Source organism: Cydia strobilella, chromosome 20 (assembly GCF_947568885.1).
Source record: "Cydia strobilella chromosome 20, ilCydStro3.1, whole genome shotgun sequence".
Classification (NCBI taxonomy): Eukaryota; Metazoa; Arthropoda; class Insecta; order Lepidoptera; family Tortricidae; genus Cydia; species Cydia strobilella.
Genome location: NC_086060.1, coordinates 5,791,751 through 5,863,839, shown reverse-complemented (window position 1 = coordinate 5,863,839; position 72,089 = coordinate 5,791,751). Strand labels below are relative to the sequence as shown.

At 35.7% G+C, this 72,089-nt stretch overlaps 2 protein-coding genes across 2 annotated transcripts; both read left to right on the top strand.

The window, feature by feature from the left end:
- Positions 1-14,999: 14,999 nt before the first annotated feature.
- On the top strand, positions 15,000-18,270 carry LOC134750746 (uncharacterized). The gene is made up of 4 exons (XM_063685987.1): positions 15,000-15,331; positions 16,504-16,641; positions 16,725-16,945; positions 18,178-18,270. The coding sequence occupies exons 1-4, from the start codon at positions 15,202-15,204 to the stop codon at positions 18,268-18,270; spliced, it is 582 nt and encodes a 193-aa protein (XP_063542057.1). The 5' UTR covers positions 15,000-15,201.
- Positions 18,271-36,652: 18,382 nt separating this feature from the next.
- LOC134750726 (muscle segmentation homeobox-like) lies at positions 36,653-58,368 on the top strand. Its single transcript, XM_063685965.1, has 3 exons — positions 36,653-37,337; positions 57,365-57,549; positions 58,064-58,368. The coding sequence occupies exons 1-3, from the start codon at positions 36,770-36,772 to the stop codon at positions 58,319-58,321; spliced, it is 1,011 nt and encodes a 336-aa protein (XP_063542035.1). The 5' UTR covers positions 36,653-36,769; the 3' UTR covers positions 58,322-58,368.
- Positions 58,369-72,089: the final 13,721 nt, after the last annotated feature.

Below are 72,089 nucleotides of genomic sequence, written 5' to 3'. Positions count from 1 at the left end.
GGGATTGAAAGTGACGGACACCGTTTTATCACGCTGTCACGTAGACAAGAACGACCATCATATCCGTACAGGCTGGCTCCAGTAACATATTGTATACTGAACCAATCAGTGAACGAGTGCATTGTTTAAGAAGCATTTCGTTTAGCGCCTTGTTGCTGCGCTGACACTAATGTGCTGGATAATTGGACGGTCTCGAGGCTCTAATGGGCTTTAATATGAGACAACCGGAGACCTCGATTAGTACCGGACAGGGGCAGGCGTGTCTCACTCCGTGATTTCGTCGCGGTCCAGGTCCAGTCATGAACCTAAAATCGTTAATATTTTAACTGAGCCTGAAAACTTATACAAAAAATTTGTGTCGCTGTTCGTAGGTAGGTAGGTTGTTATATACATATGTCGAGCAAACGGGTACATTTTGTGCACAAAATCCATTTTAGAGCAAGTGCTCTTGGCTATGCCTACATGTTCCATGTACTTAGTTAGTTTCAAGCCACAACATCTTAGACAAATTCGCGTTCCATTCCCCACAGCTCGCTATATCGAAGCTATTAGAACGGCCGTGTCCTTTATACACACGGCGGATAGTGTATTGAGTGCATAGACTACCATCTACAGAGTCCGCTTTACAAAGTCTACGAGGTCGCAAGTCGCAACACATGGACGCTTTTTTTCTAGTTCACTCAACATTAAAAGTAGCGGATAAGGCTGCGCTTTAAAAGTTTGTACCTTTCTCTAGCAGCAAAAAGAGACATGTCTATATATCAATTAGATTGTATTGTAACCGATACTTTTGTTCCATTCTTTCATCCGCTACTTAGGTACTATTGATGCGAACTGTATCTACGCCGAGATGCGCCACTCAGTTGAATCCTACGCCATTTTGCTAAATTTGCTCCTCCTAATTGTATCCTTACCTGCTTGGGTATTCTCATATTTTGCACTACGTCGTTATAATCACATGACTAATGAAAACGTGCACGTGCAACTAAAATGAACGGTTGAAAATCTGCAATGACCGTTTACCTATTGTTATACAAAATGTATGAAACAGCCAAATTTTTTTTTCGCGATTTCGGGGTTGGTCCCATAGTAAAAGTTGCTCAGTATAATCCCAAAACCTCCCTGGCAACGGGAATGCACTTATTTTTTAGCCACCGTGTATATTCCCTATCTAGTAGTTAAGTAGTCTGTGTCGAGTGTTAACGGCGAATTTGTAGCGGGCGCACTTCGGGTGACCGGTTGACCATAAACCTGGAGGCTGATTCGGTCCTTAAAAATCTTATCTTTACTACAGTATTAGTTTGGCAAACGACAGATTTCAACCAAAACCTTAATATTAAAGTTTGTTCGACAGACAAAAAACAAGAAACCATGTCAAATCTTTATTTATTTTTAATTGTAAGTATTAATATTGTGTGTCACCAGATTCTGCACAGAGCATTACCTCCTGCCTCCATTGCAGGCAGTCGGTTAAAAATAAAAGATCTTGACCCGTGTATTATGACAGTAAAGTCGGCTTCGGCGTCGGCGGGGCGCCCGCTAATTGCCGTGACCACCAATATTGACTCCAATAACTACCACGGCTTTTAATTTTTTAATTATTCCGGCCACTGTTTACCGAGATGCGACCTTAGGCTGCCGCGCTACGCAACGAGACACGATTTTACATTAAGCTGAGACATGGTTGTGACAAATGGGTCTCTATTATTTCACACATTAGTTTTAAATCATAATGTATTGTTTGTGCACATTTTCTTTAGTCATAATTTGTTTTTTTCTCACAAACACGTAACTTTTCAGGATTGCCATAAAACAAACCTAACCTAACCTATCTATAGGATAACCTGAGAAAAAATCCTGAAAAGTTAACCTAAAAATTGCAGAATTTATAAAAAGAACAGTTTCAAACCATAGTCACATTCAAAGATATCAGATTACTCTGTCTTATTTTGAATTCATTTTGAATAGTTATTTACTCTATTTATGATAATGAAAAGTTAAAATCCAAACAATGTTCGCAACTTACAGTCATAAACTCATAAAGGTACAGTTAAAACCTTTTCCACTAGGTAGGTATGTAAATATAGCGCTATCGATATTTCTGACCTATTAATATTGACTTATTAATAAGAAGGTCAATATTGATTCCAGCAAATACTACGGCTTTTAATTTAACAATTGTAACTAAGCAAACACGGCTAGTGCCAGACAAATTATTTTTCCCCTCACTAGCTCGGAAAGCCGTCTTTTATCCTTTAAAACAAGCGGGGAAAAACGCATTTTATCCACTAGTGGGGAAAGTAATTTGACCTTGGATGGAGCGTGTTTAAGTAGCTTTTGACAGATAACAAAACGTAAAACGCTCATAATAATGGTTCGTTCGATATTAATTATCATTAAATAAATGGTTTGAGAATTTAATAAAAAATACCAAATTTAGCTTTATTTAATGATTTTAAGTCATTAACCTTAAATTCCATAAGAAACATTTATTTTTTTATATGATGTTGAATGTAATTCTGAACGCACAAGTTGAGTCGTTGCAATTTCAAAACGCATCGTCAGAAATGTCATTGTCAACATTGTCAACAAAAATTTTCTCACAGACACGTAAAAATACACAACTTCCAGAGTTTTCTGTTATAATATCGTATTATCGTAAAAAAATGAGTGATTCCAGTGATGAAGATGATCTAACGCCTGTGGATGTTGCACTTTCCTCGCTATAGTGAGGGGAAAAGTTTTGTGTTACACACGGGTGCAAATGTATTTTACTTCTCGTGTGTTAAAACACTCGCTACGCTCAGGATTCTATTTTAGAACCACTCGCTTCGTTCGTGGTTCAACTATAGAATCCTTTCGCTTGCTCGTGTTTCAGTTCCACACTCGCGGGTAAAATACAACTTTGCACCCTTGTATAACAAATAACTATTCTTAAGGATGACTCACGTTAGACCAGGGCGGGTCCGGGCCGGAGCTTCCGGGGCTTAATTTTCTATGACAGGTGACCGGTCATCACCTGATGCTTTCCATAGAAAACGAAGCGTCGGAAGCTCCGGCCCGGTCCCGTCCCGATCTAACGTGACGAGAGTCATCCTTTAACAGACAGGAGAAACCATCCTTAAGCCCCTAAATAAGAAATGTGAAAACCGAGCCTATTGTCGCACTTAGCATTTATAATAATATAATATTGTTAACTATAATTCTAAAATTAATACTGCTGTAATTTAAGCTTGTACCTACTACTGTTTTTTTTATTTTTTTATTTACTGCGATAATAAATGACTTTTTTTAATACAGTTTAAGATGACTTATATTCATCCTTAATAAACTCTAAATTCAATATAAACTTCCGCTTACCTCTGAAACAACCAATTAAAGTAAACAACCCTCGCCATTAGTAGAACGTTTAAGCGGAGCCATTAGCTAAAAGTGGTTAAACTTAACTAGGGGTTGACCTAACACATCGGGTTCAAACTGCGGGATTGGATCACCACCAATAGTGTTTATGCTCCGTTTAGAAGGTGCAACTAAGTCTTTACTTGCCTTGCTTTTTGCTGGCTCGCTTACACTTTGCACTAGTTGATTTCTTGGAGACCATACCTATGTAGATACAGACTAATGCATTTCAGGTTTGAAGACCATACCTAGACATCTTGCTAGAAAAAAAAAAAAACATTGGATTCAAAACGATTGCAGTCATTATTTTTTGCAAGTTTTGTTACTTACTAAATACTTTTGCTCGCTCCAAATAAAGAAGTAATACTCCAGGATCATTATTAGGTACAACGGTGAGCACGCGAAACTCAACCTAGGTACTTTTTTGTCTATATTGTTTGCATAGTTTTCAAGCCCGAGGTCAACGTTGTTTTTCGTTCCTATAATCAGTAATCACCAGTATTGAAAGTACACGGAAAGTATACCATAGTAATTTTAGCTTAAATTTAGAAGACAGCCAACCAACAAACTAGCAAACATTGTTAAAATGTATCAAAGGCAGATTTAGTGCCAATTTAAGTAAGTAAGTCATTGACATTGATAACGTTTGTTCACAAAATGTAAAGTACGATGATAAACGAGCTCTTGCAATAATTAATTATAATGAATGCCGCTATTATCGCTGTCGCAGCTACAGGGTGCAATGGTATTGCAATTAAACACATCTAAAAATTATACGAAGAGAATTCTTTGATCTGGTTGAGACTACAATCCTTTTTATTATTAGGTTATAAAAGAAAAATCTTTTGTAACCTAAATATAAAAAAGGATTATTGTGAGAGAGTGGGATACAATGGGCCATTTCTCAAATTTTTTAAGTAAAAATGGTCATACTCGTATGTAGATACCTACTTACACTACTTAAGTAGGTACTTAACATTTTGGTACTTTAGGATTCCATTGTGTCCATTGTGTGATTACTTAATAGCATATAATAAACATATGATTACCCAAAATGTACCTACTAATTTTTTTAGTAAAACAGCAATATGCACTTTCTTTTTATTGTAAATGTGATTCAGAACATCTCACTTGTGGTGCAATGAAAAAAAAATAGTTCATACTTATCACTAAACCAATGTCCAGCGGTTCAAACGCAGCACCAGCTCGCGCGGTCGTGACTGGTCGCCCGAAGCCTAATGAAGTCGTAGCTCCTTCGATGCAGAGATACCAGCTTGGTACCTCAGGTGTCGCGGGAAAAACCAAGCTATTTTTACATTTTAAAATCCTTTTTTCTTTTTCTTTTTTCTGTTTTATGCATTTAGTCAGATCAGATGTCAATATTTCCTATGGGACAATTTTTTTTTGTGATTGCGCGGTTGACCCCGAGTGTTATTAGGTATATTCATTTCATCTTTTCGACGGCCTACGCTGGGAATGTTGGTACGGAGTCTGTAAATGGTTTATTCGCAGTAATATGGTTACATAATGGTCTTAAAGTAGACTGTGGTCTTAAACAAAACTATTCTGCATATTACAACTTTTTTGGCCTTTTTATGCCATATTTTGGCTAAACATGTGTTACTAAATTAATTTAAGTACTTTTAACATCTGTATGCAATTACCAAATATTTCTATTCTTTCTTTCTTTCTGGCGTGCGAATATTAAATGAAGAACTTAAAATTAAAATAATAAAACTATCAGGAAACTAACTTTACTAATATATTACATTCTTCTTTATGAACCAAGAACTCTTTTATCGAGTACTCTATGAGTATTGACTTGAAGGTTTGGCCGCTGGCCAGTCAAGACTGTAATCTAACTATTGTTGTATTATAATAAAAAAATTAATAACAAAACTTCCGTGAGACACAAACATATTAAACATATTAATAACGGGTCACTCACGTATTTTAAGTCGAAAACGCTCGACATGTTTCACTCCGGACCGAGGAGCGTCATCAGGAGCTTGCGTCGACGGTGACGGACCGGCGCAGACTACGGGCCGCAGGCGCCGCAGCCCTCCGCTATTGTATTGTATTGTGTTGTTTTGTTGTTGTATTGACGGCCGACGTACCTAGTCCCTAGGTTATCTTATTGCCAGAAAATCAGATGTTTTGATTAATACTGATTTTCCATTCTACAGCACCTAATGACTACGTTTCACCGTTTTATCGCTTTATTAAGATTTCAGATTGAGCGACATTAATTTTAACAACGATCAAAGCTCGATTATCATATTTAATGTGATGCCTATACGTGAGTAATCACGCAGTCATTATAACTGTACTGCACTGCTTGTATTAAAGGTATTATAATCTTAGAATATTGTAGGCGGTTAAGACCTTTTTTAGATGGGTTATAGATGACCTAGGACCCCCCTTGATATGATGGCTTCATAATCTATGGCTGTAAGGCTTAGTGCACACTCTTAGTTTGTATAAGTTCGTTGACATTGCAAAAAATTTTGTATAAATCCAGCAATAAATATGACGATTACAGATATCCGAATAATATGTAATTGTCAAAGGAAAACAAATAAAATATAATCATGTGGGGCTTTGCCTAGCTTTACAAGAACCTTTTTGGTTAAGCGATTCAATTTTGCAAGTAACGTTCCCAACGTCTCAAATGGCGGCCTAATTTGGGACCATTAAGACGATAGTGGAGGAGGACCCGTGCGAAATCGCCTTTTCATATAGTTCATTCTTTTCCAAACGTTGCCCTCATTTTCGTCTTTGGATATTAACATTATTGAAAATATTTTGACACACTTTTGTTGTATATCAACCACAGCTATGCCCCCTACGTGATTTTTTTTAAATTTTAAACTATTAAAAGAGTTGGGAGTATTTAAAAAATTGTATGAAATCTGTTTTTCGCTTCTAATTTTTATAATAATTGAAAAATTTAAAAGTCAAACGTATAGCTATGGTTAATAATTGTATCAAATTATGTAAAAATATTTTCCATAATGTCAATATCCAGAGAGGAAAATGGGGACTACATTTGTATGGAGAACAGGCCGTCTACTCAAACTTATATAACAGCTGACATCAAAACGATCTCTAAATAATGTAATTTTGCTCTCATTCACCCGTGCGTCTCGCTCGAGCTAATGCTTCGACTGACAAGTCCGAGCCAAATGAACGCACGAATGATAACTGACATCGTTAAGACATCGTTTTGATGTCAGGTGCAGGTTTAAATTGGCCTATTTATCTAATGTAGAAGTAAAATAATGTTAATAAAGTTATCATTGAGATAACACAAATATATATCTGTTATGCAACGCCAAATTCAGGTTGAAAAAAAATGAATCAAATATAGAACGAATTAATAATAATTACAACGCGAGTGTGCTCTAGCCCTTATTATCATAAGGTCGGTCTCACACGATCATAATGCGTCGCGCGTGCGTGGCTGATTTTACTGTCGCTAACAACAGCGGTCAGGAAAATTATTAACTTCTTAGCATTATACTATGTTCCTGCATGCATATATATCCATAAGTCACTAATGGTAATTTAAATGTATGTTATATTTGCGTTATAGTTATACTCGTATAATCCTGATTAGTATCAGTTTTTTTGTGTCGTATCGAATGGTAACTACTAAATTGAGAAGTAATAGACTAACTTCTTTGTAGAAAAACTGCGATTGTGCCATGTTTGCTGCCAGTGTTGTCTCGTTCATCCCGTTCCCGTTGCAACCCCCGCGACTGAAATTAATTTTGCAACGTAAACAATTGCGAGTAAGGTATTGCGGGTAAGGAGTTATGGGGAAGACCGGCATGTAAAATTTGAAGACCGCCTTACGGCAATGAACTCTTGTATTCGTACTTCGCTCAGACACAGTCAGAAAGGAAGAGCTCCTCCTTCTGCTCTACCGGCCTTCTGTAAGTGGAGTATGTGTCCAATCGCAAGAGTTAGAAGCGAGAAAATAGCTTGTAGAACTGACCTGATAGACTGTCATCCCCAATAACAAAGATAGATATAACTCCGTAATAAATGGATACAGTCTTAGGAAAAAACGTGCCTCGAAAATCACGAAAATTTGATTCTCGATCAGATGGCTGCCACTAGCTTCGGCCTACTCTCGTATAGAGGGCGTTGACGGTTTCGTTTGTTATTTATAATTTTAACGCATATCAGTGAAAGAACATGGGTCAAAATGATATAAAAATAATTAATGCAAATAAAAAAATCATTTATCCATATTTTAATACATTTTATCGTATTTTTATAAATCTTCATTTTTAGTTTTAAATCATGTCGATAGATGGCAGTGAATTTACAGTGCTTACAAAATTTACTATGACAGTACCGCTCTATCTTATTATGGGTATCCTCTTTGCCAATAATAATGAAAATCATATTTAAAACAAATATGCGTTATATTTTTGCATACATCTTGTAAACCAACTGCCGTATGTTTTGCCCGTTCACAATTAGCCTGCAGCTGTATGTATGTACTGTACATTATGTCGGATGTTATTAACGCAGACGTCGCAATACAAACACGCTTTGTGCGGCGCCGGCGCCGGCGACAAACGTCGGTTTATTTACTTTACATGCAACTTAGCCGTACCAAATGTGGTCTATTAATTGATTTTTCTCCAATATAATCAAACATTTGCAAAAATAGTAAGGGAAAATTCTCATTAAGTACAAACTCAAATAAAAAAATCAAAATCATTACTGATTCAACATCGCTTCGCCCGACAAAATCGCTCATCCACGAATTGACACTTTCGGGTCTCTGAAATAATTCACGATACAATTAGATTTGTATTTTAAAATTATAAATACGACATAAAATCCGTTAAAATCGATTTATTTTATAACTAACTATCGCGGTACGGTCTTCCATTAATAATATTGACGCGAACGATGCAATTGACGCGATTAAATACATTTATTGTCATATCCAACAATTATCCAACGACAGCAAATAACGTGTTGTTCTTTTAGAATTCCAAAAGGCGAATTGACGTATCTTTTTGCAAGACATATTGGAAAGGAGAAATCATTAAACCACGCAAGGAAATCATAGAGACAGAGACAGGGTGCCTAGCCAAGGTGACAATCGTTAGCGCTACGACAACGAAACGCTTTGCGTCTCTCTATCACTCTTACATAGGTATTAGTGCGACAGTGACAGTTGTGTTTCGTTCAATACAATACAATTACAATCATTTATTAATAAAATTACAATTTCACACGTCATAAAACGGAGCAACGGAGGGTAATACGAAGCGTAAATGATTGGCATGTTGGCTACGCATCCAGGTCTTAATACTCTTAATAGAGCAAAGTGCACAGATTATGAGTTACACTGATAAATGTTGCCTCTAAATTTGGATAAATAGATCTAATAAATCTTGGATATCTGAAATATTCCGAAATATATTGTCACCATCCCTTTTTGGAACGTCTCTCACTTGTATCACTCATTAAATTAAATTTTATTAGGTACTGTAACGAGGCACATCAGTTGATTGAGACATAAGGAATTACTTTTAGATACATACATTAATTAACCAGTTAAACCTGATTGGATAAAAAATTGTGTCGAAAAAGCAATGATGCGAGCAAAAGCCAATTCGTATATATAACGTTATGTACCGCCATCAACAGGTATTATAATTCCACGATGGGTCTGAGGTATATCACCCCAGTTGTGATTCTCATTATCCAGCTATATGGATTAAGCTTGGCAGCCGATCTCCCTAAACTACCAAATAACAGGCTCGCAGAAGGAGCCGACAGAGACCTGCCCAATGGAGTTGTAATCCACTGTGGCTCCGCGTCTCCAAGAAGGGTCACTACTTCCACTTATAAAAATCCAGGACAAGTATTGACAAGTACAATCTTCGGAACGGACGCGATCACCGCTGGTGCATTAGGAGATCCAAACGGACCTAGACCGGGAGCTGGAACACGCTATAAAATGGCAGAATTCCATGGAGCTAAAGTCTTGTATGCTCTCGAAGTCGATCCTGGTGGCGAGGCGGCCTACTGGCTTCCTCAAGGCGGTGTCGTAGACATTCACCAACATCCGTCCGAGAGACAGCCACATTACGTGTTCACTCCAGACTTCAGCGGTTGCTCATGGACTGTCACACCGATGTCTAACGGGATGCTTCGCCTGCGACACGTTGAAGGCGGCAGGGAGAGGGAGCAGTTCAATAGTTTAACTGAAGCCCAGAAAGGGGGACCTACCACCTACGCCATGCAGTATAAAGACTACGGGTATATCGTGGAGACTCGCCGGTTGGTCAGCAATGTCCCAGCGTATGCATACATGCACTATGCCAACGGACATTGGACCCTCAACTTCCAGCGCAAGTCGTGCACTCCGGAAACTGGCGGGTACACGTTCAACGATCGCCGCATTTTAACGGGGTTGGTGATGAACGAATCGAAATCTACTTACCCTGCTATATCAGGTACCAAGTCTTACAACATTCCTTAAATGTCAAGATTTCTCAAATTTAACCTCAAACTCTAATCTTCCTTTTGGCATGTTTCTCTTTGATGTCTGAATTGTCTGAAACCCAATGTAGTGTTTCCTTTGACTTCTTATTTTATTACAAATACACATTTCACATTGTCACATTTTGTATTATTAATTGTCCTTGTGAATTACCACCACCAATAAGTTTAATTGCTCGGGCAGGAGTCGCGGGACTCTCGATCGCTCTGACATAGTGCTGCTGGGTGGAGTTCTCTGGGAATACCGTCACCCATTCGAGCCGAGTACAGGGTTATTTATCCGGCCTGATCCTGCAATGTCGTGTAAATGCCGGACGTTTCATATAAAGCAAACCTGATGTTTCACATCCTATTATTACAAACATAAAACAGTACACCTACGTCACCTACATTACTACAGAGGCCGGAAAATAAGGGATTGCCGGCAACGTAGTTATAGACGGCTTACTGTGGGGCACGTGACGTTTGGCAAGGGTCTGCTTAGCGGGAATAGACGAAAATCCATTGCCAGCGCGCTCTCCTATTTATGACATTCACGGCCTCGTAGTATAGCTGGTAGTCAGGAAGCAGGAGTGCCCGGATTCGAATCCCGGTGAGGGCATTTATTTGTGATTATCACGAATGTTCTTGAGTTATGGATGTTATGTATGTATTAAAGAACCAAAGTATGTATTTAAGAAAGAAAAAGAAAGTAAAGTTATTTATTCGATAAAGCACACATACACAGGACAAGAAAATGAAAAAAAGGATAAAAAACAACAATACAATATTAACAGACAAAATTATATATGTACAAAGAGACAGAAAAAAATACACTTGAGTTCAGCAATGTGTGCAGTAGCATTTTGTTGCAATTAGTCTAAGTATCGATTTCTATCATCGCTTAGTTTTGTGGTTATAGTACCAAGTACCAACAAGCTTTGCTTAGTGTGAGGCTAGGTCGATCTGTGTAAAATTGGCCCCAAATATTATTATTTATTACTTTATAATTATAAGGCATATGTAATATGGGTATTGTTGCCTAAACCTGAATCAAAAATGTAATAATTAAAATATGGCAATAATGGCAAATTCAATTGTTTTATTTAATATACACGGAAAAGAAAGCGTTAATGTAGGGAAATAGATGAATAAAAAAAATAAGAGTGCAAGTTCTAGATGTAGCCAACTAGGTAAATAATAGGAATAAAAGTGGCCCGTGCAATTTACCACACCTGCTTTTATACAAAAGCAACTAATTTGACTTCTTTTGCGCAGATACAATCCGACAATGATTCTCCATATGCCTTAACTGAACGACTGGTATACTACACTTGAGTCGTTTTCATTATTGATAACACAATACTTCATGTGGTGTTCTTAGAGTATAGCACAATAGACCACCTCAGAGAAACCACCAAAACAGTTCTTTGTGGTCACAGACTACAAATGAAATGGGACAATAGGTTTCAAGGGGCAACTGTACTTAACGTATGATTCATAAACGTTTTTACCTTTGGTGTCAAAGGACTATTGAAAATTTAATTGATTGCTAATATTTAATGTAGACTTTTAATATTATAATTTGTGTTTCATATTGGTTCAAGGTTAAAAAAGGATTCTTAAATGATAAAAGACGTAGGGTAAGGGTACTAGAAACACTTTTACATTACTTTGTAATTACTTTATATAGTTAGGTATACTATTTGAGTAGGTATACGTATAACATTATTCTCCCGAAAACCTCCAGCCCAAAAATAAAAAATAAAAATGAAAATTCTGTTATTTTATGCTTTGAATCTTCATACTTTCTCATTATCTACAAGTATATAAACACTTTTCGCGATGTCTGGAAATGTAACCATTACTCGCGATTGCATCTGAAAACAATCGATCTGAGCGGCAGTGCGAACTTTAAAAAATCACAATGGACAAATTTGTTTCTAATGTTTCTTTACGCCCACAAAAATGTGCTACCACCTGCCCTTCACCTTTTGCATGATGTAGTTTTTTTTTTCATTTTATTGTCTAAGGCCGACTAACAATGTCAAATGCCAATCGACGAAACCGTTATTGATAAAAAAAAATATATGGGTGTCGGGAAGGTAAGAAAATATCGTAATTAAGCACCACCATTCCACATTGTTGGCCTGGTAGGAATAGGCTTGAAGTCTTCGTTGTAACACACATAACACGCTGACTTTTCTTGGCGTAGAACCGCAGTGGATTGATGTTGCAATTAGACAATTCTCTTTCTTTCCTGTCATCAAGTTGTTGGAGATTGGCTACTGAGCTCCATGATATGAGTTCCAGTCCAGATAACAATTAGGTACGTAGCGGAAATTATAAAATGATGCCCAATTTCCCTAAATGTATTATTGTAGGAGTTAAAATAGCTTTTTTAATTTTATTCTTTAATATATGACATCTATTACAGTTTTTAGCTTTCTTAAGTTAAAAGAAACAAATAAATATTACGAGTAAGTACCTAATGCCTGAATGAACATCATTGCGTTTAGAATGATTTTACTTTACATAATTAAAACAACTAAAATTCTCACTTATACAAATCTTAAGCGCCTAATACAGCTTTCAAGCTGCGAAATATTACATTTTTACAATGTTATAGTTTCCGAAATTTCGTTTATAGAAGTCTATAGGTACTATCGGCCAAAGCCAGAGTCGACCACCTTAAAGGCGCATTTTGTTTGAAGCGGGAACATCTGCCCGAGGCTCGTCAGCTTTTGTCCACCAATGAAATTTGGGGGCGGACCACTAGAATTTCTTTTGAAGTTTTTTGTGATTTTCTGTCAGAATGTAAACAGTGGTCCAATAAGAATAACAGCAAAATGTTATAAATATATTAATACGTATTACAAATGCGTATTACAAATTGAATAAAATGATAGTGTGTCTAATCTTTCAAACGTTTTAAACGTATTTTTGTAAATGTTTAAATATGAAAATAATTGATAGTTTAAAAGCACTCGGAGAATACGGCCACGGCATTTTTAACCAAAATTAGGAGGGTTTGATGAAAATGCAAAAATGTTATAGAAACACCAACTTTTATTAAGTTTGCGAAATGGGGAAACAAGCATTGCTTTATAGAATCAACTAACAACAACGCCAGTAGTGCTTACATATTCGATGAAAACGAACTGGAAGATTTGGTTCAGACAAAAATTAACAATCTCGACGGCTTTACCCATCTGGCTTTCGATCCTTTGAGCCGCGATGGGTTTTATTTTTCTTTATATCATGATATCTTACGGTGGCCCTGGAAAGGATTGTTACATCATTTTAATATGCCACCATACCTCAATATAAAATTTAATAAATAAATAGATTGTGTCACGGATTACTATCCGTATTACATATTTGAATATTATTGGAATATTCAATTTCGACGTTTCAAGTTCTCTATAGCACTCATGATAATTGTAGGTAATTACTTACCAAATTTTACAAACATCTATAAAACATGAAATAAAACATTTCATTAAAAATTCAATTGTTAGGGTTCCTTACCCAAACAGTAATAAAAAACGGGATCCTATTACTAAGACTCCGCTGTCCGTCCGTCTGTCTGTCCATCTATCACCAGGCTGTATCTCATGAACCGTGATAGCTAGACAGTTGTAATTTTCACAGATGATGTATTTCTGTTGCCGCTATAACAACAAATCCTAAAAACAGAATAAAATAAATATTTAAGTGGGGCTCCCATACAACAAACGTTGTAAATTTAAATCTAAAGAACTCTGGTGTGAATTTGCCTTTTGTCGAGCCACCTTTTTATCTTACTGACTGGTTAGGTTGAAAATTTCAAAAAAAAATAATGGAGCAACAACAATGGAGGAACAAGTTCAACAAAGAATTAGAAATAATACTACTATAGAACTGTTTTATTATTTAATTGTGGTCCCATAGTAAATTAAAAAGGAGCGCTGTGCCTCCGCTCCTGCAGAGGAGCCGGTGGCCACCATATAACAGCCGCCACAAGGTCAGGTGGTGGTGTTGGCGGCAGTGTAGGTGACCTCGGCGGCGAGTCCAGTTCGCTCGCCGACGAAGTCGACGCCTCCGGTGTCGGCGGTGGTGTTACACCGTCCGGCGATGACGGTGGTGGCGTATTAATTCCGCTGCAAACAGAATAAACAGTTTATTACTTATTTTAAACTTTATTGCACAATGCACACAAAAAGAGTTCAAAAGGCATGCCTTAACGTATTCTCTCCCAGTCAACCATTACGCCAAACAGAAATGTGTAAGCGCTGGGGAGCGCTCAGAAATAGAGACCAAAAATATAACCGATCTAGAATAAAATTAGAACAGATTTGACAGTGGCAGTTAGTTGTTATCTTAATTTTGATCTTCCAATATCACGTCATTAATTAGAACTAAATCACTATGTCTAAATCCTAATATGTGCAAATGATAAGGTATTAATACTACGTATATCGATACCCTAGTGGTCAATTGTGACTTATTTTGTAGAAAAATAAATATCTTTGCACCAGTGAGCATACTATAGTGTAATCACCATTTCACTGAAATCTTAACTTTTTTCGGAACTTCCGCACAGTCATATGGGCACTAGGGTATCAATATCCAAAATTGGTGATTTAACTTTATTTTTAAATACAATATTATTCCATGAGTACTTACTTTCTTTCCATTTTAGAACACAAACACAAGTCTCCTGTTTCACGTAAGATCTCACAAGACCAAATGACGTCGAGACGATGTTAAAATATTTTGGATTGTTCGAAGTGTTAATAAATTTAAGTTTTAGCCACTTTAGTTCTGGCACTCTCAAGTTCAGTCGATAACAGCTAACAAATCAATTCCCTCTGCAACATAAGTGAAATGTTTACCACAATTCTCTTTTGCATAACAATAACGCGCTTTTCTGTAATAGCTATTTTTTCTTGTAGTCTAGGGACTGACTTATGTTATATGTTAGTATGACATGCCATGATTACAATTTTCTCCTTTTTCGGGCAGTCGTGTAAAAGATGTCAATTTTCTTTTACATTTATATGTGAGTAATAACATCGAAACTACAATAAAAACCGACGATGGGTTCCATAACATTACGCAAAAAAATCACGTTTTTAGGGTTCCGTACCCAAAGGGTAAAAACGGGACCCTATTACTAATACTCCGCTGTCTTGTGAATTTGTGATATTTCATGGTAAGTAAATTATTCGACACGTGATGCTGATGGTAGTCGATAATGTTAACTATAAAGACTACTTAATATTTATCACTTATTTATTGTAGATGACTCTGAAACACGAAGCAATGGCTATAAAAAATATTATGATCACGGCGCGAGGACCTTTTTTTGTTTGCGAAAGTGGACTGAAGGACTCTAGCAGGAAGGAGATAACGCATCGGAAGAGCACACGAGGTTTGTTTTAAATAATTAGTTACTTACCTATTGTAGTTAAGTCAATTTGTTTTCTAATGTTGCCTAGTTATTTTATTATTACTGTAATAGTAAATGCTTCTTGTTTGTGATAATCCGCTAATATGGTTCCAATGGGTGGAAAATTACTTGTGAAAATGATGTTAAAAAAAAGTGTATATGAATGCTACACGGTATTGAGGATCGGTAATAAATAAGTTTAACGTTTAAGGTAATAAAGACAGTTATAAGTGCTCCCTCTGTGAACAGTTTTAAGAACAGACTTGATAAACATTTAAAATAAAATAAAAAATGAACTTTGTACTAAAATAATCATGGGTAAATATAATAATCGTATAATTATAACTATTTCTTTAAAATATAGCATAATTAAGAAGAGCATATCTGTTTGTGTCTTGGTTAAAAAAATAACCATGACTAAAATAACTGTTTGCAAATAATAATTATGGGTCAGGTAAAAGTCATTCTATGATAGAAAGATACACATCTGGTGGCCGTTAAATAATTGTTCGACCATACTTGGAAGCTTTTTTTAAACAAGCCATAATGAGTTCTAGGATACAGCGCCCGCGCCTTTAACCCATTATTTAGGCTTAAGTTTTATTAGTAAGTTACGTAATAACTCTGTTTACTGAATGTCTGTTTGACTCGGCCGCACTCGTTAGCGCTAGCTAAACCGATTAAGTTGAAATTTCGTATATAGTTGGAGTCCCGGGAATGGACATAGCATAGTTTTTATCCCAGAAAAGTTGGAAGCTTTTAAAGGGTTATTCCACGCAGACGAGTCGCGGGAAACTGCTAGTTTGATTATAATTTATGCTGACCCTTATGTTGTTGTAAGTATTAAGATGGCGGTGTGGCGGACCTTAAAGGGTTTCCTATTTCGTTATTCGGCGGTGTTGAGAGTTCCCAAAACAACTCTTTGAGAAATATGATATAATAAACAAAATGATAATTGGTAAACTGTAAGCTCGATCTCTACGATGCTCTTGTTCAGTTCAGTGACGAGGCCCGAACCGAACATATATAACTAAATAAAATAATGGATTTTTTGAGAGACATTTTTCAATGCCTTAGGTAAGTTCTGTAACTATATAATACATATTCGAGTTATGTAAATTTACAAATTCATAATGGGATATGTTTGCTTGAAGCTTCAGGACACGAAGACAGCGAGAGGGTGCGGAGGACGAGGCGGAGGGCGCAGAGGCACAAGCAGCAGAGCAGCCGGCGTCGTCGCCGGCAGCTGAAACATGCTGGGGGTGCGGCATGCCCCTGCGCCTTTGCCTTAGGTAAGAACGTTCAGTACTAAGTCTTAGTTTCCCCTTGCGTGACATTATCGTTGAAATTTTCATTTTGTTTCGCTTTTTGTTAGAGGGCCTCAGATGGAACCCTCGGCGGCTTCAATACCGCCGACCCCGCCACCGACCCCGGTTGGGGTTGCGCGCCGTATTCGACCCTCAAGGCCGGGCTCGGGGCGGACCAGGTCGCGGCCGGTTGCTATTCCGGGGCGTCAAGACCGACGCACCCGGCCGCCGACCGCAGCATTACCCTGCGCGGCGCCAGGGTGCATGCTTTGCAGGAAACCCTACTAGGGTATGTTGATATTCACGATCGTTTTTGTAACGAGCCGCAATGGTTCTATGCGTCTTAGAATAGATGCCAATGGCACCTACGTCATTTGTGTCAACTCCGCCATTTTAAATAATTTCCTAAAACTATCTCGACAAAAAAATTGGACCGAAGCGAACGAAAGTGAGTGAAGGTCTATGCTTTAAATTTGGCAACGTAAATAACCACTTCCTTCGCTAAAACTACAAAATGAGCGAATACTACTATAGCATCAATGTTAACCTATATATTTTGTTATTGCAGACAGCCGCCGCCGTGAAGCCGCGGCCATCACGTATTAAATTAGTAAATAAGCCTACTTATTATTATATTTTTTTAATAAATGTATGAGTATAACCTTATAGTCATACATTTATTCAAAAAATTATAATTATTAAAAACTTAGTGTAATCATAATATAATAAGCCTAAATCTTAAATATTATCAAAAATTTCATCCACTTTGTAAAAGCAACCTCTCAATAAAAATATTTTCAATTCCCTATGAAACACCGAGTGATCCGTAATGATTTTTAGTTCAGTAGGCAATCTGTTATAATGGCTTATGGTTTTAGATATAAGTGTTAAATGCGACTTGTGTAAGTGTAATTTGTTTGTGTTATTTGTGTAAGTTTAGTTTTTAGTTTTTAATATAGATTAATTATTGTTACCGCGTATGGACTTTTATTTCTAACAATCCCAACACATTACCAAACCCCGACTGCCACATTGGTGACCCCGACGTGATCTGAACACGCAAGATTTTATTTATTAGGAAATAGGTAGGATAGTTTATTGGTCCAATAAATAAATACATACATTTAAATATATATATACGCACCCGGTAAACGCAGTTTAGCCCTTACTTTTTTCTTCACACACTTCGCACTCCTCCGGTAATTGGTGGTCGTATATGCACCTTCGACACACACTACACCAAAAGTACGGTTGGTCAACTAAAATTAAAACATTAACTCCAAAACTAATGTCAACAATAAAATGATCCAATTGTCCTTGTCGCTCGATTTCTAATCCACAATAACACTCTCGCCTCAAAACAAAATGTGTAAGGTCCCACGGCCAAATAAGTCCAATATCTAACATAAAAATATAATCATACCTATCTAAAACACGTTCTACGTCCATAAATATCACCATTTTGAAACTAGAAAGTCACTATCCTAATTTACTAATGTTACATTTACCTACTCTTTACAGCATCTCACTGCCTTGCCTGTCTCTCTCAAAGTCCTCAAGCAACTGCCTTTGCGTTTTGAGAGTCTACAACAATGGGCTTATACTAAGTATTAGATTATAGTAAGCCAGTGTTGAATATTGATACATATATGAATATTAGGTTCGTTCAAAGAACAAACAGCCCTTTGTTTGAACAGTCTATGCGAGAACCATAATATTTTTGAGCCCTAGACTAGTATACCAACTGTTGGAACAGAAAGCTCAAAATATGTTGGTCCCCGTATGGCATATATAAATATGAAAATGGCATGCCCAGATATTTATTCAAGATGCAACATATCAAATATAAATATGATAAATTATTATATTATAAATTATAATATTATAAATTATATATACCTCCCATAAAAAATGGACCAGCCAAAATGTATGGAACAGTCAAATTTTTTTCGCGATTTCGGGGTTGGTCCCATAGTAAAAGATGCTCAGTATAATCCCAAAACCTCCCTGGCAACGGGAATGCACTTATTTTTTAGCCAGCCTGTATACAAACCAGCATACAGAGATGGTCAAGAAGGAATGTGAACACAGGGTAAGATAAACATATGTGGTTTCTCATATCAAATATGTAATATCTTATGAGAACCGCATAATTCTGGTGGGGTCCGTGTTGAGTTTTTTACGTTCGAAAACTTATCTATGGCCGATCCTCAATGCCGTGCTACCGTGTACCGTGTAGTGTAGCCTGTGTAGCCAAAGGGTGAAAACGGGACCCTATTACTACGTTCACACCATCATCTTCATTAAACGATTAATTTTTATTTTCAGTTGTCACAGCGACCATGCCGACACCTTAATTTTACTTTTGAATAGGTTAATTTATTTTAATTTACTGTATTGCATGATAGGTATATGTTTAAGTTATTAATAAATTTGAATCATTTTATATGGACTATTTTTATTTTACTCCCGGCAAACTATTTTTATTCTATTGTATTGTGATAAATTTCACGTTATTAGCTATCTCAAAGCTAGCCGACAAGGTTTAAGGATAAGGAGTAAGGACTCAGGAGAGACAAAAGAAAAAACTAAGCGCTCGCATTTACGCAGCAATACTTTGTTGCGTACTATTAAGAAAAAGAGACGCATCTGGAACGCATTAAACTGCCATTTGGGTTAGTTTATTGCTTAGGTTTCGAATATTAGGTCCGGGCTGCATTCATCAGGCAAGCAGTAATTGGTGCACGGCGTAATTGTTCTGCAGGTGTTTGCTATGTTAGGCAAGTTATAGTGCCGGCATGCTGTCAAAGAAAAATATGAGACAATAGATTCACACCAAACTAAAATGCCGCGAGTATTAGCCGCGACTATTTTTTTAACTATACCCCGTCTGTTCATAAGTACTCAAATAGTTCGATTACTGAAATTTTATACGATGCAAGTCTTATATCGTTTTTTACTTTGCTGATCAAATAATCAATATTTAGTTCTAGCAAAAAATGGTAAAATCATAGCAATCCAGCGCGGGAACGCTGCCTGCGTGATGGGCACCCTACCAAGGGCACAAATTTTTGTTAGGTATTTTGAATTTTTAGCTTTAGTTATTATAATTGTAGTTAGTTTTAGTTTTAATATTTATTTTATAACACTTATTATCAAATACATGAGTTACTTTCTTACGTAATTTGGTCCAACAAAAAAATACAAAGTATTTATTTTTATACATTTATTATATACAAGAATAATATAAACTAGACTAATATTAACAATAATACTTAACAAAAACAACTTAAATAATATACCTACTTAAATATAAGCAGGCCGTAGATGACTTAATAAATGTAAACGTTACGTTATTTGTGTCACCACCATTTCCTTCGCTAAAACTCCAAAATGAGCGAATACTACTAGCATCAATCTTGACCAATTGGGGCATTTTGCAACCGTATTGCTGCATAGAGTGGTTCTTCTCGTGCAAATGTGCGAGCTATGTAGACTCTATTCCATGCAGAAATACGGTTCAGATTTACTATATCAATGAAAATATCGTCTTCCCTCGGTGGCGGAAATGGACCTACTTCAGTACATGTCAGTACTTCAGTCGATTAGTAAATAGGTTATAGATATAAGTCTTAAATGTAAGATTTTATTTATTAGGAAATGGGTAGGCTTATTTAGTTATATATATATTGTTTTTATTTTACATGACATTTAATTTAATTAATTTCACCAAATTAAATGAGAGAAAGTAAATTAATATAAATCAACAATATTTGAAGAAGAACACACACTAGCACATATTATCACTGTATCTATAACTATCCAAGTAATCCAAGTGAACATATTGCACGTGTTGATCATACCGATTGTTACAGCGTGTCGAACTTAAAATGTGGTTAAACAAGTAAAATATGGGTTACGAGTCGGGGCAAGGCGGCAAAAAGAACCCAGATACACCGTAATCACTATACAATGTGGGCCCTTTGCGTTGCTATCGAGCATTATCGGGTCGAATAAAAAAATGAATAAATGGCGTAAAATATTATATTGTAAAATTTGTAAGATTGAATCAGCTAGTGTATCTTGTTTTCGCCTTATACTTAGTTATATACCCTTATACTAAGTTATGTTACTATACTAAAGTTACTATCACACTCACTATTAACATCAACTCGAAACAAAATATAACCAAATTTTACCCTGAGCTAATATATATTCTAGTTAACCTAATTAATCTAATAATACTACTTATGCTAATTATATATAAAAATACACATAATTAAATTTCTTGACACGTTATTAATTAAGTGATCTTAAACCCTACATTACTTATACTTACAGCCAAGATTACTAACACCTATGAACCACTGCACAAATTTTCTTATGAATCGTAGTGTAAACAACACATGAAAGTCAACACACGGTCACATGAAAGACAGTCGGTAACAAACACATGTCTCAAGTTCGTCAAGAAAAAAAAAACAAATTAATACTCAATAACACAAAACTGACATTTTAAACAAATATTTTTAGCATGAACGTAAATAAATATATTGACACGTAAATAACATAGGTGACTTAAGACTATAGCGTAAAACACCGATGAACCACTAACCGTTGATATTAACCGTTGTTTAAACAAAGTTACCTCAATGCTTTGTGCAAAGCACGGTTAATATTTTGTTAGTGCCCCGTCAGCGTCTATGACTGCATCCAATCTCCTCCGCATCGAGGCTACAAGGTTTTCGCACAAATTTGATCCGCGCAACGAGTCCCACACCTCGTTAACATGTGCGACGAGTGCGTTTTTGGTCCTTTCGGATCTCGTATCCCAGCGTTGGACCATTACGGACCAAAGATTTTCAATGGGATTGAGATCCGGAGAGCGCGAGGGCCATGGTATTGCTTTAATGCCACTGGGTTTCTGTTGAAGCCAATTTTGCACCAGGCGACATTTGTGTATAGGGCAGTTGTCGTGTATGAATATTACTTCAGGCACGTCTTCTTCCGGATACACTGTCCTCACTGACGGCACCATTGTGTCCTGCAGAACCTCCAGATAACTCGCGCCATTGGCCCTCTCGGGTAAATATACGAGCTCTCCCGGCCCAGCTGCACTCATCCACGCCCACATGTTAACTACAACTCTTCCTGACTCTAAACATGGGACCACATTCCGCGGGTCGTATCGTGTATTATCCACACGCCATAAATTCTTGCGACCCACCTGGCTCGACTTAAAAGACTTCTCGTCGGAAAATATGGCATGTGAAAAATCAAAATCCCTCATATCTCGAGCGAAATTGAGGCGCGCTGCTTTTTGAACATCTGTCAAAACAATTTTTTTTGCCGGCTTTCGGTGGTGGATGCCGACCCTATGAAGAGCGTTTCGCACGGTTTGCGGAGAACAATCAAATGCCGCCGCAAAGTGCCGAATAGGCGTAAATGGATGCTCTTCATAGGTGGTGATCAGTTGGTCCAAACGCTGGCCAGCAATAATGCGTTGCGGTTGGGGACGGGGTTGATTTTCTAAACTTGCTTCTCCGTCGTAGCGTTTAATCCAGCGGCGTGCTGAATTTCTCTAAAAAAAAGAAATGTAATGATCAAAATATGTTGCTTGCAACCCTCCTTTGCGTATTGAACTAATATCTACTACATGTTTAAACACTCCATGTAAACAGCTAAAATGTTTTCTGCTACAAGGTGATAAAGCGTATATGTAAATAACACAATTCTACTCTATAAGTCAACGAATAATATTATTTAAAATTTTAATAATTAAGTAGTTGAAGTATTGTGAGGTAATCGATCACATGTATACTGAAAACCAATTTTTAACTTAAAACAGCAGGATATATGAATAAAAAAAACTAAATCTTAATAACCTAATAATACTATAAATACTTTTTATTTATCTTTGCACAGCGTAGTTAGTTGTATAAATAAAAAAATATTCACTTACCGTAATTTGTAATTCTTCCGAGATTTGACTAATATTATATCCTTCTTCTCTTAAAGAAATTATACGGTTTCGCACATACGTTGACAAATTGCCGTGATTCATAATTGCGACGGTTAAGACACGTGGTGCGTTTTAGATGCGCAAGATGCAACTGACTAGACTAGACAAAACACGTGCAAGCTACGTAAAGATTGTGAACAATGACAGCTACTTTACAAAAAAAAGGATCTTTGTTTCTCATTGGTCAACAAATTAGGGGCGGGTCAAGTCAAAAATCAACGTTTGCAAGCGATACTGTTTTGAAAGTGGTCGACTCTGGCTTTGGCCGATAGTACAGAAGAACAGTACAGCTTGAGGTCTTACAATCTTATTTTTAGCTTAAAAAGGGCCCCAGCATAGTTTAAGACGGCCCTACCTACCTATAATTAACTTACTCCTTGGCGTAATGGTCAGACACAGACAGGATGGCAGTACTAAGCCATTCTTTAAAAGCACAATAGACTCAATAATTTGTTTCTAATGTTCTTCAACGCCCACAAAAATGTGCTTCCATCTGCCCTTCACCTTTTGCACAATGATGTTTGACACTAACTGATTTATTGCAGTTAATTGCATTGAAACTTTGAAGTTTGCGAAATTATTCATTTTTAACTATACGTTTGGTAACAAGTAATACATCTAAAATATTTTACATATACTTCTTTGATGTTTCTTACACAAATGAAAATGTAGGTTTTCATTGAGGCACAGTATAGGACTTAGTACCAGATATGGGGGGATAAGCAGTCTGCTTGGCTTCGTTCAAGACTATTCCCGATAAAATACGCTGATCATTGAACGTGAACCCACCACTCTCCGGAGTACAAGACTTACGCTGAACGTACAGATTCCAACGTCCTCCGGTGTAGTGCATGTATGCGAAGGCCGGGACGTTGCTCACCAGGCGACGCATCTCCACGATGTACCCGTAGTCTTTGTACTGAATGCCATAGCTCATAGGCCCTCCTTTCGCCGCCTCAGACAAGTTGTTGAACTGAACTGCTTCTCTGCCGCCTTCTACGTGGTGGAGACGGAACATCCTGTTTTGCATAGGAGTGACTGTCCATGAACAACCACTGTAGTCTGGCGTGAACACGAAATGTGGCTGTCCTTCGGACGGGTGTTGTGGAATATCCACAGTACCGCCTTGCGGCAGCCAATAGGCCGTCTCTCCAGACGGATCGATTTCAAGCGCGCGTAAGACTTTATCGCCGTGAAACTCAGCGAATTTGTATTTTAGTCCTGCGCCTGGACCTGGGCCGTTTGGTGATCCTATTGGCGCAGAAGTGAACGCGTCCCTCGCGAAGATGGTACTTGTCAAGACTTGATCTGGATTCTTGTAAGAGGAGGCAATGACCTTCCTGGGAGTCCCCATGCCGCATTGGATTGGGGTTGCGTTGGGCAGCTCCCTGTCAGCCCCTTCATCGAGCCGGTTGTTTGGTAGCTGGTGCAGGTCGGCAGCCGAGCTCAACCCGTGAAGGTGGATGACGAGAATCACAAACGAGGTTGCAAGTCTTAATGCCATCGTTGCACTGAACCGAAGCCTTTGTTCTTTTATACAAAATAATTATTGACACAGGTGCATGGCACGCACACATTTTTTATTAAATACAATTTATTTTACAAAACAATTCTGATTACTTAGATATTGATTAGTACAGAATAGTCCCAAAGTATTCAGTAAGTTACTTCCAGCAGTTAATTTAAATTGTAACTTTGATATGTCTAAGTAATAAATTATCTAGGCAGGTACTTTTTTCCACCAAGTGTATTTTTATTAGCCTATTTGCGTGTCTCACTGCTGGGCATACTTCCTCCAATTTTTAATGCAATTATATGCAATAAATCTATTCGTGTCAAACAGCATTGTGCAAAATTTAAGGAACAGGTGGTAGCAGCTTTTTGTGGGCGTGAAGGACCATTAGTAACAAATTTGTCTATTGTGCTTTTAAAGTAGTAGTTTCGGCACCGCCGCTCTGTCTGAGCATCGGTTCGACTAGTATATTGCGAGTTTTCAGATGCATCAAGGCTCATGTTTATTTCTTTGGTAGAAACTTAGAAACCGGACCAACAATATTCCAACATTTCTCTTGTGAATCTCACGTAAGAAAGCGAAGCATATGTCGAGATTTATATTATTGATGGTCGTCCGTCATATTCATTTAGTCATGTGTAGGTAATTGATTAAGTACATCATTAACTGCGTGCAAAACGGGTAAGTATATGATCGACATCAACACATATCTAATTTAAAGAAATAATGAACTACAAATAAGCATCTGACAGCCACACAGTTTTATTCTTAATGAATCACCAGATGGTGCCCCAGTCACGCCACCCATTGAATTATTTCAGAAAATCGCCGCCATTTCACGCCTCTCACGCCAACTATTGTTCGGCTAACTTTCGGCTATTCTGGGACCATTATTCGACTATTCCAAAACTATCGAAAGTTCTATGAATGGCAAATGATTTAAGATGGACCGTGAAATTATGGATTTTACTTTTCGAGAGGTCTTTTGTTAATAATTTCACAAGCTTGGTGGTCAGTTAGTGTTGTTACTAAAGTGATCATCATAATTTCTAGCCTATACACGTCCCACTATAGGACAGGTAGGGAGCCTATCGTCTCTTTGCATTAGCCGATTGCAGGTTGGGGACTTCTACAGTTTGACCTAGCCTCAATCAAAACGGGTGCTAGGCAACGACATACACTTCAATATATATGCATGGATAGTTATGAATGATTTCTACGTGTCTAGAAACCCATGAACTAAAAAAAAAACTGACTCAACGCCCTTATCAAAATTAGAACCCTGGACTTATGGAGCTTCACTACTGAGTCTACTGACTCGGCTAAAAGGCCATTGTCTACTTTACGTAATAATTAACGTGATAATTTGTTGTGTTGTGTTTAAATTATAAGGCTCATCCGGTTGTGTCCTAGCCCTAAAGTTAGCTCCTAGTCATTAATTTGCATGTTAATTTGTTTTGTAATTGTACTAACATTATTTTTATTAGCTATGTTGGTTAACACATGGTTGTATTATGCCTGAAATAAATGATAATTTAATTTAATTTAATTTAATTTACAGTGTTAAAATTCTTTAAAGATATTTGCAGATATTATGTTAACGATTTTATATTACCTATATCTACTCAAAAGCACGAGCTCCTAATTTAATCCGGAAGATAAATTGCTAGTAAGGCAATATGCCAATTTTTGATTTAAGAATTATTACTAGCTATATAAAAAATATACTTACAAAAACATCTGGTGGAATCGTTTATCGTAGTAGGTAAATAAATGTCTTATAAAAACAAGTAAAAAAACAAATTATTATGGTGTCGTCTAGTTTTTAATTTATTCTTTTCAGTCGTGAACTGTAAATTTAATATGCAACTGTCTATTATTTTCTATTGTTTTGTCATTAGTCTAAGAAATACAAAGTATTTACCTATTGTGTACCGTCATTATAACTATGAGTTTCGCGTAAGAAAAACTCTTCTTCTTCTTCTTCCAATGCCATCTCCTACCGGAGGTCGGCTATCATGAGGTCTATACGAACTTTAGACGCAGCCGCGCGGAATAATGAGCGTGTGCTCTGTTTGAACCATGTTCGGAGATCTTTGAGCCATGAGTTACGTCTTCGTCCGGATGATCTTTTACCTTGGATCTTTCCTTGGATAATGAGTTGAAGGAGTTCATATTTCTCGTTTCGCAAGATATGACCAAAGTACTGTAGCTTGCGTTTTTTGACTATCTTTAAAACCTCGGCCTCTTTATTTACTAACTGCAGCAATTTTTCGTTAGTTACTCTATCCGTCCATGATATTTTCAGGATTCTTCTGTACACCCACATTTCGAAAGCCTCCAAGCGTAAGCGTAAGAAAAACTATTAGTTTGAAAACAGTTTAAAATTGAACGTGGAACTGATCACACATATACGGGTAGTTTTTGTACGTTCGATTGTTTTGCTTATAGATGTAGTGCATAATTGTTTTCCATCGTATTTTCTCGGAAACGTTCGTATTTGTCATGCTTCTTCAGTCAATGTTGGTAGTTTTTGTACCGGGACTGACTGAAATAGCAAGACACGTTCGTAAGTTTCTTTGAAAATACGATGGAAAATAATTATGCACTACATCTGTACTATCAGTTTTGAAAGTAGAACATGTACAGTCGAGTTCATAAATATGTATACATTTCTTCACCTTAATCCATTGCAATAAGGTGAAAAAATGTATACATATTTATGAACTCGACTGTAACCAATACAGGACGGGCCAAAAATACGTTGTCATTTTTTTAAAGTGGCATAATGTTTATAATTTTAAGAAACGTTTGCGTTTGTGTATCAGCCTTTTAAAAGCAATAGTTATTTACGATACAAGTGCGGAAAAGAGGAAATTCGAAACGAGTGGCGATAAATTAAAACACGACCGCAGGGAGTGTTTTAAATCGACACGAGCTGCGAATTACCTATTCGCACGTGTATCGTACAACGTTTTACAGTACATATGGCCCTTTAAACTTTCGACATATGCACGAAAAGTGCTCTTTACGCAGTAGTGCGAGAAAGTAGCACCATATGTACTGTAAAGTATTTTAAAGATATGTAGTATGTTTTGGATTACTTGAATGATCGTAGTTTTTATTTTAATGGCATTTAATAGTTGTCGCGAATATCACGAATCGTTTAATAGTTGCCAACGTCATGGAGTAGATGGCGCTCGATATCACGTTTAAGTTAAATAACCGCTTCTAGGTTGTAGTGATATTTGAGGGTAAGACAAGAGGGTATACGCCCGAACGACAGTATGAAAAGGGGATTGTGTGCGAACAAATCTACGGAAAGAGTGATATTTGCTTTTGGATCTATTCAAGAACTTTCTTGTAGTGCTATTAGAATAATGAGGTGTCTCTTATAGATTGTCAGTAACGTATATCAGTATTCAGAGTGTGAACAATGATCTGAAGGAATTGTTCATGGCTAATGTAAGTAAAGTTCAATCATAATTATACGAAGGGTTTCGTCCGAAGATATTAGTAATTCAGAATAATAGAACACATTGTAGTTACACGAAAGTGTAACCACTCATCATATGAACTTAAAGTAAACTTAGTGTGCGGAATGGGGTCGCTATAAGGGGAGGATGGAGGCGACTATAAAGCTCAAGTAACCAGATGGATAATCAGGTGAAACTCATGTTATACTTATGTAGGTAATAAAATAGGACACCAGCAATCAGTTATCGTCATCTCACTAATGTCCAGGCCTCATATAGGTATGTAGTATGTTTACATATCGCTTTCCAGTATCAGTAAAGGCATCAGCTCATTCAATAGGTTCATAAGTATAGTGAGCTTGACGACAATAGTAAAAGACGTGCAAATAAGAAAATTATTCTTAAAAATTCTTTGTCAACGTATTTTCATAATGCCTATATTCTATACTTTAAGGGATATTAAACTATGTAATAAACTTTTAAGTAGACGTGTTGAAATTTTTAGTTATTTTATTGCTTATTTTATTTTTATGGGGAATAGGCATTTGACCAAATATTTCTTTTAACTCAGATTAAGACAAGTATTAATTGCCGATTTGTTTTAGTTAGGTCAGCAATCTCATCCTGATTTTTGGCAAAGGTGATTGTATTTGCAAAAAGCGTCTCCCGTCTGACTTTTTTCCACTTTTGACTTTTGCCTGGTAAAAATAAAAGGGTAAATTGAATAACAAATATTTCATCCAATCACCTTTAGTCAAACAACATTCTTGTTAAACGAAGATCAGCGTCTTTATGCCCCTTTAACAAGCTGTCTTTGATGTATTTTTGTTACAAAATAACGTGGAAAAGCATCTTTTGACGAAGTTATTATGCTTTAAAAGTTCAAAGAAAAAATAATATTATTATTTAAGCATAATAGCAAAACAAAAACTTATGCAACAAATAAACCTGAAATGAAGGGTACACGGAAAGAACATGTGTAGTCACTTTTTTCGGAAAATCAGATTTTCATTTCAAAATGTAGAGCTCTTAATGAACTATTAGTAATATCTTTTGCTACCACTGTATAATATTATGTACTCAAACTGATGGTAATGATATAGCTAAGGTTAATCTCGATGACATTAAATGAACTCTAAGGTTAGTGTAACCGAAAGTATTTTTTTATTGCTAGCAATCAAGCAGACGTAGAAAGTGATCATCCCTACCCAAAGCAAAATAGCCACTATGTGGGTAAAGGACTCCTCACTAAGTACTTAGTATGTAGTACTTAGCATCCGTGAAGAAGTTTGTCATCGACTCAGATCATAGAAAGAAGTTCTTTCTATGATAAATAATACCTAATAAGACACGTGCTTTTAAAAATACAGTTTAAAAAATATAACTGTTTGCCAAACTATGCCGCGAAATACCTTCCCAACTGACATCTCGAACGCGACAATTTTAATTAAACCAAGTCCAAAAAACAATAAAACCTTTCAACCAATTTCGTTTCCAACAGCCGAAATTTGTCTCACGAACGCATCAAAATTCTGCAAAAACGGAACGCGTCAACGAAACAAAATGGCGGACAGTAGCCATTTTGCGTTGTGAAATTTTAATTGGGCCGATCAAGGACCGTTCGCGGAAACGCGGGGAATGCGGTCGGGAGAAAAACTTTTATCTGTCGTCGATTAAAATTCTGTTCGTAAATCGAACAAATAGGTGGGTTTTTATCGGCCACGCCTGCGACACAGGCTTGACACCAATATGGCCGATGGGAAGACGTATTGGGATCAATCGATAAAAATGTTTATTATTTTTTATTTTATTACAAGGAGATAAAACAGAAGCATACAAGTGAAGAACAATATAGACAGAATATACATAACTATTATAGATTATGTTGTTTCCTTAAGCATATCTCACCGAGAACATAAGTGGTATTAGAATGTAAACCTAGCAACATGCAACACTTAACTATTTTAACTACAACAACTACATTAAATTCATATTTATGATTTATGAATGTTATGATCTAAAACTACTTATCTATTTTTTATATAATTTTGTGACAGCAGCCTTGAATGAGGCACGGGAGCATGAGAATAAAAAGTTTACGCTTTACTTGGTAATTATTGGCCATTTCAGATGTTTTATTCCTTATTATCTTAGCACGCATACGTCAGTTTTGTATTGCTGGAATTTTGAACTTAAATTTAATACAATATAACCCAAGAAAATTAAAGTTTTGAAAATTGGTATAGTTATAACTTGTGGTGTCCAGATAAACATACTAAAAGTCCTCGAGGGTGGGAGGTGTGCTGAGGGTAGGGGGGTTGAAGGTACCTTTTTTCATATTTTTGCTCATATCTCGAATATCTGTACGAATAGCATTATAATTACTTGGAATAAAAGTTTTATCATAAAATTTCCTACAAATTTGGTAATATTTATTTTTACTCTACGATTAATACTTTAGGAGCTACAGGCTGTTGAAGTTAACAAAGAAATAGACGATTTAAGAAAACGTAGTTTTTTCTTAATTGTTCATGATAAATCCAATTTTTAGTTTGGAATAAGCAAGCTTAGCGACCTGCTGATGAAACATAAAAAAAACCGGCCAAGAGCATGTCGGGCCATGCTCAGTGTAGGGTTCCGTAGTTACTGTCAAAATAGACTATTTGCAAAGACTCAAAAACGACTAGACCGATCTAGTTCGCTATATTTTTCCTTAAAAGTATTTACTAAGCTATACTTTCACGATTTTTGTTCATGGTTTTTTTAACCCATGGTTCAAAAGTTAGGGAACTAGAGGGGAAAACAAAACTTTTTTTCTTTCAGATCGATTATTTCCAAAAATATTAAGCTGATCAAAAATGGTTTTTGAAGACCCGTATTCGTTTTAAACGACCTATCCAACGACACCCCACACTATAGGGTTTAAGCGAAAAAATAAATCATCCCCACTTTTCATGTAGGGATGAAAATAATGATAATTTATTATAATTTTTTTAAGTGCATTTTAGACCTATGTTCATGATTTTTTTCTATTGAGTGAAAGTCAAAAATTCGTCAGTATTCGAGACGCTAAAATCCCTAGAGACTTAATTACATTTTTGGCAATCGTATTGTGACCTAAAAAAGCGCTACGACTTTTCAAAAACTGTTCTCCGAGCCGATTGCACCTTAACCATAAATTCTTACCCACATAAATGTGTTATCGTTTAAATCGTATCCGCAGCTAAGTGATTAAAATTAAAACCGAAACAATTTGTAGAGCGGTGTCAAGTTGCGTCGTTAATCATAGTTTTTAATGTGCACGAAAAAACGGGCCAAGCCAAAATATCTGCTAATTGACGGGTTCCTGGTTAGATTAGTTGGAGTGTAATGACTTTGTGTAATGGAACTAGGATTTGTAAAATGTACTGAAAAAATAGATGTGATATGGGAAATAAACGATTAAGAAAACTAGTAGAAATTATTACCATAGAATTCTAGAGTCCGATGTTTTGAATGTAAGGTGTTAGGTAAGAGGGACACAAGTACCTATTTTATTTTGCTCTGGGTACGAACGAATTCTCATAAAAGTGTTTTTCTTGCTCCAATGTTTCTCTTACACAATCTAACCTTGGTATTCGTATTTGTTTATCAATGGGGTTGGCAACTGTCAAAGATTTGCATAGATGGTGCCATCATTGCTTGCCCCTTTTTCTATGAGATTTGGCTTAAAGGGCTGGCATACAGGGCATTAAAAAAACAAAAAATTGACACAAATCTAGGGATTGACAGGGCAAGCTATGCTGGCGCCATCTGCTAAATATTTCGACCGGCCAACCCCATTGCTAGAGTAGGTATATTGTTGCCCGGTTTCTTCTTTATTTTAGGTTGAACTTCATCTCATATTCTACTAGATAAAACCCTCGCTAGCTCCCTCTACCAAGTATATTATTGAATAGTATTCTCATGACAGTAGTGCAAACATAACATAACATTATAAAATTTATCGTGTCAATAATACTGAGAAATACGTTAAATGGATTTTTAGGTTTTTAATACAAAAAAAAATGTGTTTTTGAAGTTTCTTAAAAAAAAATGTAAACAAAATTTTTACGTCTAAACATTGGCACATCTAGTAACGTTAAGTATAGTTATGTGACACGCATCTGTATCTAAATTAACTTGATTTAGAGCCGCATATAAATAATATGTTGCCAAAGTGATGAGGATGATGCATTTATTACCTTTGTCATTAAATTTGTGGTTTATGTAATCCACTGGGAATATTATGATTGATTTTTAGTTATTTATTTTAAGATTAGTTTTATTTATTTTTAGTTTTAGTTTTTTAAGTTTTATAAGTTAGTTGTTTACTAATTATATTTATTAATTTACTACGTGAATAAGTCATGCATATATACATCCACTTCTAAAATAATATATTACTTATGATAATTTATTTTGTTATCATAGTTTAGTGCTTGTTTAGTGTGAAATTGTTCTAACTAGAATATGATAGTAATGTTTTAGTTACTACAATATAACAAGAGTCATTGTGTATATTTTACATGTACATAATTGGGGAAAACTGGCGTTAACTTTCATAATCATTTTGACAGTTAGTTAACAGACAAATTTCGTGTCAGTTATTAAAATATCTATATGTTATAAGTGTTATAACTGACCTTTAAATTGACCTGATTTCATAGCTCTTTTTAGTGTTGCAACACCTTTCGAATTATTGCACAACGCCAAGGGCCTGACACTCTTTTAGAGAAAGATAGTCTTATTGCGATTCCTATAAGAGGAAAGAGAAAATAGTACCCTGCTTTGTCCTTATCACCGACCGGGTGGCATCATAGGTAGGAGGCGATGGTGAAATATCGAAATTTATAAGAGTGAAGGAGAAACAATCCTATGCTGCCCAAATTTAATATGAATATTCTTTCTCTTACTCCCGGTCGCTCGGTGGCGCGTCTATAACGACTTGTATATACTATGTCTATGCACAACGCTGACAATTGACACCTGACTTCCGGGTATGTACATTTCCCGAGGTTTTCCCGAGGGGCTACAGTATGGGGTTCTTTAAAAAAGGAGTGTACTGGTTTTTAAAGGGTCGGCAACGCGCATGTAGTAATATCTTTGGTGTTGCAGGCGTCCATAGGCTACGGTGACTGCTTACCATCAGGCGGGCCGTATGCTTGTTTGCCACCGTCGTGTTATAAAAAAATTCCAGGTTGACAAGTATGGACAGTACGTAGCATTAATATTTAATACATATTTAATACATATTAGATAGTGTATAACTAGCCTTATGAACCGATTTTGCATGTACAACCAGCCTTAAAGTTTGTAGTCTATGATTGTTCATTATTTTAGTATGTGGGTATTTTTGCACTTTGTAATTTTTCCTCAGTCACCCGTTGACCACGAACGCTGTAAAGAGTTCGAAACGTCGGGATGTATTATAAATTCAATATACGCGATATAATCCGTTTTCATAGTTTTATTTCATGAGTAACTATCGCGGTAACCGAAGACAATATTACATATTTACTTGTTGGACCAGCAAATAGGTCAGTATCAGTAAGTAGGTACGGCAAATTGATATTGTCATGTGACAATTGTCATAGTAGTAAAACAGGGGCCAGGAAGCTGCCAGATCCGACTTCAGTGACCTTTCTAATTAGTACGTAAATTCCATCCAATTTCGCGTTCAACTCCAGCTAAATAGTCGTAAATTACCTAGCGCGTCATACAAATTCCTCCCTTTTTCTGTATTTTTTTTCATCCCAAACAAATATGCGAGAGTAAATCATAAGGGCGCGTTCCGGAGATGTTTGAGTGAACGCTTAATGCTATATTTGGACCGTTGGGAAGGATGCCCCATCATTTGCTTTAACTATGACATTCCAGCTAACACGTGGTTTCATGCCATGTCATTAGGAGAAAAAAAAATCGGCCAAGTGCGAGTCGGACTCGCGCACGAAGGGTTCCGTACCATTACGCAAAAAACGGCAAAAAATCACGTTTGTTGTATGGGAGCCCCACTTAAATATTCATATTATTCTGTTTTTAGTATTTGTTGTTATAGCGGCAACAGAAATACATCATCTGTGAAAATTTCAACTGTCTAGCTATCACGGTTCATGAGATACAGCCTGGGGACAGACGGACAGACGGACAGACGGTAGGACGGACGGACAGACGGACAGACGGACAGTGAAGTCTTAGTAATAGGGTCCCGTTTTTACCCTTATCAGTATAATTATATAAACCATTTATAGATTTTAGATGTTCACGTCAGAAAATGGTAATAACTCCCAATGGACTAGGCCCTAGTGCCCTAGTGTTGTCATGTGTGTGATCAAACATCAAACATTTATTCAGCAAATAGGCCACAGGGGCACTTTTACATGTCAATTTTTACAAACAATAAAATTAACCCAACATTAGAAAAAAAAAACAATTACATAAATATAAATGTCAAATTACACAAAAAAAGCTAATAAAAATATACAAACAACAGAAGTACTAACATTGTTTAGAGATGTAAAAGTCTCTAGGTGTCAGAGATAAAATGTATATAATAATAAAAAAGATCATCAAATTATCCAGAGATGTAAAGGGTCTCCAAGACTTGAATTGTTATTTGTTATATAATTAATAAAAAGACAAGATATTAAATCAGAAAAACAGACAAGAACCGAATGAAGTGCCTCACGTTAATGCCACTCAAAAGTAAAGTTACATAGGTAAAATGAAGCCCGTGTAAACTTAAACAGACCGGTCTCCACAAACGTATGTCAGGATTTCCCTTGATGTCAGGATTTTTAGGCCTTTAACAGGATTCTGGGGGGACTTGGCGAGTGTCAGGGTTTTTTAGAAACCCTGAAGTATTTTAATCATCATCATCATATATTTAAGAGTTGAGACTCTTGTCGGTGGAGCGATTTCCATATGTGTCGGTCCTCTGCCTTCTCCTTGACAGCCTGATACGACACGACGTTGAGTTTTTCCTTTATTTGATGCAAGTACGCTCTCCTTGGTCGTCCCTTCTTCCTCTTTGCTTCAACTTTCCCTTCTATGATGTTTTTTATAAATTCGTCGTGTCGTATCAGGTGCCAGGTATATATGATGATATATGATGATGGCCCATTTTAATTACCTAATTACTTAAGTTAAATATGCCTACGTAAGAAATACGCATTAGTATTATTTCATGAATAGGTAGGTACTAGTACCTGAGTCAGTACATAAAAACTAGACAACCACAAAATAATAATTTTCGCGGCAACGGTTACGAATAATATCACATTAATTCCACGGCTTCCTCATTCATTTAATACAATAATACAGTCAATCCCTATATTCAAAACTAAATAATACTAAATATCCTATTAACCACTCAACAATAAGCTTTATCTCTTTAGAAATAAGGTACATGATGACGTTTCACTAATAGAGTTCCACTATCGCTCATTTTTCTTCGCACCCCATGTAATTAACTATCTTCCCTTCCGAATACTAAAGACCTATTTAGTACCAACTATTCTCGAAAGAATAAGAAAGACGTGGTATTTCACAGGTGTAAAAGAGATAGTAGAGAGTAATAGATATCACCCCAAGTCTTCACGCTATTGCAGTAAGGGCGATTATAGTTTCAAAAGAAAAAACTCGTAAGTGCGGGTAGTTTGAGTACTTTTTGTACCATTTTGTAGTTGGGTGGTGTCGGTTCATCTTTCCCCTTATGTTATTCTTGGACGGCAGCCGTCTGTGAAGTGATAGGAAATGTTTATTTAACTAAACGATATTTACACTTTATTGGATATTTATAGTCATTTAACTGTCAAATAGATGCCGTTATTTATGGAGCTTTTTATGGGGAGATTTTTGATTACTGAGCTTTTACTGAAGTAAGTACATTTTGATTAGATACCTATGTATATGCTAGGATTTGTATGAAAATAAGGTAACCACTTTGCTTAGTCCTAGAAATGATTTCGTATCCGTTAATTTTACTCTGTACATATTTTATTGTACTTAATTAATAATTTGATGTAATTATAGGTAATAGATGTAACAGACATAGGTTAATTTTTTCAATTTATATCTCATTTACGATGAGAATAAAAATAATGGACAAGGGACCCAATAGGCTGACATGTTCACCTAGAGTGTCCAAAGCCTCTATAAAAACTAGATAAAAAAAGGGGACCCAATAACAACAGTAATTATTATTCAAAATAAACTAAGGGTTATACTTAATATGAATTTATTTTGCAACCGTATGATCTTTGAATTAAATATGAAATCCACCAGTAGCTAGTACCTAGTGCCTTTCTGAATGAAGTATCTTACACCCTGTGCAATTAGCCCATTAACTAGTTACAAATTAAAATGAATAACTACAATAGAAAGTTACATACATGTTAACTGCATAACAGAAAATTAATTTAAAAACAACAAAAAAACTGTTTAAGCGACTGCTGAATTTCAACCGTGTTGATTAAATCTCGCAAAAATGCATAACATTAATGTTGGCGCAATCAAAACACCGATAAAATATAATCACAAAAAGCTCCTAATTATCGAAAGGATTCAAACAAATAAATCATATCGCAAATATTGTCAGCGGTACAAAGTAAATCACCAGCCTAATTTGAAACGGATCCGTGCGCTGCGTCAAAATTCATCTCTCGCGGCACTAATCTCATAAAGGGCTCCAGCACCGCTCAATAGGATTTAACAAGCGGCATTCACGACTCCTCATTATATTTTTATACTTTATACCTTTAGTGGCGGACATAAAGTGCGCGATCAAAACGCGCGAACCCCTACAAAAGGTAATTATGTTTTGATTCCTACAAAAAATCGAGTATCACAAAGGAGACTAACGAGATAAGAGCGTGCTAAATCGCTCCCCCTGCGGCCCGCGCGCGGATCAATTCTCGGCCGAACGGTCGATTGGCTGAGCGGGACGACTCCACGGGGGGCGGAGCCCTGCCCGGCCCGCCTCGAGGGCCTCCGCCGCTCCGGCCGCCAGTCCACCTCCGAGCGCCCGCATGCGTACACGACACGATCCCCCAGTGAACTGTGCTAAATGGAACTGAACGTTCAATGTTAAAGAAACAAAGCTACGAAGAGAAAGAAGTGAATATGGCGATAGAAAGTGTTTCGAGGTACCCCAGAAGCCCAGCGGAGGCTACGGAGCCACCGAAGCCTTCGAGGATAAGCTTTAGCGTGGCTTCCATACTCGCGGACACGAAAGCTAACGAAGAGACTGCTGAAGTTCTGAGGCATCATAGGAGTATTCCGGAATCTCCTCTAAGACAATCGCCGTCGGCTCAGCCCGAGCTGCCGGGTGGAAAGTCGTTGTCTCCACGGCCTTCTTCACAAACGCCTCCTTTGAATTTGAACGCCTCAGCGACGGTGACGTCTTCGGATGACGAATACGAAGACGGTTCGATAGTTGACGTGGAAGATTTAAATTTGCGGAACGGTCAGAGTGAGGACGAGGAGCGATCGAAGGAGGAGAGGTTAGGGCCGGTGCGGCCGACGCCGTTCAGCGCGCTGGCAGCGGCGGCGGCGGCGTACCACGGGCTGGGCGGCTGGCCCGGCGCGCCCTCCGTCGTGCCTTCCTTTGGACCTCTGTTCCCTCCACACTTCAACGTTGGACACATAACGGGTCAGTACCTAATTCAAAATCTATTAGATTAAATTTTTACTTCGTTTATTTTTTGTTTTCTCAGCTCACATTTTCTTAGTGAAAACTGCAATGCAAAAAAATTATAAGTAGATAAATACGAAGGCATATGAAAATTTGCTACTTTGGAAATATAATCGCACAGTTTGACTAGCTATCCATAGTTCTTTAGCGGTCATTTTCTTAAATGATCACAACAAACTTTAAATCATGATACGGGACGGGATATAATCCTATACGGGAGATAATATCAGGATCACAGCAATTGAAACATGCGGAATTCACGGTTTCTATTATTCTTAATCTAAGAAAGAATAGTCACACGGTTTTGTATTCCTTAATTTCGTTCATTTTCCTATCTAGATCTTTCCAAGTGATATTAGTAGTTAAAACTTTTGTTTTAACTCTAAATCACTCTTCCTGTTTTTGAAAAGCTAAACGCCACCTATATTATTTTTGGTCAATATGTAGTACCTGTTTTTCATTTACATCTTTGTTAAGTTGATGTTTTGCAATGACCTCATTTCGAAAACGTTTTATTTGATTCGATTACTACGAAGCAAGACCAACTTGAAAATATTTCTGCTAAGTTTTTATCTTATCTGAAATTTTCTAAGCGACAACAATTGGAGTCGCCTTGCCAAAATCACGATTTCATTTCTAATTAGCTTTCGGTTTCTCGAGTTTCTCTTAATTGTTCTGTTGGTTTTTGCGTCTGTCAGTGATCATTAATTTACTGCGCGCCGCCTCTGCGCAGGTCATCAATCATCTGTCGAGTTTCTTGTATCGGTGTTTGTTTTAATGGTTCCTATTTGAATTATGTCTTTTGGAATTCGTTGCGAATCTTGTTTCCGGGATTATTTTGCTGTAACGATTACATAGTAGGTTTTAGTTTGTTTACTTTTGATTACGTATTTTTTTTGTTTAATTTCAGGTTGTTGATGAATGGATAGCTATTTTGTCAATAAACCTTATTTTATATTATATGGTTTAATTATGTAGCGCATTGAATTTAACGTTTTCAATTACCTATTAAATTAAATTATTTCTTCCTTATTTTGGCCAAAAAAATTTATATTTCCGACAAGTATTATTTCCTCAACCTTTGGCCTTTCCAATTTGGTTTACCTATTATATATTTTACCGTAATTGAGCAATTAGTTACAGTAACGCTACTCACGTTTACTTAACCGCAAACAAAACCTTACATATTTGTATACTTACCTAATCAATATTAATATTTTATTACCTTGTATTGGGTACCTACCTAGTCTCTATGCTATTTATTTATAAAAACGGATCCAAGTTCATTTGTACTCGGTCCATCATAATACCTACCTACTATTATTAATAACCGCTTGTATGAGAACAATAATTGTAATTAGTTGAATGATCCGTTAATTATTTTGTTTTAATAACGTGTACATATTACTTCGGTTAGATTAGGTGGGTATGTTATTCGTTATATTAATTACAGTACGTACCTAATTATAATTGTTAGTGTTATCCTTATCACTTATTAATCGATACGTAAATGAATACTGTGTGTACTATACGCTTATATAATTTTACATAAGTCATCAATATTTTTTATTTTATTAAGAAACATTAGCATGTAAAAACAATAATTTTAAGCTGAGACAAGAATACCTAATGCACTTTAATAAAGAGGTATTGAATATCTATCAATCAAATTCTTGTCACCTATACTTGTCATGATATGCAAGAAACAACACCACTTAATAAATTAACATTGGCATTATAGAATCAATTATCAACTGCATTGTTTAACAAATTCCTGAAGACTTTAGTGTCACGTTCAAAACGTCAGGATAAATAATAAAAGTAAGTGAAGGTGATAAAGTCCCGTTTTAAAAACTTTAAATAATGAGTGAAGATCACACGAATCAATAACATGAATTCATAAATGCTAGTACTCGTACCTTACCTACATAATAAAATATCATCATTCAGATTTGAAAACATCAAATGACGAATGTAACCAGACGATTGACATAAAATGACAATCATTTGAATACATCGGATTTGAAAGCATCAAATACCTCAAAGTTAGACAAACCCAAACAAATCCGCGAAATCCTGACAAACTGGTTGCCGATTGTCGAAGCCGACTTGAGCCGTGCATAAACAACGGGTCGCGAAAACAATATCCCATTCAAGATGGCGGCCCAACATGGCCGCCGGCGCATAATTGACCGAAAACGGGAAAGTTGGTGAGACTTGGAGAAATGTTTTGGATAAACAGTAAAAGCTTTGTTTCTGATAATAAAATAATAAAATGCCTGGAGTTAGATGTCTAGGTAACTCAAATAGATCTCCTGAGATCGCGATTAAAAAAAAATATGTGGAAGGTATGAGAGTACACAAATATTACTAACAGTATACCTATTACTTACATACGCGTTTAAAAAGGATCAGGAATTTCCAAATAAGATTTACATATCTGTGGTTGCCATTGTTGAGGTTAAACAAATTTGAATAATAGCAAATTCAAAAGAGTTACTTAATAATTAAGCTATTTAGGTACGTGATTCATGTTAATATAATAATTAAATTTTCCTTTTATTAAATCATTCTCTCTATTGATGCATTACTCACATGCAATGTTTTATAAATTCATAATTATTGTCACGTTTATTAAATTATAACCAATTAAAGTCTTTAGGTAGTGTAGTTATTTTCCCGGAAATGACATTAATTATCAAATCAGTAACAAACACCTCTGGAGTTGCAAACGTTCATAGGCCACGGTGACTGCTTATCATTAGGCGGGCCGTTTGCTTGTTTGCCACCGATGTGGTATAAAAAACAACAACAGGGTGTTAGGGTATTGAAATAGTGAAAAGTTGTATCGAAGTAAGTATAGGTAATATGACGAATTATTTAAAAATGCCCGACAACGCAACTTCATTTAATTCAAATAAGTAATAAACTAAGGGGGTATGTTAATCAAAACTCCTATCCTCCGTCTATCTCTTGTCCATTATTTATAACCAAACACAAAATAAATAGAAATACATTTTTTTCTTTCTTTTTGCAAACAAAATAACGAAAATTAAAAAGACACTTTTGCACTTACGAACAAAGGTTGACGGAACATGTGTGTGTCTTAACACTCTTAACAATACAATATGAATACTCTTAATTTCATACATAAATCAATACAATGAGTACAGCAACTCAAGTAGAGGTAACCTAAACGATAGGCGCTTTTGTCACTAAAAGCGACCTCTTACAGACCTTAAAAATGCGTGAATTAAAAATATTAAAAATAATTCCACCAAATGATAATATATCAACACTAAACTAGGTGAACCGCAAGTAATAAAATTTAAAAAAGTAAATTAGCATAATGCCTAGATTGTCAACAGTAGCGTGGCGCATTTGCGTGCGGAGTCGCCATTAGGCCGCACGGTACCCGATTAGCTGCCACTGCCAGTACATGGTTATTCAATTACTACACTAATCGTTATTCGCTATTTGTGGTTATGGGACTTTGCCATTGGGCTGTCGAAAATTTGTTGAAGTTTGAATTCATTAGACAAGTTTCAGATGTTATCATTTTTTAATTGCAAAGTTAAGGTTATTCAATTACAACACTTGTTATTCTCTATTGTCAAAAATGTGTTAATGCTTAAGTAAATTTATTTATTAGTCAAATTTCTGGCCAAATTTATGTTTTAGGGATTTGTGGTAGTTTTTGTTACAAATATGTATTACGCTTTTGATTCTAACTTTTGACCATAATTCTGCAGAAATTAGCAAATAATTGTTTTTTTTTTCAGTGACCATAATCGCAATTAAATTAATTTGCTCGCTTTCTGTATTGTTAACACTGAGCTTTGTTGTTTTACGATAACCAATAAAAATCTGATATTATTTTGATAAACCAAATACATTTTTACTATTTTAAAAATATTTTACAATTTACCAGTACTAAAAAACTTAAAGCTAAGATTAAACTGAACTTTAAAATCCGAACCAAAGTTTTTGAAATTTTGATACTTATACTATACCTATGTATAATTATTATAAAGTAGAAATATGAGTCAAAATGTGTACGTGAGCGTAATTGCTATGGTTCCTAGAAACGCATTGATATCGCTATAAAAATCATTCGTGCCAAATAGCCATTGTCGATATATGCCGATTACGCAGTTGCTCGCTACATTACCTTTTCAATTCTCCACTCATTCGTTTTGCAAATTACGTTGAGGTTGTCAAAGCTATAATATCTCATCTCATTATATTTTTTTAATCAAAATTAGTATTTCAACATAAATAGGTACATGCTACTTCATTATAATCTAATAATTCGTGTGTGGGTATGTTTTTGAACGTGGGCGTAGAGTTGATATCATATTTCTCTACAACTTCTTACTGTTCTAAAATTTTCCCGTCGCACATATTTTCAGTTGGTCATTTGTCATCATTAACTTCTATCTTTCTCTCTTTAATATTCATTATTGAGATTTCTGCATGAATTGAATACAGGTTGAATTCCTTGGCATTTCGTAATGCTCTGCTTACAAAGGACGATAGGTTAACAGTTAATCTCATTTCAATCACGTATCGCAAACACCCTGCGAAACCAAACCACAGCCTTCACAATGCTACTATTGTATATCCTTAGCCATTCAAGCTAGCCAGAACCAAGCAAATGCATTTAAAACTTAATACAACGGGAATAGAGTACATACTGCAATGTAGGGGTTCTGTAGTTACGTCACTATTCCTTTTCAGATGTGGACACGATAGACCTTAATAATTGACTAAAGCTTAACTCAATTTTAAACTGAGCATAGCTGCAATAGAGTCGAAATTGCAATAGATAATACCTTGCAGTTAAGACTGTTTGATTTTAAAGGTGGTAAAGGTATAGGTGCGTTAATACGACCATTATCCGTACTTTCCTATTTGTTTACGATCCGACATAATGGTCTATTACGATTGTTGAATTACTAAACATAAAGTCACATTGCGTGAACATGGATTGATTAACAAAATAATTACTTAGCTAGTATTTATTTTGTTAATCAATCTATTATTTCTATTGAATTATTACGATCAGTATCTTAATTGACCGTGATTGTTTTCCTCTTCCATTATAAATATCAAAGTAAAAACTAATATAAATTAAGAAATAAAACTATGAAAACGGATTATATCGCGTATATTGAATTTATAATACATCCCGACGTTTCGAACCCTTTACAGCGTTCGTGGTCAACGGTTGTATTATAAATTCAATATACGCGATATAATCCGTTTTCATAGTTTTATTTCATGAGTAACTATCGCGGTAACCGAAGACAATATAATATAAATTAAATTTAAACTTTACATTAATTTTATTATTTTATACACAAAATTTCCTATTATAATCCTTTTGTGAGTGAGATATGCTTAAACATCATTAAGAATAGGTATTACCCTTACAAACACACAAATTTCTCACATTTCACCACTGCAAATTTTATTTTTACATTTTACTTGCTAGCAGATGCTTTTCTCAGAACTATAAAAATAATTTCTCGAAAGCAACTGCGAGTGATACACATTCAATGGTTTAACCTTTAATTGCATTAGCAACCGACGCTTTAGCCGCTGCCATTGGAGTAGTATTACTTTTTATACACGTATTACGTGTAAGTAGTTTTCATCCTTGTTTGAGTAAGTACTTGTCAGGTAAAATATTTTGATATTTATCGCCTGCAGTAATACATAATTATCCTTAGCTTGCACTTCAATAACTATAAACCATTTAATTTTACACTTATTGATCCCATACATATGCGGATATTTTGCACTATGTTGATTAGGAAAGATATCGCTTTACGATTCTTATCGGGCCTAACTATACGACCTGGGCTCAATAATGGTCGTTTAACTTACATGATAATTGAAATTTCGATTTTACGACGTTATTAAAAAACAATAGGAAATTGCCGCATAACCAATCGATGTTTTTATTAACCAATCAACTCATAGGAAATATGCTTGAAGAACTATAACAAATGGTAAAAACGTGCGGCTTTGAAAACGTACTTAATTAAGTATATTATATGTATAAAGAGCTGATATGAGAACATATACAAAGCAAATAAAACAACAGCTAGCACTTTAAATAATTAACAAGTCTAAATTATCAAGACCTTGTTTGTACTTACATATATTTCAAACACTCGTTAAACACATTCAATAAGAATGGGAAGTTTATTGAATTTTATTTTAAAGTGCTGTGGTCCATTTTAATACTCACAATTTGTAGATATAGTATGTTATAGCAATTGGATAGCATTATGCATTCTAACGCGATCCATAAGTAATGCAAATTTAAAGATAAATACGTCCATATTTGTCTATCAGAATAACTGAAAAGGCTTATCAGCCAAGTCGAGTCGTTAGCGCGCTGTAACCGGAGCTCCCTATTATTAAGCTCGCGAAAACGCAAATACCTACTTTGCTACACTTAATTTAAGTTATATTTTCCTTTGTATGGTATTCAAAGGTCTTTTTTCGCCCGATACTCGCACGATTGCCTCTCCTAATTGGCTGGCCATGTGTTTTAATTCATTTTGCCATAGTTTAACAAGTATTTTATCGACGCGTGGCTCCGCCTGGCGGTGTAACGAAGCGGCTAATCGATTCGTATGCGTGTGAGTCGACCGAGCTCGATCGCGAATAAATTGTTCAATTATTCAATTTTTGAATTGTTTTCCTTTATTGGTCAAGCTTTTTAGAGCAGATGTTCAGGAATTGTGACCTTTCAGTTAATGTCATCAATTTCGAATGCCGCATATCTTTTAGTTTGACTTACTGAAACTACAAACGAAACCGTATTATGGGAGGTCTTGAAGATAACCATTCAAATATCAATCTTGATACCAACTGTATATGATTTAGTTTTGTCCGTTCATGCTGTAAAGTAGATCATTCCAGTAGCATCGACTTACCAGCTAGCGCCACCTCTCGAACGTTGACAGAACTAATAAATCTTCAGATAACATCAGAGACGAAGATTATACGGCACTGTGTTCCCATCACACCAGCCGTGCTTCCTGCTTTAGCAAATTAGTAAAACACTGCAACTCATTTGCAAAATCAACCCTGTCTAGTAAATAATACGTGTCATTATTCTTTATTTGTTGAATAAGATAAAAGTGGTCTGAAAACACTGAATATATTTTTAGTAGTTCGCAGAACTGTGTGCTATAGTTAAACGGGTCGACACAGAACTAAGCATTAACGTTTAAGAGGCAGTTAAACTTAAACTGCGGTTACGGTTCAAGTTAATATATTGTCAAAGGACTAGTTAAATAGAGCTTGTAGTATTATTAAATTTGAAGCTTACAGCCTGCTCAGTACCATTAAAAAACCGGCCAAGTGCGAGTCGGACTCGCGCACCGAGGGTTCCGTACTTTTTAGTATTTATTGTTATAGCGGCAACAGAAATACATCATCTGTGAAAATTTCTACTGTCTAGCTATCACGGTTCATGAGATACAGCCTGGTGACAAACAGACAGACGGACAGCGGAGTCTTAGTAAGTCCGTTTTTACCCTTTGGGTACGGAACCCTAAAAACTACCACCTCATCCATCCAGTTCATTACAATAGAAACAATAAAAGCAAAGACGATAGTGTTGGGCTTCTATTTGTTATTTAATTATACCTACGTAGAAATAAGCAAATATTTAAATACAGCCAACAGCTATATGAGCAAATGGGTTAATCCTTTAGTTAACAAACAAGTAGTAGCAATAGCAACGGTATGCATCTAAGTATACATGGTGGAAAAAAATAATAGGCCTTGGAGGAAATGTGCCTTAAGTTAGCTCATTTTACTTAAAGGAGACATTCTTTTATTTTTAAAAAGAAACAAAACTGCATCCAAAGATTTTTCTTTTCTGAAGAAAAAAAGCGAAATTGATTTCGCTTGTCTAAAAATATTATTGAGTACTAAATATTCGAGTTTATGGATATTTTGTAGTTTTTGTACGACAGACGGGTGTAAGACCTAATGTTTCTTGAAGAAATGTTATCATTAACATTAACTTTATCGTCTAGTAGAATAGAGCAAGTGTTTATTTTTTGAAATTATTAGTCGGTTCGACTTTTTTTTACTTTAAAAAAATGTTTCCTTTAAGTAAAATGAGCTAACTTAAGGTTTTAAGGCACTTTTCCTCCAGGGCCCATTAATTTTTTCTACTCTGTATACTTAGTAAAAACATTGAATTCCAAACGTCATTATTGTGCCGCTAAAGTAAGTGATTTAAGTAAATTATAAAATTTTACAAGTTCACAAATGTCCTCTAAAGTATTAATACGAACTTCAAATGTGACCCCAAGCCATTGACCAATTAGAATTGGCCATTAAACGCGCAACAAACCCCGCTCCTTTTCGGCAAACGTCGCATTCTTTCACGAAAACAAGCTCGCTTAATTGGTCAATTAGCACAGACCAAAACACGATCGGTAGCTTTTGAAAATCGAACACGCAATAAACACACACCTGTAAACTACGGGTCCGAGAACTGAGCCTAGAGGTACTCCGGGCCTATTTGTAAATTAGACAATGTGACTACAGTAGCAGATAGCGCTGTCGAAAAATATAATCAAATTAGTTGTTCAAAGCGTAGTTTATGCCTCATTCATACCTTGTATTTCATCTATCCCTTTAAGATGTTTGATTTTTTGTAAAGTGGGCCGCATACCCAATTAAAATGATCATGTTTCCTCTTCTATTATCTATTGTCTTCTGACATAGGTATAGGTAAACATCATTATGCATATTCCATTTCAAGATAATTATTTTGAATCATTATTTTTCCTTCCTAATAATTTTAATCACTGTTACAAGAGGTTTGTTCTTAAAGTGTTAAAAAGATATAATTTGTTAATCTTTAAACGTCATTTTATCATACAAATACCTAAAAACCATAGGTCACTTCAAAGTCGTAGATGACAGAACCGGTACCAGGCAATAAGAATCGAATCATTTTAAAATTACAACCGTCGTATGTAACGACTTTAGAATTGAATTAATCAATTAGCGGAATAGGGTTGTCAACAGCGTTACTAATGGCTATTATTAGATGATTAACACAATTGCGGTTAAGGAAAAAACAGTCGATAAGTATTATTAGTTTAATAAGTAGTAAAGTACATAACTGAATGAAAAGCAAGTACAGTACACAAATGAGGTAAGAGGAAACAATTACCGCGACGATAACTCGAAAAATAAATTGAACTTAAATATTTAGACATTCTGCAAATTATACAAGAACAAAATAATATTAGTAGGTAGTAGAAGAAAATATAAACAGTACAGCTACATTAAAATGTGACATAGCTACATCACAGCAGATTTGAATTCTGAACATTTAAAAAATTTACTCAATTTACCAAATTATGAGGATTCCTAAAAACGAAGCTGTAACTTTAATTTGCCGATTCCATCTTAAAAATGTGGAGCCGTTAGTACTTATTTTATCAAATTAGTCGTCGTCTCGGAATCGAGTTTTTCCGAATTTTAATATTATCGAGTCATCTGCTGCGATAAAGTGGCATCTTTACGAGCCGGGTTAGCGGCCATTAAACGAAAGCTTGCTACTGTTTTAATGTTGATGATCGTGTGATACCACAAAGTATAAAATGTAAAATTTTAAACTAATATATATACTTAAGCGAGTAATTTTTACGTATTATGAAAATGTGTTTATATCATTGTTGGTTGATCTTTAGCTTTAGGACATTCTAATCCGAATTATCCCGTTTAAGAAAACGTGAGCTCATTAATTTTTACGATTTGTAATAAAACTTTACAACTCAAGTCTTGAAGTAATTTAAAGTAAACCTTTTGTACAAAATTAGGAGCGATTAGCAACTTCCCCAAATTATTACAATAAATGACAGAAATTCATTTTAATATCGAACTGTGTTATTTATATTCACCTGAGCTAATTAAAATAATCAAGCGAAGCGAATTAGATAATTTGTCATCTAACCGCTCACGACATTAGTCGACACGAAATCGAAATGCCTTATGTCAATTGAGATTCTTATCTACTTCATATCTTTTGGTAAACGCATTGTTCGGACATAAATTATGACATTCTGCCTTCTTGGAACTATGAAACATTTAAATATTAAGAAATCGGGAACAATAAATTTGCAAAATTGCTTTGTGGTGCCGATGTAGATAAATCAAACACGAACAACAGTGTTTTAGACGGCTTCGCAATTGGTTTTAAGGCTGAATTGTTAATAGAGAAACAAGAACTTTAAAGCAAATCATGCCCCTGTATGTTGGTGGATCTGAACTTTAAGTAATATACTTAATGGTCACAATGAATTATTGTCCTATGTCCCTAGATAAGGCAGAGGGCGTCCACAGTGCGCTGCCATCTGGATCGATCTTAAACTTCGTGCTTGAGTTCGCTCCAATTCTTCCCAATAGCCTTCGCCTCTGCAACAATAGTCCGGCGCCAGGTCTGCTTTTTTACGGCAACGTTTCCTCTTTCCTTGGGGATTCCAGTCTAGGGCTTGCCTCGGTATGTGTTCAGGATCTCATCGGAGTGTATGCCCAATCCAACTCCATTTCTGGCGCTTGATCTGCTGTTCGATCGGAGTATCATTGCAGCATCTCCACAGCTGGATATTAGAAATTTTCTCGGGCCAGTATATACGAATGCGGCGGAGTTAGCGGTTAAATGGTTAATACATACCTACTTGTACCTGGCGCGAGATGACTTTTGTGACCTTTCACGTTTCGCACCCATACAGCAATAGGGTTTTTACAATTGACCAGAATATTCTGAGTCACAATGAGCTATGTATAATAGTCACAAGACAAAGGGAACATTGGAAAAGAAGAAGGAAACCTCTTGTTCAGCAGCGGGGCTCATAAACAAGCTCATAAAAGATACTTTTTGGTTCCAAATTTAAATTTGACAAGTTTTAATCTAGGGGTGTTGGTGTGGATTTTGGCAAAGCTTACGATACCCAAAAATATGGAGTCCTTTTTTATCTACATTTAGCAATCTAAGACGTATCACAGGCTAACTAATTCATTCATCTCCGGTCATAAATAACGCAGCACCTAAGCACGAGCCGACGGTTCGGTTGTGCTCTGTGTCTCGACGAGGTGGGCCGGCGTCCCGCTGGGCTGTCTGCTAGGCCCTAACATGTTCATTTATTAATATCGAGAGATAGCTAGGATAGAGGCGGCAAAATTAATATTTGAGAGTATGTGACATTATCAATGTGAATATGCTGTATTAATGAATTCAGCTCATAAGTCGTTACATATTTTAAGTGACTTGAGTGTGTATGTTTCAAATAATTCGTATTATTAGTGCATTTCTTATAAAACAATTGTACATTTATAAGGCAAATTTGAGAGTATGTGACATTATCAATGTGAATATGCTGTATTAATGAATTCAGCTCATAAGTCGTTACATATTTTAAGTGACTTGAGTGTGTATGTTTCAAATAATTCGTATTATTAGTGCATTTCTTATAAAACAATTGTACATTTATAAGGCAAATTTTTCCACGGTATTTAAGTGATATGCAAACACATAAACAAGGTAGGCTACTTAGCTGTTAAATAAATAACAACGTACGTTGGCAAAATGTCAAGACACATATATTTGACTTGTAATTTATAAAATTTATAAAACAATTCTCTACTCAAAGTTAAATAAATTGCAAGTCAAAACAGGTTAAAAGGTTAAACATCATATAACTTAATCAACATTTTGACATTTAGTCATTATTAACCATTTCGCAATGACAAATCACACGTTCAATTAGCTTTGTGGGCAACTACATATTTATATTTCGTGGTTAATGATTGTAGGTTCTTGAAAATTATTTACGATTATTAACTAATTATGTTCTAGTTAAATTATAGTGTATATGTAGGTATATTTTAAATAACGTATTATTTAAAAAAAAATTACCTATGTCGTAAAAATTTCGCATGCCATAACATAATTAAGCAAAGTGCAATGATTACATTATCATTAATTATAATTAGTAAAAATAAAATATACGCGCTAATGTCTAACGAGTTCTGAGGCTGTGCGCACACTAGCGCGTGGGCGTTACAAGCGTACGTAGCATCAAGCGGGCCGCTTAGTGCCGTATTACCGACCCGATTTACCATTTCCACCTTAAATACTCAATTAAGTTCAGCACTGAGTAATTTACTGCGATTTCGTCTAGAATTTATTAGGCAAAATTTCAAAATGATACGTGTATTTAAAATTTTCGTTGAATGTTAAATAGTTATCGCCCACGCTAACGTTTTACCTAATTATACGTTTCCGTTGTTTCTCAACTTAAAAAAAAATTGTAAATTGCAAAGCTGTCAATAAAGTCTTAATTATGTCACCAGAGCAATAATTATAATTAATGAACGCTATTGTGCACAACGCTTTATTAATTAACTAGCAAAACACGTATTTATTAAATTCAATAACCGTTTTTATTCCTTTATTAATTGGTCGTTATGATAATTAAGTTGTTATGGTGGTGTTATTAATTTTCATTCCCACTAATCATATTTTATAACAATATTTTTGAATGGTCACGAATTGTATCATTTCTAAAGCTGAACTTTGTTAAATATTATTTACAAATAGGATTGCCACGTAGTTTGTTTAAGTAATTTGACGTAATTGACCTTTTTGAGATATTATATAACCCATAACTGACATATTTGTTGTATAAACAAGGTATTTTGCATAAATAGGTACGTCATACAAAATTTGACACAATATTGTAGTTAAAGAATTAAATACCCTTATGTGTCTATTTCACCTTATGCCATTATTACGTTTAAAAACATATGTTTAATATCGACGTTCTTTTTTTTATACTACGTCAGTGGCAAACAAGCAATATTGGTTAAATGTAAGCTTATGTTCTAATCCGGAAACAATCATTTAGTCAATCATTCATTAAAGAACATTTTAGAACCGTGATTGTCTGCCAACACACACATTGCACCGTCAGTAAGTCACACACATTGCATACCCGAAGTACCGTCAGCAAGTCACGCTCCTAATTATAGAAGCATTCCCAATCAATTACTGCTTGAACGGAGAACAAGACGACCGTCAGCAAAAACGACAATCGTTAATGAAATAATTGTCCCCAGAAGCGATTGGTTGCAAGTGCGACGAAAGTCAAATATGCGTTTGACGATATGGTTCGAAGTTGGTTACATTGTTAGGTTTATTTTGATTTATTTGATGTAAATATCTTGCGTACATAGTATGGATACATATGGATAATTATCACTGGAGTGATGAGAGAAGTCGGTTCAAAGTCTTAGATACAATTTGAAGCATTTCCAAAAAAATCCGCTTTGGGTTTAAAATCGCTCTAATAACTAGTAGCGTAAATAAATGCGTATTGCCTAGTATTAATTCAAAAACTTGGGATGTTTTTATCACCTTTCCACTTGTTACACTTTCAAAATTCATCTGAGAAATTATTATAATAAACAATCAGTCGTAATCATAATACTTAATTATAACAGTTGGTTATAATGTCAAATACTTACTAAAGTAAGAGACTGAAAAATAATTGACTTGTCTCCTTTCTTGTTTCTACTCAATACCCTCAATTATAAAGTCACAATACTTAATACCTATATTTATAGCTAGGCCCGTCAGTTTTATCTGTCGCCTATTAATAGGCACGCTAAAAGTCAAAGTACTAATATTCCATTAAACATGTCATTTGTTCCCTAGCTGGAAATAAACAACTTAGTCGCTGCTCGAAATAGATTCTGGGGCCATAGAATCTGCGGTTATAGTTACAGTTAAATATTAACTCCATTTAGTTTAGTGAAAAAGGATTCCGGAAATTGACAAGTAAATTTGAGTATTTGTTATAATTGTGTGGTGATTGAAATTTTTGAACTCTTTTGTGCAGAGGATTGTAAAATATAGCTTGTAATTTAGATAAAGACTAAGATTAATTAATTTTAATAAACACATGAGAAAACTTTTAAGACAGAACCTCGAATTATGCACTACGTTACTAATGACCGGTTGGGTTACCTATTAACTAGAAAACAAATTCACAAGCATAAATGAAGAAAAAACAGCTTTACAAAAAATAATGATTCTAGATAAACTACCTATTAAAAACCTAATCAGATCTAATCATTCTAAAAAGCAGGAAATCTACGCCTATTCACACTTCCTGTACTTTTGTCGCTCATCCTATGGCCTCCAATGTGCACAAAAGGAGCATATATTAGTCTGGAATCCACATGTCTTAAGTCCTTTTAATGTACAGCAGATGAATGTCAGATCTCCTGATGAATGGATCCTACTGGCTTCATATACATTGCATACGATGTAATAGTCGGCGAACCAGTTAAAGTAGGTCTCTAATTATGAAGAGTTGTCTTATATCTTTTAGGTCTTATAACTTGGTTATTTGAATCAAACGCTCGCTTAGAGCTTGTACGATGACTTTGATCGCTAGATAAATGCGTAGGCGCACATTTAATAGCTGAAAAACGCTTTGTGCAACCTTATTTATGGCGACGAGGAATCCCGGATATTTTGTTTTGGTTTTTAAAGTGGTTAGAAGATCAAAAGCCGATTAACTACCGTGCGCTGGTAAATTTATGAACATATCTGGCATCGTGAATTTGGAGAGAAATGCGTTTACATTTGTGAAATATCTTTGATGATGTTTATGAAAATAGAAAACAATTTGTATAGAATGTTCTTATTTAATTATAGTTATTATGAAAAATTAAATCAGGAATAAAAATGTGAAGTTGTAGATGTCAAAGACGAGTTTGATATAAATATAAAGCTAAATATTTTTTGCTATATACGTTTTTTTTATACTTTTAATTTATTGCACGATTCAAATTGTTTATAAATCGACCTAGAATGTATCGTACTTGCATTTCTGCATAAACCACAATACATTACCATACCAACTCAAAATAATTGTAAAAAATTCCGAACCTCCCGGAATGTTCCCCGGTTGTACGGACAGCAAAAACGTCGGCCGTACAGCGAGCATTTAAAATATTGGAATGAATGACATACCACGCCTCGCACGATTAATGGGGTACCGTCCACAAAAAGCAAGCTGCCTCATTAATATATCAACTGTCTTTGAGAATATGGATTATTTTTGAAAATTGAAAGTGATTCAGGGATTATAAATGGGTTAACCAGATGCGTAATTGTTTTGAGGTTTTAACATGTTATTAATCGATAATACTTTGTTTGAAGTAGGTAGGAGGGGTCTATTGTAAGAATTAAGATATGATGATTCGTTTCTTGTTCATGTTCTTATCTTATTATTGATTTGCTTTGATCATCTGTAGGTTCTCTGTAGATTGCATTGCGAATAGAACCTGTAACATTAAAGGCAATTTTATTAGGTAGATTTTTTTATTTTATTTTGCAAAATTATACTTTAATAATTGCACTATTTAGAATTAACCTATAATTAGTATATCAACCTGTGCAAATATAATGTCAACTCCAAGCATGCAAAAATTAACGAAATTGAAATTAAGACATTAAAATAAATACTAAGAAAAAGTCAGTCAAAACAGTCAGTCGAAACAAATTTAATTTACCTGTCCTCTAGGTAAATTTAAAGTAAAGTTTCACAAATACTTAAACAAGGAGAAAACAAAACAAGATAAACCCAAAGACCATACTAATCTGATTAGTTGATCGCTTAAGACCCAAAAAGTACAAGATCAAGTCATAATAACGAAGGGATACAAAAGATCTCATATTTCTCTCCTCGCTCACAACACGCGTAACTCAACGGCACATCTGTAGCCGATATCTCTAGACAATTAACATCGGAACGAAAGCAGACAGTCCCATTTATGTATTTTTAAATGGGACAATTTAACAGCAGACGAGAAGGAAGTGCACACACTTGCGCTTGATGCTAATTTCAAAAATCGTTGAGAAACAAAATGCCATTTACTGCATTATTGACTTAATCCAAGCAGCGTAATCGTATAAGTTAAGGATTAGCAAGTCCTAAAAATAATCTAGCTCAGCAAACTACAAACCTACGTATACAATTACAAACGTAGTATGTAGTTACGCAAGAAAAAAAATGCATTATGATTTAAAAACATCTTCACTAAGCTTAATCATACCCGTTACTACGTTTAAAGTTGTTAAGTAGCAATTCAATATCCAAAGTTCCTTTATCTAAATATCCCTTTTTACATCTTGTCAACCATTAAAAGCGTCTAAAAAAACGCATATCTCAAACGCGCGTTTGCGGCGGCGCTTGCCCTATTTCCGTCTCTCGCTCTCTTTGACGTCCGCTAAACACGACATTAATACCGTTTTTTTGGCCTGTCACATAATTTACCTTTTATTTTTTCTCCCATTAGCTATTAAGCGGGTGTATACCGTTTGACACTGGGATTAATACGTTGGCACAACAAGCGCCGGGGATATATTTCAAACGCTTTTAAGTAGCTTTAACATCATCATTATCACAATTGGTATTATATTTTTTAATAATATGTTCAACACGTCTAAGTCACATGTAGGTTTAGTTTGTTTGTTTTATTATACCTAATTCATCTAACATCGACTTATTGAAATCATCTTAGTTTAGTTCAAGCTTTCTCTTCGTATTTAGTACATTTCCAGTCTAAATATGGGGCATTTTCTATGGATAGGGACCTTACGCCGCACAGCGTCGCGCGGCACTGTATTTATATCGGAGCATCGTTAATAATGGCGTAAGCGCCATCGACAATAAGGTCCCTTTTTATAGAAAATACCACATATAATCTTCTCTGTCTTCTTTATGGGCAACTCAAATTTCAAGCACTTACTTAAATATGTAGTTAACAATACCTACTTTCTGGACACGTGTTAATCTAATCAGAATTTAATAGACGTCTCTTTGTCAGACAAATGAAGTAAAATGTTCATTAACTGCGTTTAAAATTGAATAATTTTAATTAATACATATTTTGTTTCAATATTCATAACATTGTTGTACATTTTAGTTTTAAAATATCGTTTGGTGATTTAGTGATATTACTTTGATTTCTTAACGGCATACTTTTACTAACAGGTTTGGAATTCAATTCATATTGAGCTATGACAAAATTACAGTAACATCATTATTTACTAATTAAAATGCAATTTACCACTTTAATTTGCCTTGTTTGTGGTTAATAATGATTTTGTGACTAATTAAAAATTACTAATTTCTTTAGATGTCAGAGACACTTTGGAATGTGAGATGTGTTTGGAATCATATTGTAGGTAAAACTATGACATGTCCTAGGACACTGGAAATTAAGTCATTATAAGAGTTATTAGCTTTTTCTCTAGGACACTGGAAATTAAGTCATTATAAGAGTTATTAGCTTTTTCTCTCCTGAAACTTAATATAAAAAAATAAGAACGTAATAAGAGCTTTTACAATTGAAAGACTAGTTCAAAGAACGAATACGAATACATACATAAAGATGGACGAAACAAAGAATTGCAAAATGTTAATGAAAGGAATGAAGCGACAATGTGCCTTGAGATAGTTTTTAGAAGAAATTTTGTGGTTTCTGCTCGCCTCTTAGAGAAACAGGAATATACGTTTGTTGTATTAAAAACAAATTGTTTTCAATCAGACCTCCAAGTAACTTAACTCTCTGGCATGTTTTTTCAATCTCCCGCAAAATTGCATTGGGTTGGTTATTGAAGCCATTCAATTTGCTGCCATAATCTTTCAGGCTAAAGGTACCTTAATGTCGATAGTTGATAAGGTTCATTTCTAAAGGAATCTCTATGAAAAAAGAGTCTTATCGACAATTGGCAATAAGTAACATTTTGATTGAAAACAGAAAATTTGTTACATAAAACCGTAATTTGAATCGGTTGCACTCAGCCACATGATTGGCTCCGATTCGAGGTTTACGCCCTATATAATACGACACTAAATTATACTATACTGTACAAAGCAATAAGAATACCACGCAAAATTTTATGTGTCAAATGCCAACTCTAACAAACAACAAAATAAATTCTTGGCAAATCCATCTTGTTCAAATCAGCAAGGCAGAAAAGAAAGAGAAATACGAAATTCATGACTCGCTGGAAAATCTGTAATTTTAACAGTTTAGATAATGACTGTTATTCAAACTGATTCCCGTGTTTTTCCACAAGAGGGGGAAAACCCAGTAAGATGCACAATATGGGTAAAATGAATGCGTCGTTCTTGTAAGTAAAACTAAAACATCGTAAACCTGTTATCTTCTCCTACATCTAACGTGGGCGTTATTTAACTTTTTTAACCAAATAAGGCAATAAAGTCGTCAATTTGCTTACAAATCCGCATATTTTGCGAGATGTAATCAGTTTGGCCTTCTGCGATATCAGTTTTGGATTTATTGAGACGGTGAACATTCCGCGGGTAACTCTGGTCAGGAGTGAATTATTTTCACTATAATATATCGACGTAATGTAGCATCTGCTTTGCGGTAGACAGATGCGGCATTTAAGTTTTTCTTTTATTTTTATTTAAAACATTTATAATTCGATATTACATTACGTGGCGCTTTAATACTTTTAAGTAGAGCGGGCTAGGGATTCGTTACTCTTTTATTTCTTACAATTTCAGTATCACAAGTTTTATTTTCGTATGTTAATATTTGAATAATTAGACCCATAAGTCATAATCATTGTATTTTTTGATGTTATCACACTACAGAGTGAAACGTTTGCAAATGAAACTCGCATCATTATTTACATATAAATTCAATATACAATGTCAATAATTGTACAGGGTGTTTATTCACAAACTTAGTGCCTTTCGACGGATTGAGATGCGTGAATCATCCAAATTGCCCAACTACCTGTCTGTCAAGCAATTTTCTACTTTATATGAATGCGATATGGTCAAAAATAAGTTATTTTTTGTCAGTCTACCAACATTCTTGTGAAGCAATTATCTGCCTTATATTCATGTTATAAGGTCGTTGAAAAGATAACTATACGTAACTTTTAATTTGAATGTGCGCGTGATTCAATCTTTGACAGTTTGCCATTTTGATAACATCCATTGGCCACTTCAATGAGCTGTAATTGGAGTCAATGATTGATTTCCCAATTGAATCACAATGGCGAATGGAAAAGGTAGGTCTAACTGATATAATAGTGATAATAATAATGCCAGTATCAATATACTGATCCGAAGAGATGACATTATTAGGCATTTGTTACATTTAAAATCGTGATAGATCAATATGAATTTTTTTGAATCATTGAATTCCATTTGTAGGACAATAATGTCAACACATTTCAATTACGTAAATGTTTGAAAATGTTAGTTTCACTTGAACCTATAATGATATTCGATTATTAGGTAATCAAATAACTATTAACGTCATTCTTCATTATCCAAAGGTTATCTAAGGCGCTTCTAGGTTTAAGTTTAGGTGTTGTTTTAATAAAGAACATTTGAATAATACAATTTAAGTTATAATATATTCTTTTTACTTTGTTCTTAACTTTAAGTTGTCGTTTGGTTATTAAACTGAATCAATTTTTTTAAATAATACAATTCTTCTAGTCGGTCCCACACTAAGATCGTGAATACGATTTCTAAGTTTTCTTATATAAGAAAAATATAAGGTAAGGTGGAATAAGACAGGATGAGCATTCCATACAAGTGACAGTCTTACAGTTTTGAATGATTCACGGTTAGTTTAACTAGACTTATACGTCGAAATATCGGGAGCTTGAACACAATAGAAAAGGTAATCACGGTCCATATCCCGGTTGATATAAGTCAAGTGATAGTCATATCCCGGTGATAGTCTTACCCCACCTTACCTTAGTAACTATCCACTTCTCCCTATAGGTTGCTTGGTGTGCTTTTAAGTATACAAGACTTATACTTTACTACCGCATTGTCTAACAGTCTTCTCTCTTGTTGCAGACGTCAACGGCGGCCCTCCGAAGCTAAAATGCAACCTGCGCAAGCACAAGCCGAACCGCAAGCCGAGAACACCCTTCACAGCGCAGCAACTTAGAGCGCTCGAGAGCAAATTCGTCGAGAAACAGTACCTTAGCATCGCTGAGCGCGCCGAGTTCTCGTCCAGCTTAGGGTTATCTGAAACTCAGGTAAATATCATTTAGAAAACTTCGCTCACTCATCGAAAATTTTGCATAAAAATGTAACCTGCGCAAGCATAGGTAAGCCGAACCGCAAGCCGAGAACATTCTTCATAGTGCAGCAACTTAGAGCGATCGAGAGATTCGAGAGCAAATTCGTCGAGAAACAGAACCTTAGCATCGCTGAGCGCGCTGTTCTCGTCCAGCTTAGGTTTATCTGAGTCAGGTAAATATCAACTAACGAATTTAGACATCTTTATTAACTCTTCGAGAAACAGTGCTTTAAAATGTATATAGCTCATGCGAAGTAATTTTTGTAAAAAACGGTCGCCATTTTTAACTGAGCCGTTTCTTGGCCGATTGCGTCAACGTTCGATACCGTCGAGGTAGTTCATAAAGGCTACCAGATGTACCAAATATGATACCATCGTCTCTATTTCAATGGACATTCTTTTAAATTAAATGATTAAATTAGACTTAGACATCATGAAAGATTATTAACCAAAGGTTTCTTCTCTTCCAGGTAAAAATCTGGTTTCAAAATCGCCGAGCGAAAGCGAAGCGAGTGCAAGAAGCGGAGATCGAGAAACTAAAAATGGCGCAGTTCTCTCGCCACCCCCACCACTTGTATCCCCACCCGCTGCAACAGTACTTCCACCCACATCCCCTGATGGGGGGCCGACCTATGCCCCCGATGGGCATGCCGCCCCATTTAGGCATGGTTCAGAGCCCCGTGTCAGGGGGATCGCCATCACCTAGTACGCAAACTGGTCCGCAATAAGAATATGATAAAAATGTGGGTCTGATGAGTAAAATGAAGAATACAAAGAAAATAACTAAGAAGTTTTTTTAACTAGACTTATATTGACCGGGATATAGACCGCGTGACCGTCATAAACAATACAAAAGGTAATCACGGTCTATATCCCGGTCAATATAAGTCTAGTGAAATAACTGAGAATCAAAACAGTGCTGCAGTGTCTGATCAACTTTAATAGTACTTATTTTGTTACTGAGTAATATGCTCATAAATGGTATCTTTTTTCTATCAATATTTAAATGCTTAAAATTTATCTTGGATAAGAAAAGTCAAATTATTTGAAGAAGCGCAATGAAATGAATAAATAGTAATGTCTGATAACAACTGAATTTGAAATGTAAGGACTCGTTTTTTATCTGACAATAGTCGAGTGATTATGTAAATTATTCTGTAAATATTTAGTTAAGTTAGATTTAAATAGCACCATACTAAGGATTGTATTAATTTAATGTATTTACGTTGTGTAGATTCTTTATTACCAAATATTTTAGTTTATTCGATTTATTATGTTTAACTCTTCCAAAGGCAATTTTTTTCGATCCTTTTTTATATTTGACGAAAAAAATATACCATGGGAGTTCGAATACAGCTAAAGAAATATTGTAAAATATTTTTGTACATAAACTTGAATGATAATTGTACATTATTATTTCTACTTCTGTAGTTAAATATATATCTATTTCTTTCACAATGAATGATTTCGTTTGATTTTATTTCCCATAAAAATTATGATGCTAATAAGTGGCAACGCATAAATAATAAATAATAACCTGTTTTATGATGTTAATTAGATGACACAAAATATAAGTTTGACGACAAGGAAAAAGTTAGCAAACTAAAAAAAAAGAAATATAGGTAGTTCAAAACTGTACCTACTTATCATTTTAGCTTGTCACGGTTGATAACTTCTGGGCGGTCCAATATTTTGGCCTCCAAAAAAGTAAATATTTAAAAGAGTTCAGGGGTTACACCATAATGGTGATAACGTGTTCGTAAGTATTTGAGGCAATTCGCCGCTAATCATTCATTATCATGGAGATCGTTTTAGCCTGAACCTGGAAACCGTTATACAAAAATACGACCAACATAATTATACCTATATAGGCTAGATTCGGTATAGCAGTAAGCTAACTTTTTCATTAACGATGATCGGCAATTACACACCTATTCGGTTGATGAGCTTATAATTAAATTGAATTTCATATTTTATTACAACTTGATACAATTTTGTAGAAATAAAAATCGCCAAGGGAATGTGAATAACCCGATTCTGAAGAATTACTCTTTTACGAAGCCCTGCATCTACATCTGCAGCAGAGTATCTTGCAGTGTTGTATTCCTGCCGGTGCGGAGTGTTGGGGTCGGCAACGCGTGTGTAGCACCTCTGGAGTTGCAGACGTCCATAGACTACGGTGACTGCTTACCACCAGACGGGTCGTATGCTTGTTTGCCACCAACGTAGTATAAAAAAACATTCAAATTCATGTACCTACATAATTTTATTATAGGTTTATGTACAAAGCGTACGTGCATTAACAGTCAAACTTGAAGTTTGTTTTCATATCGATAACGATATTGTCAATTGAGTGTGGCACTAATTTAAATAATAACCATTAAACTTAATTGGTCGATAGCGGGGTCGTGTCGATAACGGAGTATAGGGCGATTCATTCTCGGTACATTTAGTGCTTAATTTCCGGTACTAAATTAAGAGAAACTATTATTAACGTTTTTAGTTCAATGGAAACACTAATAAGCTCCTCTCTGTACAAACTCTCGTACTAACTTTTAGTACTGTTACCCTACTTTTCCTTTTTTGGAGTTCCGTACACAAAGGGTAAAAACGGGACCCTATTACTAAGACTCCGCTGTCCGTCTGTCCGTCCGTCTGTCCGTCTGTCACCAGGCTGTATCTCATGAACCGTGATAGATAGACAGTTGAAATTTTTACAGATGATGTATTTCTGTTGCCGCTATAACAACAAATACTAAAAACAGAATAATATAAATATGTAAATGGGGCTCCCATACAACAAACGTGATTTTTTTTGCTGTTTTTTTTCCGTAATGGTACAGAACCCTTCGTGCGCGAGTCCGACTCGCACTTGGCCGGTTTTTCTTAATCTAGGATCCACCTTACAGAAAACCGCAGCCAAATACTCATAGTGTTGTGTTCCTGCCGGTGAGTAAGGTTGTCAGGGCTCAACGAGGGTGCGGGGTGATAGGGTCGGCAACGCGCATCTAACACCTCTTGAGTTGCAGGCGTTCATAGGTTACGGTGACCTCTTACCATCAGGCGGGTTGAATGCTTGTTTTCCAACAACGTAGTATAAAAAAATACAGGCTGCCGAAAATCTACAACTTATTTTGTAATATGGTAAACCTGCATAGTGCAGCCACCGCGTGCACTGGTCGGCTAAGCCATCAGTCTTTTGTTTTTTCCAGTTTTTTCCCAACAATTTTCTCTTGGAATTTTGTTGTAAATAGCACAACTCTGATTTTATTTATTTAATAGTTTTAATACTACTCGATGCTTATGATTTGTGTTAGAAGTTAATATGAGAGCTGCCTCTAATGCGGCTAAAATTTGTATAATTATATATACAGTATGAAGTTTCTGTCTATGTTTAAATTAAACCTTTTCGAGTCTTATTTGTACGTCACTGGTTCTTGTAACTGAATAAGGCTTAGAGAGAGAGGAGCATATTACATATAGCATAGCATTATCTTTACTTGTGCTCATAATATAATATATCTCATTACCAATAAAGTATTTTTTGAATGGCTGTATATTCTTAGGTAAAGTACCTAATATCTTTTATATCTTATTATATTGTTATTTAATGTAAAATTAATACGAATCTTTTACCCCTTTCAAATTACCTACGTAGATAAATTCAGGTATCTGGTTTGCACACCCGCATGCAAACAAAATTTCTATGCAGAGGAGTCAGCTATCTCTGCAGCTGACAGTAAATAACACCATCTAGCTTTGTACTTAGCTCACCATGACACTGGTAATTATCCGGAATAGCGCATTAGGTCGGAGTGTATCTAGTCGTAAAATGAAAACGATAAGATTATACGGTCGTAAAACCAAATCATAGCGTCTGAGAGGGGTCTGCGAGTCTAAAATAAAGCTGATACAACAAGGGTCAATATACTTAGCTCAAAACAAACAAAAGAGACTATTCTGGGGGTCATGACTTAGCTATGAAAAACCAATAAAAATTAAAAAAAAATAACGTGATCAGCTTAAAGGAAGTCAGCATCGAGCAGCTACGGGTTCCACACAACACACAGGAAGTATGTGTGAACCACAGAACACCTATTTCTAAAGAACTCGTATAGAGCAATTATTTCATGAAACCGATGCTGCCAAAAATACAGGGGTGCGGGGGACGAGGTGAGCGAGTCCCGTGCCGTGATTGGTCCGTTCAAAGACATGTGGTCCGACGACTGAAGTAGGATTGGTGGCGTGATTCGAAATTCGAAAATTAATCGTGTGCTAGACGGTCGCTGACAAGCCTTCAGACCGTCTGACCTTGGTAATGTTTGTATGAAATTTTGCTGGAAACAACTGTCTACACGGTCCGTCCAGACCAAGGCCACGCGGTCCGAGGGGCTTGTCGGCGACCGTCTAGCAAGAGCTTATCGAGTAAAGCTAGCGTATGCGTGGCAGAGGGGGTAGCGGGACTATGCTATGTCTTTAGAATACGTGGTCTGTGGTGTGAATGTGAACTGAATGCAAGTGTACTAGTAATTGTTATAGAAGGTTGCAGTAGGAATCGTTCACCCTATGTCGCCCTCAGGACCTTCAGGAGGGTCCGAGGTAAAATGTTGGTATAACGGCACACGTGAAACAGAAAACAGCTCCATGAAATATGTAAGATGCGGATGGTCTACGGTTCAATCGAAAGCTGAAGAGATTGTTTCATATTCAACCTAGGGTAAAGGTTCTCGTAGTTTTTTCTTAAGTAAATGCTATTTCAATTTATAAAGCGAAAAATGAAAATAATCTGCATCTAACAGGCCAATTCGAACACTGATATCAGAATGATATCTAAATGATGTCATTTAGTTATCGTACATTTCGCTCGTACTTGTTCGTACATGTATTGGCGCAAGCGAGACGCACGATAATTAAATGACATCATTTAGATATCATTCTGATGTCAGTGTACGTTCGAATTGGCCTGTAAAACACATAGGTAATGACAAGCATGAAGAAATGAAATTGCATGTTTTTGAAATGAAAATGTTTATTTGGGTAACAAACAGATTACAATTACAAAATATGGCCGGAATTTATAGCATACATCTTAGCTATTAGTTTTCTCTTACTTATTAAAACGCAATGAATTGAAACAAACGAATAATAAATACACCCTGTATTCGAGCGCTTCTTTTGGCCAAAGTAAAGGTTAAATCTTTCCGAAAACATCTGTTATCAAGTAATTTATAGCAAACGATTTACCTACATCGAAGCTTTGTTTGTCACCCATTTCGTGATTATTTTTATCATAATCATATTTTAGAATTACGAAATCATGTTATGTAACCACTAGCTTTTGCCCGCGACTTCGTCTGCGTGGAGTTACTAATTTGGGTAGCTTATTTTTTATCCAATCTGCTTGTTATCTATACAAACAAACTTCCAGCCCCCCTTTTCACCCCCTTGAAGGATGACTTCTGGGATAAAAACTACCCTATGTCCTTCCCCGGGACTCAAACTATCTCTATACCAAATTTCAACTAAATCGGTTCAACTGTTTAAGCGTGAAGAGGTAACAGACAGACAGACAGACATACTTTCGCATTTATAATATTATATAAAACCAAACCAAACCAAACCAAAGGGTAAAAACGTTACCCTATTACTAAGACTCCGCTGTCTGTCTGTCCGTCTGTCACCAGGCTGTATCTCATGAACCGTGATAGCTACAGTTGAAATTTTCACAGATGGTGTATTTCTGTTGCCGCTATAACAACAAATACTAAAAACAGAATATAATAATCCGTAATGGTACGGAACCCTTCTTGCGTGAGTCCGACTCGCACTTGGCCGGTTTTTTTTTCTATTAGGGTCGAAATTCTAGGAAGAAAAAGGTTAAAAATTAAAAAAGCAATGTGTGCATAAAATAAAATCACCCATCTATATGTGTCGTTTTCAAGCAAAAGGTACCACATTGTCGCTTGCCATAAGGACGCTCTGATATCATATGACAGGTTTCTCGTATAAAGATACAAGCAATTTTCGTCCTTTATGGTAAGCGACAATGTGGTACCTTTTGATTGAAAACGTCACATTTAAGGGCCGCCGGCCGGTACAGACGAACTGCAACCCGACTGCAACTTGTATGGGAAATACACGCCGTCGTTGCAGTTGGTCTGCAGTCGGATTGCAGTCCGTCTGTACCGGCCCTAATGCGTCCTATACTAGAATGATTGAATATCTCACAAAGAACAACATAATATAAGTAATTATGTATCAGTGTTGCATGAGCTCGCACCCAATTTCTTCCGCGCACCATTTACGACACAAAGTTCGCGCGCCGCCGCCATACAATTAATCTCGGGTGTGTTCAATTACTCCGTAATTAAAAATAACTTATTCATTTAGCATTAAAGCGGATCTCTTAACTGTTGCGCAGCGGAGACTGATACAGAAGGCGAGCGTGGAACTAATAGAGCGTTTGATATTACAGTTTACTTGTTGTACAATTTTAGAGTTGACAGTCATATTTTATGTAGAATTGGGCTCATACGAGTAAGTCCACGCTCTTGCTAAGTCCAGTACGATTATCTATCGTTTTTAGGGTTCCGCACCCAAAGGGTAAAAACGGGACCCTATTACTAACTGCGCTGTCTGTCTGTCTGTCTGTCTGTCTGTCTGTCTGTCCGTCTGTCATCAGGCTGTATCTCATGAACCGTGATAGCTAGATAGTTGAAATTTTCAAAGATTTCTGTTGCCGCTATAACAACAAATACTATAAAAACAGAATAAAATAAATATTTAAGCATACAACAAACGTGATTTTTTGCCGTTTTTGCGTAATGGTACGGCACCCTTCGTGCGCGAGTCCTTCTCGCACTTGGCCGGTTTTTAGGGTTCCGTACCTCAAAAGGAAAAAACGGAACCCTTATAGGATCACTCGTGCGTCTGTCTGTCTGTCTGTCCGTCTGTCACAGCCTATTTTCTCCGAAACTACTGGACCAATTAAGTTTAAATTTGGTACACATATGTAAGTTTGTGACCCAAAGATGGACATGTAACGTAAACATATTAATTTTAAACACGGGGGCCACTTTTGGTAAATGAGAAAATTAAAAAATAATGTTTGTCAAACTATATCGTGTTACATATCAAATGAAAGAGCTCATTGTGAGAATCTCAAATTTTTTTTTTTATAATTTTAAGATAAATAGTTTAAAAGTTATTCAAGAAAATAGGCAAAAAATGACCATTCGCCCCCTTTATCTCCAAAACTACTGGGTCAAAAATTTTGAAAAAAATACACAAAATAGATCTTTACCTATAGATTACCGGAAAACTTATTAAAAATGTTCAGTCAAGCGTGAGTCGGACTTAATTACTTAGTTTTTGATCCGACCCCTACGGGTTTTTTTAAAACCATTTCACATAAAAAATATACATTGTTTAAATTGTGTAATAAGTACGGAACCCTTGGAACGCGAGTCCGACTCGCACTTGGCCGGTTTTTTATTTATCTCATACATGGTTTTGCAACCTGAAGTGATTATCCTACACAAGACAATATGATAACGATAGCAGTATTGTAAAGAGATCTTCGTTGTCGGGGTAGCGTCGATCTGAATCAATCAGATCATGGCTGTGCGTTGCTTTTATCGCGTGATTAAGCAAATATGTATATCGTTTAAAGTGGTTATTTGTCCAAGTAATGCACAAATTTTTGACAAGTTTTGAATCGTATCCTATTTTTGCACTACATATAGAATATAAGACAAGCGGCTATCGGTTCTTCAATCTTTTATCTCCATTTTTGTCTACCGGATTGTGAAAAAAATGAATACTTATTTATTTATGATTGTTTTAAACATTGTCTAAAAAAATCACTTTTTTCGTATCTCGATTGCTGTGAAAGATCTTACTTATACGAAATCTACATATTTGGGTTCGTCTTAGACGTCTCTAAAAACTTGTCTAAGGTTTTAATTTTAAACGAATTAACACAAAAGTTATGGCCAGAAAACCAGTTTTTTGGCCTAAAACTGTTCAACTTTGATGCCAAATATTTCGAAAACAATGAACTTTGAAGTAAATATGGGATACTATATTGCTAAAATCCGTTGCTGTTAATATGATAAGCTACAAAAAACATTAGAAAACTAAGGGATTCAAATCGAAGGTCATTGGGGCATGGGATCCCCTTAACTAATTCTTCATAATATTTTATCTCTAAGCAGCTTTAGACAACGTCAAGCACCAATACCGAATATCCGCAAATATTCCACAATCAGACCTACTGTTCCCCGCCCCTACTACATCTTAATTGCCGAAATTAATCACGTTAATGTCTCGTGGCCGTTAATTTCAGGCCACAGGCCAGCCTTGTACTCGAGCCGGCCTGAGTCGAGCGCTGCCGCCACGCTCATTAGAGCCAACTCGAGCAGAACTCGCGGCGGCTGTGTCATCTGTGCCTATTTTTAGAGATGGTAGTCGTTAATTGTTTTTGTCTATTATTTGTCGCCTAATTGTGTATTTCATTACACACGCTGTTAATCTGATCTACATGCTTTAATTATTTAATTTTTTGTTAATAAGTCATGTGGGGAAAGAGAAATTTATTTTCCTCGGGGCCAAAGAAACAGTATGAGGATTCCCTACAAGTGTTTTCCTTGCCCCAATTTTTCTCTAACTCCATCTTACTTACGTTACATGGTTGACAATTCACAACGCGTCGTGTCGAGCGCCGATATTCATTTTCTACCTATCTCCACAGTAAGCACTAGGGAGATATATGTAAAATACAATTCTACCTACATACATCAAAAAACAACATCATTTCCCTAGTCTGTTCATATTCCAAGATACACGAGTTGACGACAGTTATTACAAAAAAATATTGTATGTAACTATTGTAAGTAGTAAGTACAGCCGACGGCAAAATATGTTTAATACTCTTTTGCACCTAACTCCTTAGTAATAAAGCGAATACGTAAACATATGTGCCATTTTCAATCAAAAGGGTACTTATTGTCGGTTGTCAATAAGGCGCTATTTCCATATAGCTTCAATTTGAAATCAACCTTATCAACAACCGACAATGTGGTACCTTTTGGTTGAATACGTAAACATTTTAAATATAAAATGCTGATGTCGACTGTACGTAGTGAACACAGAAATAATAATTGCATGGGAAATGATACTATTTCTTGAGCATAATTATTATCGAATTAATCAGCATTTATAATTGCGATGCAAATTGCACACAGTATCAGATATCACACTCGTGATTCTAGGAAGCAACGCTGTGTCAGTGCTTTGATTGACTTTTTCACATGCAGTTTTATAGTAGGTATGTAGGTATTTAGTAATTTTTTAGGTACTTACATCTGCAGATTTAAATACACTTAAATTATTGATTAGAGAATGGGATACCGCCGTTTAGCCAAAATATTTTTCGCCAAATTTCACTTCCCAACAAACTTATGGCATCAGTTTCATTTCCCAAATAAAATTAAACCTTAGAGAATACATTGACCTTTTATGTTGCAAAGGGTCCAAGGTCCATACCTATACCTTTCTTGGACCTATGGTTTCTTTCATTTTCATTTATTTTGCCAAACAGTCTCCAAGGAGTCTCGACTGCTTGTAGGCCAATACCTAGTCTGTTTTAAGTAGTTTTTAAACTTTACTCACTATTAGGAGCAAGACACTTTATACTTACTAATAGAGTAAGGACTTAGCTTAAATAATAATTATGGCTACCTACTCTAAGACAAAATGTTTTATACCAACTTCATAATTATCTGTGAAAAAAATAAAAGGTGTATTTTTCTGAAAAAGCTCTTTTACCGTAGGGCCAGAATAATCAAATCAAATCAAAATATACCTATTTATTTCGCGAAAAACATATTTAATAGTTACATACAAGAGATTATAGATTGTGGGAACCGAGAAAGAAGGAAAATAAGAATGAAAGGATTCTTATTTTCCTTCTTTGCATTGCATTAAATATAAAAATGTAAGTAAAATTAATTCGATAATAGTCACGTAATGTCCTATTTCTTTTTATCGAGGTATCAAATGAATTTCAAAATCACATGATGTGTTTTCACCAGTATAATATCCGTGCTATAAATTTATAATTACCTATGTTATTAAGACCCATTCTACGATGCATATAAATAGGTAGTTTCCATTTTGTGACTGCAGACAATAAATTAATTATGCTAAAATAACTGTTACATGCACAGCGTTATCGCAGGCCATTGAAAAGCTTTCATATCTTGAGAGAAATATAAGCCAGCATTCCCCCTGAACAAAAACTTAGATTTTGAGTATATTTTTTCGATCCTATAGGTAACCTGTATAAAATGGCGTATACAGGTTTTTAAATGGGTTAGTGAGGGCCCTACCAAATTCCTAATTCTAAAAAACCTAAACCAAAAACCTAAAAAAGGTCGTGAAAATAATTGCTAAACTTTTGAATTAATGACGATTGGCTTTTTATAATATTTTTTGACAGATTTTATAATACTTTTATAGTACAGTTTTACAGTAGGTACGGTTAATTACAGATTTTATAGTACGTTTAGTAACAAAAATTTCAGTCTTTTGTGCCAATTGATTACACTTCTATCCTTGATCTAAAGCTTTTCAGTAGCGTTAAGGTTCGAGTATAGCCACAAGTTACAAAAGTCTGACAAATTGAGAACCTCCTCCTTTTTTTAAAGTTGGTTAGAGATAAAATTACTTTATTAATTTAATTTGCATTTTTTTAAATGCCAAGGCGGGTAAACGTTAGACCGGGCCGTGTCCGGGCCGGAGCTTCCGGCGCTTCGTTTTCTATGGAAAGCATCACGTGATCACCTGTCATGTCGTCGTATTTTATACATATTTCTGTCGCTCATCAGTCATCATCTTGCCTCGTGTGTACTGCGCCTTAAACAACCAAGAATAAATTAGCATGTTTGTTTCAAAAATCCATTGAAACCTAATCTAGAAAGACATAAAACGTATCGGCAGACACATTTCTCAATCGTATGTTATTAATGAGCGGCGTAATTTATAGGCCCGACCATAATAATTATATTGTAACAATTATTGTTCCGTAAAAGGACATTAAGATATCGTATCGATTCGGTGGAGCTGGACGGATGTCGTTTAACAGAATATGTGTATCCAGAGCTATTGCGTTGTAAACTTGTTACTGTATTTCACGAAAATATTTCGTGTAAAGAAATGTTGAAATTGTTCTCACCGGCCTACTAATAAAAGCAGATTTTCGGAAATTTGACACATAGATAACTTATAACCTGGATCATCTTGTATGAATTATATGATAAGTATTACGGGAATCATTCCTAAAGAAGGAAATATGGCCTTAATGCAGTAAAGAAACAAATTATCGCCTAAAAGCCAATTTGGAAGATATATTAATTCTTCGCCAATTAAGGTTAAATTACAGCTTAGGTAATTTATGTTACCTATAAGCATTATGAGTGCTCCCTCTAAAAATATTTATTTTTTAATGTTCTTATAAATACGAGTATATAGTTGCTTACCATAACACACCTATATTCCAAATTTCATTAAAATATAGCTTAATAGTATTTGAGTAAAACAGCTGTGAAATACGGACATACAGACGGACGGACGGACGGACATGACGAATTGTCGAAACTATAAAGGCAATTTTTTGCAAGTTTTGCACCGGAATGCTAAAAATGGCGTAGGTAAGACACCAATTACTTAACCAATCTGTGCTAGATAAATATAATTATACCAATTATTAATAGTGATAACCCCACATTGCATTGCTGCCATGCATGACGGACTTTATACCATAAGTTATTTCGTGAACATATGCCGAATGCCTGCATCATGTTTTACGTATGTATGTATGTTTATGATTCAACTGTGTACAATAAGGTGCATCCACAACACCGCAGTGAACTTTTGTGGAACAACTATGGCGCAACAATGTGCCACAAGGTACCTTTGTTGCCTAAAGGATGACTCACGTTAGACCGGGCCGTGTCCGGGCCGGAGCTTCCGGCGCTTACTTTTCTATGACATGACAGGTGATCACGTGATGCTTTCCATAGAAAACGAAGCGCCGGAAGCTCCGGCCCGGACACGGCCCGGTCTAACGTGAGTCATCCTTAAATGTTACCGTGTCGCACAGTGTTAATTGCTCCACAAAATTAACTGCGATGTGGATGCACCTTTAAAGAAAAGCAATATGAGAGTTGCTAAGTTAAATTCATACATAAAACTTTGCAAAACGCTGTTAAATTTAGTCTCGTTCTAACAAACGCAAATGTCAAAATGACGATTTATGACGAATGATTATCAGCGGTACCTATTACTATTTGAAATTTGACAATAGTAATGAATAATTCCATAGCATGCATGTAATATTGTGTAATAATTTCCTAATATTTATATTTTTTTTTATGTTATAGTTGCAGGAGAGATGACGCTGTTTCATGTTCTTCTTTTCTGAATCGTATATTATCTGGATCACCTACATTCACTTTGGTTATGGTTATGATTCTGTTTACGTTCAACTTAGTGGAAACGTTTCCTTAAAAAATATGCCTACATACATAAATAGATAAGACTGCCTGTTCTTAAACCTCGTCTTTTCTGTATTCATTGTATTGTTTTCTGTAATGAGGTGTGCAATAAAAAGTATTTGTATTGTATTGTAGATACGGGTAAATGTGTACATGATTACACTCATTTAAATGGAATTAAGAAAGGAAGCAGTCTGCTTTTCATCTTGTCACTATAAAACAAATGGAGGTGTTGTGTGTAAATGCAGTCATAGCGAACGGAGCGTGTCGAATAGATGCTTCGCTACTTTAAATCTTGTGCAATTACATAGTAAGTGCTTTTATTTTCAAGAGCGTATCGAGCGTAATATTACCACTATAAGTATGATTTAGATACATGAGTGGATATCGTAAAATTTAAACTGACCTTAATTTTAAGTTGCCAAAATGTATGTATAGAGTATAGGCGTTGATGAGAGGTGACGTGCGGGAATCAACCAATAGCATTGATTGTAATCTAGTGTGGAAAGGCAGCCTCATTGTGTGTTAAAAATTCTGCTTAAATGTTGATAAATAGCACCTATTTTACAAACTTTTATTTAGTTTCACCTGTCCCGTTGTCTGTCTGTCTGTAATCAAATCTTGCAAGTTAAATTTGACGCACTTCGCGGTTCCCAATGAAGCTGAAAATTTGAATACATAACTTAGTTGGGTGACAATGCAATATTATCCAGCTGATCTGATGATGGAGACAGGAGGTAGCCATTGAACCTGTGATAAAACAACGCAACCTAATTGTGTTTGAGGTGGTTTGTTAGCATTATCTCTATGAGTATTAGTTGCCTGTGGAAAGAAAAGTAAAGTCAACGATAAAAGCCAGTATCAAAAATTTAGTTTGTGACAAAAGAAAATTAGGTACTGTTCTAACTGTAGGTTATCTGGAAGAGATCGCTTTATAGCGATTAGACCGCCTGTTGTTAACTAGTTCTATTTTCCTTTAAAATTTCTTTGTAGTTTTACATGTAAAATGTATTATTATTGGTGCAATAATTAATATTTACTTACTTACACTGGTCACATAACACTGGTTCGTCCGTCAACTCAACTCGCTGCGCCGGCGCAACGTCCGCATGGCAAGCAAGAATGGCAAGATGGCGATATCGGCGGCTGACTTGTTTACGACTTCCCGCGGTCACGCGGTCGGCTATTTCAGTGTGAATGAGATGGTAATTAATATAGGAGAGAGTAAATAGAGTGCTAATCTTTGGAGAAATATGCTTTTCTCTCTATTATAATACGCCGTTTTGCCGTCGTAGGTAAGCACAGTAGGGAGCACGGACTTTACATAAATGCCGTCCTGTAGGCTTAGCACGAGTGCGTCGCGACTAGGGAATGCAATCTCGCACCAAGATTGCCGATCTAAGATCTCGCACGAAAAATCTGAATCGAGATTGGGTGTTTCGAGATCTCGGCCGTCAGACTTTTGAGATCGAGATTAATCTCAACGAGATTGAATCTCGAAATAGCGAGATCGAGATTGCATTCCCTAGTGACGACCGGATCTCGCGCGCGGGATAGATTATCCTTCATTTTCTAACTGTATTAATTAGAGAGGGATGGGTACTACGAATAGTCTAGTTCGAACATTGTCTTTATAAATGTATTAAATGTAAGGCGTGTCCCTAACATAAATGACCTTGAACCTTGACCATACTTAAACCACCGCTAGGACATCCAAAAATATATGGCTCTACAAATACGATTGTGTCAGGTATTTCTACTTTGTAATGCATATTATTATTGTAAGTAGTTGACTGTACCACTTAAAATACTTTGGGTCATAGATAGTTGTTCCAATGAACACAAATCCATTATCATATTATCGGGTAAATCGCTCAAATTGGAATTACAACTTTTTATTTCACAATTAGCGAAAAAAATGTCTAATGCACGCAATTGA

Coding starts and splice junctions, on each gene's coding strand:
- LOC134750726 (XM_063685965.1), top strand. CDS start 36,770: ATGTTAAAGAAACAAAGCTACGAAGAGAAAGAAGTGAATATGGCGATA. Junction 37,338..57,364: donor CAACGTTGGACACATAACGG/GTCAGTACCTAA, acceptor CTCTTGTTGCAG/ACGTCAACGGCGGCCCTCCG. Junction 57,550..58,063: donor TAGGGTTATCTGAAACTCAG/GTAAATATCATT, acceptor CTTCTCTTCCAG/GTAAAAATCTGGTTTCAAAA.
- LOC134750746 (XM_063685987.1), top strand. CDS start 15,202: ATGACTCTGAAACACGAAGCAATGGCTATAAAAAATATTATGATCACG. Junction 16,642..16,724: donor CCCCTGCGCCTTTGCCTTAG/GTAAGAACGTTC, acceptor GCTTTTTGTTAG/AGGGCCTCAGATGGAACCCT. Junction 16,946..18,177: donor TTGCAGGAAACCCTACTAGG/GTATGTTGATAT, acceptor TACTCTTTACAG/CATCTCACTGCCTTGCCTGT.